Here is a 60,948-nt window from a genome sequence, read left to right as displayed (position 1 = left end):
TTACTATACAGTATTTTAACCCCATGGCCCATGTTGTGGGCCACAAACTTAAAAAAGTAGCCAGGTTTCTGTCAAAAGGCAACAGAATTTAGACCAATTTTCTTAAAAAAGTGACCAGAAAGCAACACACATTAACAAGACTAAATCAAGACTAACAGCTGGTGGCACCATTTCTCTATTCAGGTGCCATTAAATTACTGCAGAAAAAAAAAAGGGGGGGGGGGGGGGGGGGGAGGGGGGTGCATCAAGGTGATGGGGCACAAGAGTATTAACAAGGATGGTACTAGGACATATATGTGACAAAAGGCCACTGGATACAGACAAATGAATTCATTCAGGGCTTGTGTGTTTTTCTTAGTTTTTGTCAATTGGGCAAAGTTTGATCATTGTGGAAATGTTTGTAGTCAATTTGTGTGTCCTTTTTAAAAAGGTTTCTGGTTGTCATGTGTCTTTTACTAGTTATTACATTTTGTTTTTATTTTGCTTGTGTTTCTTTTGTGAGCTCTATTGCTTTCAAACAACAAGAAATATTGTCATATTGATTATGGTCACATTAAGCAATGAACTGTATTATAGGTCAGCCTGACGTGAATGGTGGACCTGGTGTCAGAAGAAAAACAAAAACTGCTGTGCTCTTTAACATTTGTCACTTTCAGAATTAATCCTATTTCAAAAATTCCAATAGAAATAGTGAAACCCACAATGAAACGTCTCCACCCACATGTAAGTGTGTGTCAGCCCTCGGCCTGGATTATTTTGTTAGTCCAGGCCTCTGTTGTTCACCAAAACAATTAAAAACCCATCAGGCAGACACGTGACTGTGTGATATATTCAATTCAAAAGGTGCAGTGGAGAAGGTTTAAACAAATGTTGCCATAAATGCTCTGCAATGTCATAATTCTACTGACAGATTTTGTGAATATGCGCCTGACTGATTTACTTTAGACCTCTGACCAAATTTATAGTAAATCATTGGTTCTACAGCAATATTTCTTAAAACGTATTCAACCAATTGTTTTAGAATTAGGAAAAATGTCACCCAGTGGAGGAGTGTGTCTGACTTAGGGGTTTCTGTACAGATGAACAACATAATCCAAGTTGCAGACTGACAAACACAAAACATGAGGCAATTAATTGGTTTGAGTTTGGAAAATCACAGGTTATCCTCAAGCTGTGTCCAAGTCACTATAATCTTATTAATGAGGGAATCATGGGAACTGTTTTTACTTGTTCTGGTCTGGGGATTGAACTGATGTAACTCTGTACGGCTAGAACTTGGCTGATCATACAGTAAGTCATTTCATACAGTAATCTAATTGTCTTTTTATGTCAGTGTCCTGAAATTGGGTGAATCCATAAAGACTCTGAAAAGTTGCCTAATCATGCATCCTCCCTTATCTCAGAGACTAAACAGAGTGACAAAAATCCCCAAACCTCCTGTGGACTTGTATATGTACTCTGTTTGAGCACATTTAATGTGACTGCAAAGTCACACAGAGGCAATGGTGAGCTCGAGGTGCCATGGCACAGGTAAGTAATGCATGAGCTTAAAGTGTATTTGTGTGTTATGCTCTGAAACTGAAGGTTAACGCCTGAAAACGGTAGCAGAATCGTCTCCGTCACTTCAAATGTTTATATAATTTAACACAAAAAGCAGATGGAATTCTCCAATTCAACAAGGGGGGGACATAAAAAGTACAAATACAGCTAGAAACAGTGATATAGAAATGTGGATCTTTATTAGACATGTTAGGAGTCATTCATGAGTGATGAGTGAAGGACCTCAGACATACAGCTGACAGAAGCTGAACCCTCTTTGTGACTCTTTTTACTTTACTGCCATCATTTGGCTGAAACTTGGCACTGCCATTCATTTGGTTCCTCTTTAGTGTTGGCTAGTTGTGTACTTATTTGTGCCTTTATGCACAACTATTAATGTTACTACACAGTGACTGGATAATGTTTTTTCATGAGTTTAAACGATTTAACTGAGTTCAGATAAACTAATTATATGTCTGAAGCCATGGTGTTTTCTTAACTCTGGGTTATTTGTTTAAATATTTTTTTCTTTTCAATTATATTACCAAAGTCATATGTATCTGTACTCTGAATATAATCAGAAGTTTAATTTTTAATTAATTTAATTCCAATACTTATTTTTGTAGTGGGATGAGCAGGGGGGGAGTCAGTATATGCAGGCCTATATAAGATTAACTGTTGTTAGCTGACAAATTCATTTTTATACATAAATTTAACTAATGTAACAATTCTCAACGTTTTTTAATATACTGTAATGTTTTTTTTTCAGTAAGCCCAACACTGCCAACACTGTAGCACCATAACTTCAACTTTTGTTTAAGCTACATGCCTGCAATCACTTTCGTACCTAAATCAAACATAAATGAGAGTTTTAATAACAAAATCTTACATTACATATTTTTTGAATGTCAAATTAAATTTTTTGTTTAATACACCTAAGTTAGGCCTAGTTTCTAATTTAGTCCAGGTATATAGTCCTGTGAAATAAAATATCATTGAATTAAACGAAGACGGCACTGGTCCCATATATAATAGATTAATTTTTTGTCATTGATTATTCTGGAAAGCAAATTATTACATCCTCATTCTCAAACCCGCATTTTAACTGACTAGCGGTCACCGTTTTATTCGACTGAACCCGGGACCAATCGGACACAGTCGGAAAACAGGGGCGTGCTCATTTGTGGTGATGCGTCTCAACTGGCGGTACAATCGGATGATTCTAGGCGGGCGGAGCTAAGTAGGAGGAAATGGCACAGTTGGCTGACAGCTCTCAAGAAAACCGGCGACGAGCATCCGTACCCGGCAGTTTCAGGGGGACGTCTTCAACGCCTTTCAATTCATTGGAACCACAAAGAGAAATATCAAGCTGAAGCGAAATTATTCGCAGAACCACACAAACATTTAGCTACTTATACATCAAGATACACTTGTATGCTGCAGTTTCTAAAAATATCCGCGTAGGTGCACGGAGATTAAGGTTTCAGAAATACGGTTACAGAATGGAGACGCAAATACATGTACCCGTGGGGTCTCCGGTAATTAGGAAAATCCCTATATTCGTGGACGAACACAACGTGACGGACGGGGCGATGAAGCTCATTGAAGTGCTGAGACCGGCGTGGGACAGCAGACACATCAAAACCAAGGTAAGGTGAGCTTCATGCTAGCAACGCAGAGCGGGGTATGCTAACGTTGGGCTAGGTTAATGACAGCTCTGCAGCATCACCCGGCTCCGTCAGCCAGCTGAGAGGAGGCCCGTGGATTAATGCCCCTTCATCTATCGCTACTTCGTTCTCAGTGACGAATGCAGATGTGTAAGAACGTGATTCCGTTTTGCTGTCTCAGTGGAGTTAAACTGTAACGTTGAGGAAACGTTCAGGTTACTAGAAAGAAGGTTGAACCTTACTTAAACTCTAAGCTAGTGAAGTCAAGTATGCCAAAGCCTGGATGGTAGGAGAATGTTGTATCTGCAAAACCGAAATCTTTAGTAAATTCAGCACCAAAGCGACATATGTTACAGCGCCCAGCTGGTGGTGACGTGATGGTGGTTTGGTTCAGTAACGTGGTTATTGTTAGTTCATCAAGGAAGCGCAAACATGTCATCATCGGGGTTTTACGAGAGGTTCAACTCGGAGTGTTTATTGATATTCAACCTTGGTTTTTATGATGTCACTCGGCAGATTTGTTTTAATTCACCGTGACTGCATATTACGGCAATAGAAACATTAGCTGCTGAGGCAATGTCGAAGCTCTGTAGAAGGACAAGTTACTGATTACACCTCCAGTGCTGGTGTGACTTAGTTCAAAGCTGATGCCCATTATGTTAAACTTATCTTCAAGTTCATGATCCACTAAGATCTGCCATTTTATGCTATTTTAACAAAAATGTACAGTTTAGTTTTTTCTGTAGTTTACATTTTTGTTTTTTCTTCATTATATCTAACAAAGACCCTGTGCAGACGTTAAACAATAAAACACTGACTAAACATTTGTAACACTGACACCTTGACACATGAATCAAATAAGTTCTAATTTTCACTGAAAAATGCTGTGGATGGTGTAGTGAAGTTTGTACTTTACAAAGCTCATTGATATCGAGGGGCAATTCTTTTTTTCTTTTCAACTTAATTCAATAAGTCAACACAGATTTGGGGGGAGGAACTTTAAGTCTGTGTCGGAAATGAACTCAGTAGACTGAACCAATTTGAAAACTTTTTGGAAACAGGTCTACATACAGGGAATAGTTCAGTACTCCTGTCTGAGACCAAAGTTAGGATTTCAAGCATATTGTTAAAAACTCGACTGAGGGTTTCTACGTCAAATTTTGTGTAATTTAGTGTCTAGCAGTTACATTTGTCACTTAGAAACCACAAGAACACCAGCTAGTGTTTTAAAAGTTGTGGTAGACAGAGACCAGGATGTGAAAATGTTAGTACTGGACATGCTCAACAAGTGTTGATCGCAGCAGTGAGAGCGCCCATGATGACCCAGTTAACGGTAAAACCGCCGAGTGGCGTCAACGTTGTGGCTGATCAGTGTAGTTTATCTCATCTTTGTTTTGGCTGAAAACATTAAACATCCCATCGACTTTGTCAGGGATACAAATGACACCTGATGTCCTAAACTAATGGTAAATATTTTACACTTTACTAATGTTATGGCTGCTTTTATGACAGTTAGTACAAATGTTCCCTCATCAGAAGTAGCAAACAAGGTCATGGAATGTATAAAGAAAGTTATAGTAAAATAATGAAATTTACTTTCTTGCAAAAGTTTGCAACCCCATGATTAAATTAATAAAAATGCACTTTAATTAATTTCTGAAGAAGGAACATTTGTATTAACTGTGCATTAAATATTATGTATATTGTTTGTTTTCGTAATAAGGGGTTGCAAACTTTTGCACACAATCGTGTGAACTCTTATGATGAGTGCTGTAGAAATTAAAGTTCAGAACGTTTTCAGACAATAGTGAGTGGATCTCTGAATCCAGCCTTTCCTCTTGTTTGTTTTCTTTGGTAAAGTCTGCATCTCCTCACATACCTTGTGCTTGAATGATCTCTCCAGATATCATTGCAGTGAATATGTGGTGAACTGCATGATGACTGGATGTTTGTTGTTGTTGTTTTTTTCTCCATTTTTCTGCCAAGTCTATAAACAGTGTCCACAACACAACAGTGTCATCCAACTGCGGTGCCAGGTGTGGTGCGATGCTGCACAGCAGGTGGATGGCATCCTCTCGTTAAGTTTTCTCCTTTCCTTTTTTTTTCAACACATTGCATTGATTTGAAGATACCACAGTCTGTTATATCTCTCTGGCTCTTTCCCTCAGTTGCTTGTTTTGTTTTTTTAGCATCAGCAAAGTGATGAGGTGGCTTCTCATAATCCCCTATTTCAGCACGACCACTTTGATCTCAATAACAAATACATGATAGAATTATCACCTTTCTGACAGTTTCAAATGAAAACAGAAAAAATATATAATAGAAAATAGAAATTATGGCCAATTCAATTGCAATAAATTGCAGGAATGTATTTATTGTTGTGCCTGATAGGTTCATGTCAGGTAAGGAATATGCATATGTGTGTGTGTTGTTGCTAATCAGAATCTACAGAGTGACCCCATTTACTGCTACTATTCTCATAGTGCATGGTTTGAACTCTGCTTTGGTAACCATATGTTTTTATCCTCGTGGGTAATCTCTGTGGATTTGATACCCCACCCACAGACACCTGCAGCTGAGAATGTCACAGTGTTTACCTCGCTCACTAAAGCCCAGACTGACAGGACTTTTCTCAATGACTATCACCCAAACAAGCTTTGTTCCACTGGGTGCTTTTGTCCTTGCAGCGAGTGGTACAGCTGCATGACTGGCAGCGTTATTCATGAACCAGGTCACAGCTGATAAAGAGCAGAGGAAAGAGGGAGATTGGAATATATTTAAAAAAACAATATTTTGTTTAATTTGGGAAGGATGTTCTTGAGCAGTGGGACCATTGTTTTGATGGGAGCGGGAAGCACCAAATGTGGTGAAGAGCAGCAGGGCAGCACTGTTGACAGAAACACCTGATTAGTCTCAGCACCTGGACAGGAAGACTTTCACCATAAATACACAGTCCACTTCCAGTCACACACACACACACACACACACACATCCACACAAATCCACACAGTGTTCCTGAAAACAGCAGTATGCCAAAAGCAACAGAGCAAAAGTCTCCTCTTCCAACATTCTTATGATGAAAAGTCAATGATTCATCTCCGCTTGCTCCAGGGTGCTCGACGAGACAGCAGAAAACCATTGTACATTTAAAAAAAAAAAAAAAAAAAATTTGCCACAATCATTGTCCCATCAGGCAGTATATGGCTGAATGTTTACCTCTGTCTGGGTCCAAGCTTATCGTTGTCTGTCGATGTATTGATTGCCGGTCTTAGCGGCTCATTGTGTGGTGCGTAGAAGGGATCAGTCATGTGGTAGTAAATGCGTGTATGCTTGTGTATTTACGGTCATAACAGGGATGCCTGCGCGCCCAACTTTGTGGGCAGCAACGCGCGGAATGCCAGATATGTATGAGTGAGCGTCTGGGTTAGGGGAAATGTGTATGTTGTCATTGTGTTTGCAGCAGTGGGATGGACTGTCCCACTGTTTTCTACAGAAGTATTGCTGATATTCATATTTAAGTCAAACCCAGTCAAACAGGGTTTTTTGCTTACTCTTCATGTTGGAACCTAACCTATTCTCAGAACTCCGGCTTCTTGCAAAGTCCATTCCTGTGTGTCTACGGTCTCCTCTAAAGCTATTACAATTTGATGGCCAATTCTTTGATTTAGCTTGCTGGTCAAAATGATTATCCCCCAGGAAACTATGGAGAATTTCTATAAAACGCAGCATCATTCATTAAATCCTACATAGTAAGGCCCCTATTTGGTCCTTTTGGGATGTATGTGGCCAGTCTTTTGAACAGAAATGTGTTCAGCCAACAGCAAACACAAATAAATTGACCCTGCTGTTCAGGTACTTTCAGAGGGGCCTTTAAATACAGGTTCTTCTTCAAGGGGCACATTTTAGAGAAAATATGGAATTGCCCACTTTTCTGTTACTGAGTTTTTTTTCCTAGTTATGACAAAACGTCTGCTTTACACAAGTAATCGAATATAGTATTTGTTTTCTTCATATGAGAAAACAACACTTCTATGACTAAAAGTATAAAACATAAAAAATATTCTATATAAAATCTAGAATATTTTAATCTCAGTCTCAGAATATTTGAATAATCAATATAAGATGTATATTGTTTGTATGTGCATATATGTTATATTTATAAAAACTGCATTATGGATCTCGTTAAAAGATCCCATGCTCTGAATAACTGCTGGCTCTGATGCGACACTGAGCATGTAATAACATGTAGCTCAGTGCTGGTGTCTCCCCTTTTAAATAAAATGACCATAGAAGCTCAGTAAGTGATGGCTTTGTATCTCTGTGACAAGTTAATTATGTCTTCTCTTCCTATTGCAGCTCTTCACTGATGGAACCACCAACAAGCTAGTGGGCTGTTACATGGAGGACAGTCCAGAAGATGTGGTCCTGGTCAGAGTATACGGAAACAGGACAGAGCTGATTGTGGACCGAGACAATGAGCTCAAAAGCTTTCAGGTAGTGTTAATCAGTGTGTGATCTGTCCACTGTGCCACTGAAATATTTTGCCTGTCTAATTGTTTTGTTTCGTGTGTTTTTGTGTCTCCTCTAGGTGCTACATGCTAATGGCTGTGCTCCTCGCCTCTACTGCACCTTTCTGAACGGCATTTGCTATGAGTTCATGCAGGGGGATGCTCTTGGGACTCAGGATGTCAGGGATCCCTCCCTGATCAGGTTGGGACATTTGAATGACTTGCCTTAGAGATGGTTAAAAAAAAAATAAAACTGTGCGGGTTTCTAAATTGTCCAAGCTTAGGCATAAACTACTTTACAATGGAGAACTATCTTGAACTATCTTATCTATCCTGCAAATGACAGAGGCAAATCATACAGTTGTATGCAAAAGTTTAGGCACCTCTGACAATGTCCATGATTTTTATTTATAAATATTTGGGTGTTTGGATCAGCAATTTCATTTTGATCTGTCAAATAACTGAAGGACACAATGCCCAATATGCAGCAAAACGAAATTAGACAGGTGCATATATTTGGGCACCCCAACAGAAAAATCCCATCAATATTTAGTAGAACCTCCTTTAGCACAAATAACAGCCTCTAGATGCTTCTTATAGCCTGTAATGAGTGTCTGGATTCTGGATGAATGTATTTTGGACCATTCCTCCTTACAAAACATCTCCAGTTCAGTTAGGTTTGGTGGTTGCCGAGTATGGACAGCCCGCTTCAAATCCCCCCACAGATGTTCAATGACATTGAGGTCTGGGGACTGGGATGGCCATTCCAGAACATTGTACTTGTTCCTCTGCATAAACGGCCCGAGTAGATTTTGATCAGTGTTTTGGGTCGTCGCCTTTTTGTGAAACTTTGTGACTGAGTCCTCAACATTATTCTCAAGAATCTGCAGATATTGAGTGGAACCCATGCAACCCTCAACTTTAACCAGATTCCCAGTACCAGCACTGGCCAAAAAACCAATTGAATCTAATAAGGAGTTAAACGAAGTGCTGAGGCAGTTACTGTCAGCATCTGCATGAATGTTAAAGTAACCAGCTATAATGACTTTATCTTTACTAAGTACTAAATCAGACAGAGTCTCTATAGGTATACGGGAGTTGTGGGGGGGTGACGGTTGTAAGGACACTGCAGAGAGGAGTGTAGGACTGGATCTCTGCATCCTCTTGATTGTCATTCTTTTGGTTGTCTAATAAAAGACACAGCATTCCAAGAAAAACACTTGCTACCTACAGTAACATTTGGGCAAGGTTCCATCATGCTGTGGGGCTGTGTGGGAATCTGTACTGGGAATCTGGTTAAAGTTGAGGGTCGCATGGATTCCAAAAGACATTCATCCAGAATCCAGACACTCATTACAGGCTATAGGAAGCGTCTAGAGGCTGTTATTTCTGCTAAAGGAGGCTCTACTAAATATTGATGTGATGTTTCTGTTGGGGTGCCCAAATTTATGCACCTGTCTAATTTCGTTCTGATGCATATTGCGCATTTTCTTCCAATAAACCTCATTTCACTACTGAAATATTACTGTGTCCTTCAGTTATTTGATAGATCAAAATTAAATTGCTGATCCAAATATTTATAAATTAAAATCATGGACATCGTCAGGGGTTCCTAAACCTTTGCATACAACTGTAAGTCACATGCAAATGGTAGTTGGTGTTCTGCAAAAACAAATGGTTCTAAAAGCTTTATCCCAGCTCAGTCTGTCTTGCATAATGTTTTCAGTTGTTTTCATTAGACTTTTTTTCAGGAACTCTGCAGGACATTGGTCCTCATCTGACTTTGCAGATAAAATTTCCTTAACTCTGTAGCAGTGCTGCCTGTCATGAGAGACATTTCTTTAAATATGGGAACAATATAGTTAATATTGTACAAATTAAATGTTATAACAGTCATAGTGATCTTGTATATGTGTGTGTTTCCTCTAAGACTGATAGCCCGGGAAATGGCTCGTATCCATGCCATCCATGCACACAATGGCTGCATCCCCAAACCCAACCTCTGGATCAAGATGAGAAAATACTTCTCCCTCGTGGCCACGGAGTTCACCGACCAAGCCTCCAACATCAGGTGATATTTTGGCTTTTCACCTCTGATTATTGTTCTGTACACTTTGGTGAGAGTGATGCATATAGCTCATGAGGTGCAGCCTAAATTTGGCTGTAACATTAGTTTTGAGAACAGAGTTTCTGCTCAGTAGCACTTGGTGGTTTTAATGTTGTGTGGGACAGGGTTCATTAGTATATAATATTATTATAAAGAACAGAAATAACCTCTTGAGAGCTAAAGACTATTTGGTTCGCACCTTAGCACTGGATCACAGAGCATCTCATAACCTGGCCAGCTCCCCAGTCACAGCTAAAACCTTAGTCCTGATGGCTGTTAGCCTAGCATATGTCTTATGTAACTGTAACAGTAATAGCTGGCTGGATTAGAGAGTCTGAGGCATGCAATAGGCCAGCAGATGTTTGCTTAGCTCAGTGTATCAGGTTCACTTTACTCGCTGCCTTGGTAACACACACAGCTAGAGTGTCCTTGTCTGGGGTGGCAGACATTTGTCACTATGCAGTCTGAAGCAGACTGTGTGGAAGCCCACATGTTAATGGGCTTTTTCAGACATACCTTTTGTAATATAGGGTTTTTATTTAAATACGATTACCTGCCACCACACATGCTGAACAGTGGATAAATAGTGTGATATCTGTGCTGTACATGAGACAGGGATTGAACTTTTGAGACTCTGGGAGAAGCCACAGGTGAACAAGAGGAAGCAAGGCAATTAAAAATCCCCATGGAGACACATATGTGTGTCATATCCTGCTATCAGTCTGACTGTGGATTAGGCTTCATAATCCCATTACAGTTAGCACTGGGGTCTCTGCTCAGCACACCACTCGGCTTGGCTAAGATTGGTATCCTTGGCTAGTCTCTCTAAATTGGCCAAGAAAACCACTTAAAGCCTGACGTCTGCAGTTGACCTGAGTGGGTCTGTTTGGGTCATGTGACCTTGGCTGAATGATCTTAAGACCTCTGTCACACGCGCTAGCAGATATGCAGTTGGAGGAGATGCCCCACTGCCATTTTCAAGCAACAGTGTGGATTCATGAAAAAAAGCTAAGCTTTGTAAACAGACCTCATAACTAAAGAGTCATTGTATTGTTTCCATAGCGACTCATGAGCAGTCAGCAGAAACACAAGTGTCCACTGAGAATATGTTTCTCTGTGTTGACTATGTGTGTTAAAATAGTTGTCAATTGGTTCTTCTGTGCGTGTACGACACAGCTGACCTTTATTGTTCTTCATCCTTGTGCTTGTGTCCAGAATCCAGCAGGAGGTTCCCAGCAAGGAGGTGCTGGAGGAGGAGATGGCGTGGATGAAGGATCATCTCTCCACACTAGGATCCCCTGTGGTGCTCTGCCACAATGACCTGCTCTGTAAGAACATCATCCACAACAGCAAAGAGGGTATGTAACCCGTTCTTAAACTGCATGACGTAACTGTCCCCATTGGTTGAGTATTTTTGATTGATTGATCATCAGAACTGACAACATAATAAGTAATGCTCAAATGCACCGTTTCCCAGAGCAGCAAATGGAAAAGGAAAAAAACAAATGCTTTTGTCAGGAGCCTCCTGGAGGAGCTAAATTAAAAAAAAAAAACCCAAAACGGAGCAGTGTTGTAGTAGGCACAGTGTGGTGAGCACAGAGGGGGTCATACTTTGAAAACGTGGGTCTAGTCAAGCAGGCATGATTGCAAAGATTATTAGATATCAATATCAAGGTACAGTACTATTAAGTACAGTTGGTACCTGATTACCATCTACCTTGTTTAGTACAATTAAATCGTTTAGCAATCACAGTCAGAACTAACTGCACAGAGACCCTTCACTGCATGTGGTCTCATTCAATATGATATAACCAACATAGATGAATTTTGCTAAACGACTAGTTGACAGCATGTCTTCTTTACAAAGGTTGAAGCAGTGTTGTACTTTCGAGATTCTGCTACATGTTGCTGAGCTTTGCTGGCTGTATTGCCCAGATAATCGCCATGGTTATGAGCTAATGCCAGGTTTGCAGTTGTTTCAGTCAGTAATGTCAGACTGTGGTGCAGGAAGGTAGAGCAGTTGTTGGTTCGATCCCGGCTCCTCCGGTCACATGTCAAAGTGTCCTTGAGCAAGACACTGAACCCCAACTTAGTTGCTCCCGGTGAGTGTTGTCCAGCTGCATAGCAGCTCCCCCATCGGTGTGTGAGTGTGTGTGTGTGATTGTGAGTGCGAATGGGTGAATAAGAAGCAGTGTAAAGCTCTTTGAGTGCAAATAGGTAGAAAAAAAGCACTATACAAGTTGAGACCATTTAATATTCACTGGTACTAAACAGGGTCTTCTTCCTTTGGATACTTGTTCTATCCATTTAACCAATGAACATATAAGAGTATTTTCACCAAGGGAAACATACATAGGCCAAGTCAAACTGGTCAACACATGGCCTACTGGAAGCAACCTCCCCCACCCTCGCAGGATGCCTCGCCTAATCTGCACCCTGCGTGTAACTCAAGTTATTTAGAAATGGCCCTTCCACTTTAGCTAACAAGTGTTAAAGCAGCAACCGTCAGCGCACTGCTTAGCTCTTTCTTCACAGTGGCTGTCTGAAGGTGGAGATAGCTGCTGCTCCTTTTATTTACTGGTCATGTGATGTGTTTTTCAGGTCACGTTCGATTCATAGATTACGAATACTCCAGCTACAACTACCAGGCGTTTGACATAGGCAACCACTTCAACGAGTTTGCAGGTTTGTCCAAAAAACGGTTGTATACTGTGACTGGAATAAAATAAAACATCATTTAGTTTGCGTTATTCTTCAACTGCTTCCACATGTGATAAGGCATGAGTGACCTGGACTATGGGCTGTACCCCAGTCGGGAGATGCAGGTAGAGTGGCTCAGGGAGTATCTGCAGGCTTACAAACTCTTCACCAAGAAAAGCGAGGAGGTCAGCCCACGGGAGCTGGAGACGCTCTACGTACAAGTTAATAAGTTTGCTCTGGTGAGATGAAATATGTTGGCAAACACACACTCTTACTATCTTACACACTCACACCAACTGTGTCTCACACTTCTTTTTCTCTAATATGTTATGTTTCTCTCTCAAGGCCTCTCACTTCTTTTGGGGCTTCTGGGCACTCATCCAGGCCAAATACTCCACCATTGACTTTGACTTCCTCGGGTAAGTTGCAGGATGCATTTGTGTGTGTGTGTGTGTTGGAAAGGATTAGCTTTGTTTGTGGTGACCCCCTGTGTAGAATATTGCATAAGCAGCAGATTGGACTTTGTGTGAATGTGTCAGTGGGGGTTAAACTGTGTTATGAAAGGCTGACACTTGACATTCTAAAGCTGATTTTTTTATTTTTTTTTAAACTCCCACCTTGGGGTGCTACAGTAAATATCCCTCATATTTTGCATGTTTCACTGTTCACAAAAAAGCCTGTAACGTAGTAGGTGTAAACTCCCAAATTTTAAAGCACTATTGTAAAGAAGGAGACAAGAATTTGTTGTTTGGGTTTAATGTTACAAAGGTGTACAAAGCAAAAGGTAAAGTCCATCTTAACATTTTTATCATTACATATCTGATCTGCTGAAAGAATGAGGTGGAAAAAACTAAACAGTGACAGTAGTAGATTTAGATTCTTCCGTGTCATCGCCACTTTCTTCTGTTTCCTCCAGGTATGCTGTGCTACGTTTCAACCAGTACTTCAAGACCAAACCTGCAGTCATGGCCCTGCAGATCCCAAACTGAGTAGAGAAGATGGGGGAGGTTAGAAAAAGGTGTATTGCTAGGGAAGTTCTGTAGCTTGTGGACTCTTCTCCATGAGCCAGCTCTTGTTGGACCACTGCTCTGTCAACCTGGCATCCTTGTTTTCTAACAAGAGTATTTAACACTTCGATTTCTCCAGTCTTAGCCCAAGAAACTTCCAACGTGTGTGTCGCGTGTGTGTGTGTCGCGTGTGTGTGTCGCGTGTGTGTGTGTCGCGTGTGTGTGTCGCGTGTGTGTGTGTCGCGTGTGTGTGTGTCGCGTGTGTGTGTGTGTCGCGTGTGTGTTGCGTGTGTGTGTGTGTCGCGTGTGTGTGTCGCGTGTGTGTGTCGCGTGTGTGTGTGTCGCGTGTGTGTGTGTCGCGTGTGTGTGTGTGTCGCGTTTGTCGCGTGCGTGTACGTATGCTTCTGCGTCTAAACCCGATTCTCTACCCATTGAGCCACCAGGCCCCCACCCAGTAAACTGACCTTGATGTGTAGAATTGGTGCTTTTAGAGGAGTTTGCACCTGATCTGATTAGACTAGACTGATAAATGCATCCATAAGCTTTTAAAGCTGTTCATTTATGCCACACTCCAGAAAAGGGACGTCTGCTTTCTCTCTCTCTCACACACATACACACTCTGTCTTTTTGGATTATTTAACTCGCCTTTATTGACCCAGCAGGGGGAGACACTGAGCTGTGACCTTTGTGTACTACTGTGGGTCTCATGTAACTTGCAGGTTTAATAATGGATCAGGTGAGCAGCAGCACTTCACATCAAACAGAGACGTACAGTAACTGATGCTGATAATAGGCGGTGAGGACAGTGCGTGCTCAGTGTTTTAGGGGGGATCGCATTTGTGTCCTTGCCTGTCTTATCCATTTGTTTTCTTTAGACGTGATGATCAGGGCCTTCTCAGGGTGAAGTACTCTCACTGGGACATGAAGGCCCATACTGTATTTGGGAGCCAGCTATATTCTTGAAGAGGTTCGAATCTGCCACATCTGTAGTTTTCAATGTGAGAATAATCAAGAGGCCCTTCATTTTAGGGACCTGATGGTGAACTATGCTGCTGAGTAGATTTGCAGACAAAGGCCAAATTAGTTTAGGATTTTGAATGGAAATGTTACAGTGGGGTTCTTTTTGTTTTTGCTCTGAATTGGCAGAGCAGACAGTAAAGTTAAATACTTCAACTTAAATGTTGCATTAAAGTGAAAAAAAAAAAAAAAAAAACACATTTCGAATTAAAACTTTGCCCTAAAAAAACTTTATAGAAGTGCACTAATAGTAGTTGGTGGCCTAACACTCTGTGTTTGTAGTCACCAAACAACAAAAAACATTTCCTCCACTGTGTATTCATAATATTAGGCACAGTGTTTAACTACACCATTAAACATCCAATTAAAGCCTGAACTCTACTGTCACTTTAATAGTTGAGTCTGTTGCGTGACCTTGCATCTGTAACCACATCCAACAGTGAGTTCATGGTGTATGAACCCACACATGTTTTTCTCCTCTCTGAAACGTGTGTAGTTTTCTAAAGTTATATATTAACTAATCCGGATTGTACAAACAGTAAACCAACAATATATATGGTTGAAAAAAATGCGCAATCCAAATGAAAGCTGAAGGTTTTGCACTGTTAGCTGCACTGAACTAAACTTTTTCACACTTTAAATAATGCAAGTTTAATCCTGCGTGACAGTTTTTCTCTATGCATTACACACTGGGTGAGGTGACGATAACCGAAATAACAAATTCCTGTTAAAATTCTATCAAGTTGCTGGAAATGTTCTACATTTCAAAGACCAATACATCCAACTACTTGCATGTGGGGCGAACGTGAGGATCTGAATTTCCTGTTTCCATGCAAAGATTTCCCCCCTCTTTGTGTTGGACCTATGATAATGTTTTAAACACTTTTAAGTGGGGTTTATTTATTGAGTCTAATCTTGCATTTCTTTTCTTGTTTTCTAATCAAACAATAATGGTTTGAGAATCTGCATTGCATTTCGAGATTCACTATTTTTGTGTTTGAATGTACTAACTTAATTTTAAGAAACACTGTACAGATGATTTTGTTTTTCTTTATATGCCATTATTAACTTTTTGTAAATCTTGCTTTGTGAGCTGAACTGTAGAGCGACGTGTGGAGGGGCACAGTGTTTTTGACTTGCAGATGTACTTTGTAAATGTGCTCATCCACTGCTAAAGGTGATGCTGCGTCCGTGTGTGTGCTGCCAGTGGAGATGGAGGATGTAAATACTGTAAGAAATAACTGTGAAAAGCGTTGTGATCCTTCACATCGCTGTAGGAGTAGCATGAAGAATTATTTAACAGCTGTTGGTAAATATTTCCATTAAAATATAGAAAATGTTTTAAAAATATAATGTGTTGGAGCTTTTGAATTTCTTTGGAAAGCTATTTGACTTAAAGAATGTAAAATGACTTTTCAGCTCATGCTCGAGTTTTCGCCCATGTTTGTCTGTGTCTGTCCTGGTGGTTCGGGACAGGAAAGAGAAAACGTCTCTTCCTGACTTCCTGCCAAAACACAAACACGTTGACACTGGCTGTGGCCATAATATCAGGCATGAAGAATTTCATATCTCTAACAAACCCACACTCGCTGACTCCAAATTATTATGGTTACTTGCCTCTTCGACCTTCACTGCAGATGACAATAGTATTGGAAAGTGACACTTATCTGCTGAGTCAAGTACATCTTGATAACACTAATGACAGTTGGAGCTTTCATCCAAAAGGAGCTGCAGTTACAAAATCTGAGCTATGAGTTCGCTAATGTTCTTTTACGTTTGACTTTTATGCTATACTGCAATGCCACATTTTTTTAATGTATTTATTGTATATGTAAGACCGATAAAACACTTTCCTTTTAGAAATGGTGAGTTCAAACACTGAATTTTGTTTATGTATTTCTACCCCCTCTGCACATAGTGTATCACTTTTTGCTGTGTAGCTGCAGACTGCTCAGAGTGACCATGTTGACCTTTGGCCTCGGTCACATCGTAAAGACCGCTAGTTTTAATGTTGTGGCTAATTGGTGTATTGTCTGCACCCAAAACACTGCTGTTTCTCATTCACCCTCAAACAAACTCACACTCCAGTGATGGCACAGAGCTGCTCTGCCAGATGCTCGCCTGCCCCTGTGTCTATTGTAACACATGAACGGGAGGAGCTTGAAATCGAACTGCTAATCCCACTATTGGTGTTTCTTTTTAGTGAGCTCATTTTATACTTACTCTCTAGTTGGTCTAGGACAGTTTCAGGGCCTACAGTACTTAACAAAGGTGGCGCATTACACCGGGACTGTATTACACTTTTAGTTTGATTCATACCTGTAGTTTTGATAAAAATGTGACTAATTTTATGATGCTCGGTCATAAAAACATTTATATCCTTAATGACTTAACAGAAAATGTTAAACCACTTTGGATTTACCCATGATTATGATGCTATACTTATTTAGAGTCTTCAAACCACAGAGTGTGATCCTCTTAGAATAAAAATGTAATATGTCGTCTAAAAGCAGTCTATGAATGTACAAGGTCCAGATATTTTGCCCGATTTGTCCAGAATGTCAAACTATTCATTGGGGGGAATTAAGGACAACCTGGCAACCGTGACATTATTAATGGCTTTTAATTGATCTACAAAGCATCAGTAAAACGTTATTAGCCATAAACTCTCCCTTGATGTATGCTTCCTTATTAGAAGACACTACTATAAGTACCTGTCTGATATGTACACTTGACTCCAACATCCTTGAAACTATATGTTACAGGTTTGGTTAAGAGTATCACAGAAATGTTGATCCAACTTGTACTTTTATTATGATCAGGTTTGTTCGTCAGTACTTAAATTATTACAAAATCTCTTTTACACCTCTCAAGCATCCGTGAACCAATTTCTAAACTGGTTCCACCTTTTGATGACAGACAGTTGTTGAACTTGTGACAGTTGTAACAGCAAGAGAAATGCAGGTGTTACTGTTAACGCAAATGACAGCTGTGATCATTTAGGTGCGTCAGCACCAGTGAGACTAGAACAGGGATGTGGAACATGTGACTGGAGTGCAGTAATTATAGTTACAGCTGTTTGACAAATCAAAATGTTCTCTTCTCAAGTTTTTTCTGTGCTTGTCTGCTTGGTGAAAAATACATAATGGAAAAATATTCTGTCCCACTGATATATTGTGTTGAGCTGACATAATGTGTTATCCTGGAGAACATGATTTATGAAGCAAAGTAATTACTGTCCCTGCCTGGGTGTGTAGGGAGAGGTTCTGTGACTCATATATACACACACACACACACACACACACACACGCACATGCATCTTTAAAAAAAAAAATCATACCAAACACAATTAACACAACCAATTTATTGTCTTTCAAGAAAAGGAAAAAAAAAACAGCACAAAACTCTGAAAACATAGAAATGTACACCTTTAAATTACACAAGCTCTTATAAACAAAATAAAGTCTCTTTCTATATTTACATCAGCAGGGGTAACTATAGGTGACTCCTCAGAATGTCTCCACTAAAATCAGATAAACTTTTTCCTTTGATATCCATCTCTGTACACAAAAGCCAGCATCGTTCCTCCACACAGCCCTGACCGTGCTTGGATAGGATGAGCCACAACCCTGAGGTCTGAAACTTGTCTTGTGATTTGTCAACCTAAAGGTGGATTGACCCCAGTTTTATTAGGGTAGTAATAAATTGCTCAGCATGCTTATTGAGAGACGAGAGCCAAGACAGCAAAAGCTTCCACGTGTTCTATTTGTGCCACTATTTTACATCATGCAAGCATGTTTTTATCTGCTGCCGCACCACCTTCACTTGGAATTAAAAGAGATAAAGAATTGACAAACTAGTTATTAAAGGCCAACTTCACCTTTGTAAACTAGCTTCCTATGGCTGTAGTTTGCATGGTCCATGCACACTGCCTGGCCAGAAAAAAAAAAAAAAAAGAACCACCTGGACTGAACTTAGTAAATAGGTACTGTAAGAGCCTTCAATTGGATAATTGCTACAGTGATTAAAGTCTCAGCTGGCAACAAATTATTCATCCCTAAGTGATGCTAAGAGGAGCTGACTACCTGGATATACTGAATGAGCCACTTTTCCCAACAATGGAGTTTTTCTTCCCTATTCAAAGATGACAACACCAGAAATCATCAGGCTCAAGTAGTGAATGATTGGCCAACACCAAGTGTGTAGAAGACTTTAGACAGTGGTCTGACTCTCCCATCATCAATATACGATCTTGGTGAAACATGTATGCAACTTTGAACATTGTTAATTTTATGACTTGCAAAAGCTCATTGAAATGATGCCATGGAGAATGAGTGTAATCAGAGCTAAAGGTGGTCAAAATCGTATTATCATTATTATTAAATATGAGTGTGTGACTTTGTTTTTGTCTAGGCAGTATGAAACCTCCCACTGTCTTCCCCATATTAAAGTATCTCTTTTCTTCTAGCTTAAGAGCTAGCCTCCAAATGATGTCATCTTGACGAGTTTTTTGTTCAGATATCATCTGGAGGAGCTTTTAGTTTGTTGCAGATACATGTTATTACACTGAAGACACATGTCATTCATAAACATGTACCTCCTGAACTAAAAGCATAGAAAGAAAGCTAATAATTGGTGAATTTGCCCTTCAATACTTTTTAAAACATAAATTTTAAGTGTTCAGATTTGTACAAATTAATTTAAAGTTAATTAAGATTATTGACATTTCACTTCACACCTTTTAGTTTAACTCGTTCACTCAATTTTAAACTTAACACACAAAACTACTAGCATCATTTGCAGGGAGCTTTCTGTGTTTTAGTATTGGAATTAGGGATTTGCCATTTATTATGAAGAAAACACATCTAATGCTGTTAGTTACGCAGAAGTCGAATGTGTTTGCATAAACACAAGAAATAAACACCGCTAATACTGTAACATTCACATTTTACTGTTACAAGTCTGAATGGCTTTAAAACACCTCCTGCTGCATCAATCATATATGTCTAAATTGACTAACACAACAATAGAGATAATTACAAACATCCGTGAATGCAGCCTTTTCAAGAAACATAGTACAGGCCTATGCTAAGTGCTAACATGGATCATAATAATGCTCAGCGAGCTGAATTGTTGACATGTAGTGCTGTAGCCAAAGATGTCGAAGACTGATGGATATTTCAGGTTTTTCGTTAACATTTAGCTTTACGTTTACTCTCTATTTCTTGCAGTGCAGCTTTAGGAAACTCGATGCACTAGTACCAGGATTGCGGACAAAATTCAAAAAGTAATTTTTAAAAAATTTAATTCAACAATTCACATGATTGTGCATATGTTCTGCAATTCTGTGGGAGGCTGCCTGTATAAAGACGAAACAGCAGATATATTTCTGGGGATACATACATGGGACGTTCTCAACACGACAATAAAACACTCAAAAGAAGCCAACGCAGAGGTATAAAAGCCAAATGGGCAAAGCTGAGGTCAACCCACCGTGCTATGGAGAGGGAACTCACCGACACACAAATACAGCATAATACAGCACAGCCTGACTGAACAGTGTGATGTGAGCGGACGAGGGAGGAGAGGATTTACTGGATATCACCAGGGTGGCAACAGGATGTTCGTTTTATGGGAAACCTGATTCAAAACAGATGTGACATTTAGACCCATTTGAAGGCAGGTTATCTGAATCTGAATTGTGGATGTTAGTTGTAACATTTCAGCAACAGCTTATGTTACAACATACTTTATGTGTGCATATGGATCTTATGTGACAATTAGCAGTCAGGAGCTGTTCTTGTGTGTCTTCATGCAGTAATAACCAGGCTTCAGCAGCAGGGGGCAGTGCAGACATACTGATAACAACAGTTATTCAGTGGCTCTGAGGTCCAACAGGTACAAATAGGAATAGTACAAGACTGCTGAAGTTTCCCCTATTAAATTGAATCCCTGTGGGACATTATGTTTATTAGAAGTCAACACTGGGAGGAAAACGTGAAGCGTAAGGAATTAATCAAGAAATTTCTACACTATAACTTCAATAAAACATCTTTGCTCCAACACAGAGCAGTTGATGATGTGATGTCTATGAAGGGAAATGAGTAAGATAAGAGCTCAACTTTATGTGTGTGTGTGTGTTTTAGAGCAGGGTTTCGTGGGAGACTGTGCTAATTTACAAGAGAGTAAGTGTTTCTTACAGAGGAGCGAATTGTGTCAGTGAATACTCAATCTCTCCCTGTTTGTCCCGTTCATCCTCCAGTCTTCTCCTGTTACTGACAGTCAACACAGAGCACCGCTTGCCTCTCCTCACCTCAGTTTTCCTTTTTTTGTCTTCTCCCATCCACTCCCCCCCCCTTTTTTTTTTTCAGTCAGTCAGGAGCACCAGTTCCCCTTCACTCCTCTCTCCCCCGTCGCTTTCGTCTCCTTCACTGTACGGAGGCCGGTCCCTCTCTCTCTCCCTGGGCAGGGAGGTGGGTGTGATGTGGCTCTCCGCTCGACGTGCAGCTGGTGCCACCTGCGGCAGGTAATGCTCCAGTAATGCGGGGTGGAAGGGCACAGTTGCCACAGAGACCGAGCCAGCGCTGCCCTGGTACTGGGCCTCACCGTGGGAGTAGTGGATCTGCTGAGGCTCTGTTTGACTAAAAAGACAAGAATGAAATGATAAACTCAGTCAATTTCAGTTTGCTGATTTTCAGAGATACGATGGACATGGTGAGGTTCTGTCTATATGTTGGTAGTTCTGTGAGTCATCAATGTTTAAACAAGCATTTATGAATAAGTTGGATCCTTGTTGATCCTTGTTTTATAGTTTAAAGTTTAAAGTTGAACAATTCTCATTTATAATTTGCATCACTAGCAGTACAGTAACAGTGGGTACAATCTACAGAATCCTGTCTTTAAAGTGCGACTTCACCAATTGTCAACTCGCTTTCTATGGCTTTAGTTTATGATGTAAATGTACATTAATGCTTTTAAACTTCCGGCTGACTTCCCTATATTAAAATATTTCTCCGCTTCTAGCTGAAAAACTCCTCCAGATGACATCACCCAGAGGAGTTTTTCATTAGGAGTTCAGATGATGTCATCAGGAGGAGCTCTGGAACAGCAGGTTGACCATAATTACACACTCCATAGTGTGAGCAACAAGATAACACAATCTGAACTGAATGTTCCTGTGAGTTATATCATCTGGAGGAGTTTTTAAATATAGGGAAGTCAGAGGGAAATTTAATGGCCTTCATTTACATGTGCTACCTGAACTAGAACCAAAAGAAGCAAGTTTAATTTGACTAAAGACGTACTTTAAGACTCTGGCACACTTCAGGACAAATTCAGACAAAAAATCCACCAAATGTTTTGAAGTTTCCCTGCTAAGCAGCTTGTCCTTAGCCACTGTGGCCCAAGGCTCATACCACAGGTATTGTAGTAATTAAATCCATTTTCAATTTCAGAAATAAAATCAAACATTTAAAAATGTCTAACATAACACAGGCTTATTACACTATCCATCAAAGTTAGGTAAGAGTGAAGAAATCCTGCAATTAAGTATTTCCGTCAAAAAGTGAAAGATAATTAGATTTGGCCAAGGTCATTGTGACATTCTGATATTAACGTTTTATTTTGAATAGAGATTCTCTAAAGAGAAAACCTGTGGTATGTCCGTAAGGCAAATACAAACAGCACAGACACAAAACAAAGCCATTAACAGTTCCAACCTCCAAATCCTCCAGCTTAACTAGCTGGAGGAGTTAGAGTGAACAAATGGAGAGGGATGCTATTCATCGCTGAGGACAGACTGAAAAACAGCCTAGCTGCAGTATCAATACTCCACTTTTGTTCGTGTCTTCGAGAATAAAAATCCGAGCTGTGGTAGCTGCAGATATTGTCTACAGTGTGTGGAGGTGCAGAACAACCTCTTGTCAATAGACTGAATTGTTGCTGCTGTCTGCCTCAAAGCTGTGTGAGACACACTGGCCCTGTGCACGTGTATCAGCATCTACCTGTGCGAGTACGTCGCTCTCTGCTCCTGTCTGCGGCTCTTCATCATGGCCTTGTACTCGCCCACCCTCAGCCTCCGTCCCTCCACGATGCAGGTCCGTTTGGGCCGCGGTTTGTATTTATAGTCGGGGTAGCGCTCCAGGTGTTGCCGGCTCAGCCTCGCCTGCTCTTCATAGTAAGGCTGCTTCTCCTGGTTGGACATGGCCTTCCACCTCGAACCTAGAGACAGGGGCACACAAAGTGGATAGGGGATAAGTAAAAGAGCAGAGGTGAATTATTTCACAGAGGTTCTCAAAGGCTTTGCTACTTTAACTGTTGGGATTTGTATGGTAGCTTTAGATTTTGCTTATTTCCTATTATTACAATTTGGTCTAATGAATACGTACTGTTCAAAAGAGTTTTCCTTTAGTTACTTTATCCAGTTGTGTCCATGGTGGCCAGTTAGAATTTTGTCAACATTTTATTTTATTTATTTTATTTTTCCTTTCGGTTTATCCAGCACTGCACAGCTGGAGATGGGAATGGGCTGTTGGGGGCACAGAATTTAGTCAAAATAAACCTTCCCATGAACTTTAACCCAAAGTAAAACTTAATAAAATTTAAAGAGGCCCTGTTATGCATTTGCACTGTTGGGTTTTATATTTTTATTCTGGGGCTTTACTCAGTTAATAATAGTTGGCCTTTATGCGATAACTCTTAAACCGTTGCACGCTGAGTCCACTCAACTTGCAGAAGCCTGCCGGTGTGCTGAGCAATGCAGGAAACCATAGATGTAATATGACAGTGGGTGAGTGCGACTGTGTACTTTACGGACCCAGAATGGACATCTGGCTACAATTTTTGTATGTAGCACTGTCAGGAACGTTTCAAAAAAAGTGTGTGGGACCTTCTGGAAGCCTCAGGAAAGTCTTGTGACAGAGCCAATAAAAACACAATATTGTGTTTTTGTGTGATTTCCTCTGCATTCATTCAGCTCCTATATTGGATCTTAGGCATTGGTGAAAATACACACTTAACGTCTCTTAAGTTACAACTAAAGATTTAAAAGGCAAAATGTGACTAATTTTAGTTACTTTGGAACTATAATTTTTACTTTCTACTAGTTAGTTAGTTTCTACTCATTTTGCCAGTAAGCAGTTGCTTATCAATTTTACAAGTTTTTTAATTGATATTATATATTGACATAATTCTTAATTTTTGCAAAAACTTCATTTTGGCATATTCCACTTTTATGAAAAAAAAATGAGCATGACTCACATCAAAAAAGCATCTAGTAAAATGGAGAAGAAAAAGAAAATATTACATTTAGGCCAAATTACAAAATACAGACTTAGTATTAGCCCATTAATTGGACTGTGAGTGATGCATCACAAGAACACAGATCCACAGAACAGATCAGTGTCGGTTAAACAGTAAGCATTTGTTAAGATTTGCTGCCAAGGTTGATCCCTGACTGTACTGAAGAGAGCATTTATAGTTTCAGCTTTTCATTCTTCTTTTACAAGTTACCAGAATTCCTCCTTTAAAATATTGATTTTTTTGTTTGTTCGTTTTGTTTGTGTGATCACGAGCATCATATTTGTCATCGGCTTAGCTGCACATCACTGTGGCGCATTACAACAAATATTTTCACTTTCAAAACAAAGCGAATTTAATTGGTGTGGGAAAAGGTGTGGTTAACACATATTTAAACAGTGCTTTGAGGTGATCATACCACTTTGGAGTGTATTTGAAAAAGACAATGCTTCGTACAGTGAGTAAGAAAGTAATTAGTAATAAGATTGTGTTTAAGTCGATTCTATTATGACACACATAATTGGCACGTCTTTCCACATCCCTGTGTCTCTGTGTGTATCTGTGTGAAGGATGGTGGCACAGACATACACAAGCTCTTCACAATAGAAAGGAATGTAAATGTTTGGTCCAAGGAAAGGGATTTGATCCTGTGTGTGTGCGTGTGTGTGTGTGTGTGTGTGTGTGTGTGTGTGTGTGTGTGTGTGTGTGTGTGTGTGAGACTGTGTGGTAGCAGAAGCAGGTGGTTGTCAGTGCCCTCATGAACACCAGGCAGCATCTCAGAATAGAGACACAGAGTGAAACCCACCCCTACCCAGTGCTGGGCTCACCCAGGATCTTGCTGATGGAGGAGTTGTGCATGTCGGGGAAGGCCTGCAGGATCCTCCTGCGCTCGTCCTTGGCCCAGACCATGAAAGCATTCATGGGTCTCTTGATGTGGCCCGAGGAGGGAGGGGGCCGAGCCTCAGGATAGCTGCCTGGGACTGAGATGGGCAGGGCACCTACAGGAAAGAGGGCTACAGTCAGAAGACCACACCAAATGGAGCTGGAATATGTTACTCATTACTACTGTACAGTCCTTAAACATATCCTTCTCCTTTCCAAGGAGTGGTACACTTGCTGTAATTAAACTTTTCTGTTACGCCCGTAAAAGTGGTGAATATCTACCAGCTCACCTGCTTATTAACCTTTACTCAATGAAAGAAATCTTTCCCTTCACTCACGAACACCCTACTGCACACGAACTTATGATTCACATTCCCCACACACATTCTCCAACCACAAGGTTTGTACAACAGCTCTTAAACTTCAAGAATATAATGATGTATTCTGATAAGAGTTGTATCTGCAGGAGGTGGTGGAATTTAATTTGGAATATCTAAATGTCAGTATGATATTCTGAGGGAACAATAAAGCAATCCAACATTTTTGATACTTAATGTAGAATACTGCCTTGGAAATGGTGAATGTATTACTTGGAACTGTCCAGTATTTATTTGGCCCTACATCGCCCTTCCTGGGACACCCACCCTCAGAGTCACTGCTGAGGTGGTCCTCAGTGGATGCCAGGCCATGTCTGTCTTCACCCCGCTCCGAGTGAGAAACTCTCTCACTGCGAGGAGAGTCTTTATAGTCCTAAATACAAGAAAACACAAAGGCAAGTGAAGTCAGACATGCAGTAAAGGAACACAAATATTCACACTTGAGCACAAAGAGATGATCTGAATTCAGACTGCAGTAAAAAGATGACCCTGTGTGCAAGGGGTGTGTCCGACGCCTGCATGTGTTACAGAGGGTGCTATTAAAGGTAAGGGAAAGGCATGCGTCCCATATCAGCTGCTGTTGAAATGCAGAACTGTAAATGCAAAGAAAGGAAATTACAACACGATGGAGGAGGAAGAATGGTGTTTATTGTTGTAGGGAGGAGAGGTGAAGGAGAAAAGGCATAGATGGGAATGCAGCAACTCTGAATTTGCAAAACTATCATACCATCATTGTATTATCTGTCATCCAGGCAGCGTGCTGTAAAACATTATTTATCCCCATGTGGCAGAGTGTAATACCAAAATAGGTCCGTCAATAGTATTGGTGTTAAAGCAGCAGCAGAGGCGAGCTGGAGCACAATAATGGAGGAGAACCACAGAGTACAGTGTTACTGTGGACAAAAAGAGAGGGCAGGTGGCTCAGTCAATGCCACTCTGAGGTCTTTGTGGTATTGTGAGGCTGCAACAGCTGTTCCTCCAGGACAAGGCTGAGACCTAAGCTTCAGCCACCTCAAAGAATCAAAACCAAGAGCAACTCTCATTTTCCGATGCTTTAATGCACAAGATTTACTAGTGCAAAGCGTCAGTTTGCTTTCTAAAGCCATTTGTGTAATTAATATGACATTTTGTAATCTCTGTATAGTAAAAGTGTATTACATAACCACACTTGTAAATAAAAGTTATAAACAGCAGTTGTCTTTACCAGGGGATACAAAACATGTGGCCCCCTTTTCATTTCCTAATAATGGAAACAGAGTGATTTTTTTTCCATACACTGTTTACTTAAAAGCATTTTCCAGTACTGAGCTGTGCTTCTGTGTATGGCTACAATACAGCCGGGTCTTCAATCAGTAAAATCCCTGTAACCCTAAACCTGGCTCTGAAGTTAAGTGGTGAGATTAAGTGTCCAATTTACATTTCCTTAAGCTGTTAAACATGGAAGTGCAGTAAGATTTTCACAGACACAGAATTCACAATATTATTGGTTATGTATCTGTGGAAGCAGTGGCTTTCTGTCTTCCAGAAAAAGATTGTGAAAACTATACAGATCCAAGACAATATGATCAGGGCTCCTTTGTAATGGTGAGCAGATGTGGATCTGTAGCTCTTTTACTGAGCTTTGTAATGTGTTCACTCTGGAGCTGGTGGAGACCAAAAACAAAGCACAAATAGTGAAAATTGGATTGACATTCACCGTGTGGCAGCTCCACATAAATGATAATGTTGCACCGCGACTCCTGGATGTCTTAATAAGGACCTGTCTCAGCCTGTAGTAATACATTTGCTAATACTGTGTTTGGAGCTTGTTTCTGCTGTTTCCAAGTGGACAAAAGAAGGAGAGAACAACCAGTAATTGCGACGCCTAAAAAGAATGGAGCTGTTCTAAAATAATGCTCTGAGCAGCGATAGCCTGGATTATAACTCGAGTTAAGGTTATTTGGGAAAAACATCTTTTCAGTGACACCGATGCGAATTTTAATTGAAAAGAGTTTGCTTGATGTTTGTTTGAACGTCCGTATCACCAGATGCCAGCATGGGAAATGAGAAGACGTAAACCCCAGCTCTGTTAGTAAAGGTGGACGTCGAAACAGGCAATGCAAAGAGGCCAGCAGCGAGAAAAGGAAAGAGATTATTGCTAAAACAATAAAAAAGGTACAAAGATGCCACAGGCAGTGTTTTAGAGGGAAAAGACAGCAAGTAGAGATTTCACACAGTAGAGATTTCTTTATGTGACTGTAGTAGGGATGTCCCGATATCGCCTTACATTTGAGTTCTCGCCAATATAGAGTACAGATGAAAATAGATTTTTTTTTCCCTCACTGGACAGTAAAATCCTCATCAATCCATTAGGCAACTCTTGAGAGAACAAAAGATCTCACAGGTTCTTCTGCAAGATAAATATGGCGGCAACCAGTGTTTTATAAAAGGAACAGCTTTCACTAAAAAAGAAGAAAAAGAAAAGAAAAACCAAACAAACAAAAGCACAGACTTTGGGGTGAGATGCTGGATGGAGAAGCGTGGGAAAAATGGACCGTAGAGTCTCCACACAAATATGAAGGTAAAATAACTTTGTAAAACAAAGGTTGAGTTCTAGTTATATAACCTTCGGCTAGTGGCAAATATTACACCCGATCATCAGGACATCCCCATACTGCAGCCTTTACGCTCATTCTCTATAAGTTCGTGTCAGAAAAGGACTCTGGACAGGAACCTTGTGACTCTGTGAGGTAATTCTGTCTGAATTAAAAACCAGCTCACCATCTTGGAACTGCTGTCTCTCTGTCTGTCCCTGTCTCTGTCCCTCTCTCGCCCTCCACTGCTGTGGCTCCTCAGGAGCTGCTGGGCGTCGTTGATGGCCTGAGTGACAACACCGCCATCACCCAGGAAACCTGAAGACAACAACGCAGGATGAGAAGCATCGATGGGAGGAACCAGAGGATAATGAAAAATAAAAGCTCTTTATTTGTGGAAGCCAATGCCGTAACAAAAACATATCCGGTGTCCTGTAAAATAATTGTATCCACTTTCTGATATTTAAATCCCAAATATTTAAACTGCTTCATTGTGTTTCTTAAGCCTAGTTAACGTCATAACCCACAGTTCCTTAAAGTTTGTTGCCAAATCATTGTCACTGTGCTGCGTTTGGACAGAGATCTTCTGTCAATCAAACACTGTGCAGCCTGCATTCCTCTCTGCATAACATTTTCATAACGATATGAAACCTGTGGTTAGGGGTGGAGGTTCTGACTTAAAGATTATGGCTTTATCATTCTATTGCAAACATGTGAGGTTCCAAAAAGTCCCAAAGGCAGTGCATGGCACCAATCCATGGCTCCTTAGAAGTACTTCAAGACAACTATAGCTTAAGACAGAGTTAGTATGGAGTCTAGCAGTAGCTACTGAGTGTCAAAATTATTAAAACCAAATCAGGACCCTATTTATCTGACCCCAGTTTGTGGAACTAAAGAGATATAGTGTGCCCACTCTTTTTGTCTAGCTGTGTTACTGGGGAATCTAAGAGGTGACAAGGTTGGTTGCTGTAGCACGGATTCATGTATTTAAAGCTTGGTGAAGTTGAGGGAGAGTTCATGTGGCAAAAAAGGGGGGCGGTTTAAACAATGTTACAACGAGGATCCATAAACACAGAGGATGGCAAATACCACAACAAGTCTTGGAGAAGCTGTGATGACTTAGCAGTAACTGTGAATTTCTCAGCATTGTGACTCACTGAGGGCGGATCGTGGTGGACTGTGGGACACTTCTGTCTGAAGATCTCTGGGTCTGTAGGGCCCCTGCAATGCCAGCGATCCCAGCTCCAGGCTCTGGGGACTGGGGGTCTTCCCCAGCTCCAGTCCCTTTGGCTTGGACGTCAGGTTCAAGGGCTGACTGGCTTCCTAAACACACAGGAAGGGCAGATGAGCAGGGGTGGGGCCACTAACACACATTTAGGCATGACTGCAAAGGGCGAGGGCGTGCATTCATGCCGGTTAGGCACGGCGAATTTGGCATGTCGCAGCGCATCTGTCACACCTTTGTAGTGTTTCTGTTCTTTTGTCTCCACAATCACCTCATCCTCTTTCCTTTTGTTTACTTTAGCTGTGATGCCGTATCCTGCTTAAAAACCTGCCGTGCAAATACAGTCCATGCTGCACACACGCACCAACTCTCTCACACACGACACACACACACACACCTATACCACACACATTAAACGTTTAAACAGAGGGTGTGGTGTATTCCAAAAGCTTTTCAGCCTCCAAAATAACAGAAAGTGCAGCATTTGTTTGGACTGGAGGGCTTCACTTTCTTTAACATCCCTTAAACCACACACACACACAAATGCAGTTAACAAACACCATAATTCAGTGTTCTCTCAGTAACATATACAGGTGTGTCCATTAATGGAGTTTACAAAGTTGGGAAATAGCCTTGTTACAATGACATGCACAGTTAAATGGATAACATCCAATACATAGTTTATGCTCTACTAACATGGTACCTGTCGGAAGGAAGCACTGCTCCTCTTGACAGGGGTGGCGTGAGGGTTTGGAAGCAGCTGCATGGTATAGTCCATAGCTATAACAAAGAAAAAAACTCTGCATGAAAACACATCGTCATCAGTTTTGGTGATTTTCTAAATGACCTAAGTGGAAAGTCTGGCAAACACATCATCCCAGTCATCACTAGTTTGCATGCTTTTTTTTTTTTTTAGCTGATCTAGTCTTTGGGTGGTAAAATGCTTTCTCAGAGTGAGTGTCAGAGTTTTAATTAACACAAATAGTAAATGATAAAACATGTCTTAGTATATTTTCTACAATCGTGTTTTATACATTTCATTCCTAATATATGAGCACTTTTGTGTAGTTTAGTATCGAGGTTCTGTTCATTTTGTTGGATTGTCTGATAAGTACATTTTACTGGGCGGGTAGGGTCAAACATATCAGGGTTAACTTCACCACCCCTGTTATGAAAGACATAGTACGGTTATATTACCCAACCTTAATCCACGTCACAACAGAATTGGCCTATTCAATTACCAAATCTATTGTTGTCCTCTTGTTGATGGTATTGATGTGTGTACCTTATTTTATATTTGATACCTTAGATTCACCTTTGTGGAGTCACCCCACAAAGGTGCACAGCAAAGTTTAAGATACATTGTAAAAAAAATTAAATGCTATTTCTCTGTAATCTTTTATAGCTTTACACTCAGCATTATAAAAGCTCATTCTGAAATAGAAAATGCTTTACCAGAGCATTAATGTCAACTCATACTTTATGTTTGTGTTTAGACAGACATATATTGGAACTATGGACCTGCATGTGCTTCTATTCATAATACATACAGGATACATACATGAATAGAAGAAGTAAAAAAACAAAAAGTAATACCACTTCACATTGAAGGCATCAAGGACATTGGCAATGTGGACAGTCCACGTGGACAATTTAGGGCTGAATGTGAATGTTTGTAGTGAGTTTGTCCTGATCCTCACAGACCAGAGTGGTGATGAAATTTTCATATGCACAGATAGACTAAGTATGAATTGGCTTTTAAAATAATTGTCAGCATGTTGAGACAAAGACCACATTCATTTAAAACTTGCACGGAGCACTTGAAAATACAATGTCCAGTTGATCATAAAATTAGATGCTAAACAAAAAACGCACTAACAAAACTGAAATGAAACCGAATAGCCCTTCTCTATGTCCATTATTGTCAAAGAAAAGACAACTTTAACTTCCACATAACTCTACAGTCCCATTATGTTTTACATCCTGTTCTAAAGCACGCACTCTCTCACACACACACACACACACATTTCTTTAAATAAAAAAAAGCCAATGAATGGATTTCCTTAAATTCTACCTAGAGTGTTTTAAAGAGCAGCCTTGTCTCTTTTATGCTGGAATTGATGGAGAAGACAAGGTCAGGCACTAGCACAGCTTTTAAGACTTGTGAATACAAGACTGCACAAAGCTGTGCCCTCGTATATCCTGCTAACTGTACAAGCAAAATGTGCGAAAAGTGCCATCAGCCATATTGTTGTATTAAAGTCCACATTTGTTTCTCTTCCCATGCTTTGTGCAAAAGGCCCTGAGTTGAAGTATGTAAATATGCTAAAGTTTCTCTTTACAAAGCACTTGAGCTGGATGACGTTCCAGCATTGATTGGACCTCTTGAAGCTCCACTGATGGCATCAGCTTCCCTACATAAAGTTTTTGGCCTTCAATACAAACACTCAAGCAGAGTGTTCATTCTTCCTTCACAGCAAGGGAATGTAGCTAAGAGACAAGAGACAAAGCCCAATGTTTCCAGCACTGAAGATCTTGTGGAGAGAATCTTAGAACGATTGTTCACAGATCACAATGACAACTAAAGATGGATTGAACAGAGCCCAGCTCTGATAAAAAATTACTGTTGGTCCACTCAGGTGGACAGGAGAGAAATGAATGAATCTAAACTGGACCTTCTGATGTGTATTTCATCATACCATAAGTTTTTGAAAGATCACCCTAATTTTGAAAGAATCTCTACAGTAGTTGAGCTGAAAAGCAAATTTATTACCACTTTTAATAGCAGAATTTGGACCTTGGGGAAAAAGTGAGTGCTGCTTTTGTTCTAATGCTGTGACTCTGAGTCTCTAACCTCAGTACGAGCACCACTAAAGCACAGGATCAAAAAACACATTTTTTGGTTTAATGTTTTCAAATGAGAAGTCTCTCTTGTGGGCTGATGACTAACCTGGCTTGCAAGGGATTGGTTGCAGAGGCAGGGTCATCTGTGGGTCAGAGGTGACTGGAAGAGGCTGGGTGTTTGGGTGGAAAGCAGGGATCATCACATACGGCATGTTCACCTGCTGGGACAAGCCAGGACAAACACACCTTAAACGAAGGTTCCAGCTTCATTTATCTGAGCACAGATTTCCGACAATGTCAGAATATCGTGAGGTGAAAATACATGTGAAGGACTTAAGAGGAGCAGACCTGGATCTGCTGCTGAAGCAAGTTGATCTTGTGCTGCTGCTGGATCAGTTGCTGCTGCTGCTTTGCAATCTGAGACACAAGACATGTTCACATGCACACACATAATTCTGTATGTAGACGGGAGCAGTCACACTGGGGGCAATGAAGGCTCCAGGTTTTAACATAAAAATGAATGTGTGGAATAAATACAGAAATGATGCATCTTTTACTATATTGCGCACTATAGTATAGTATAGTCATTTGAAATGAAAATGTGTTAATTTTTCCAATTATACTTATTGCTTTGAAATACTGTAGGGGTGGGAAAATGATCCCATCTGGCCACATGATGTGTGTGAGTTCTTATAATGTTCACAGACTGGTCTGTCTTAGGAGCTGGTAGTAGTTTCCAAGGGATCTAAAATATTGTCTTTTTGTATTATTGGCCTTTTTGGTCCACACTTTTGGACCCAACGTAAACCAGACCCGTGGAACAGTCTCACCCCTGACGCGCATAGATTATTCACAAAAATAAAGACCTAGTAAACCAATCTAGGCTGTAAATTATACAATGTCCAGCTGCCATTGCATTTGGCTGTCAAGTCCACTATATTTGTGAGAATGACTAACCCCAGTTTAGATCAGACTACACTTAGCTCATCTAGTTCGGACGACAGGTCAAAGCAAACATAGATGCCAACCCCTGGAACTGCCCCTGGCACCAAGAAAACTAAGAGTAAACATACCCCTTAATGCCCATCTAACTAGTGTGACTCACTAAATGTGAACAAATCAACGGCTTAATTTAATTTGCACTGTTACTGCAACTCTAAGGCAGTGTTGTTGAGTTCTGACATCAATCATGGGGTCGGTTGTGTTTCACAGACTTTGACAGAGTTCATGTAATTTCTATGGTGGATCAGTCCGTTTTTCATGGGACCATTTCTGAAGAAACCTACGGAGCTATGAGTCAACATTTTAGTGCCCGTGGAAAGTGCAGGACCTTCTCCATCTTTACTTTGAGCCAGCTGCTGAGACAGACCAATCATTATTAGAAGTCAGAGCAGCTCATACGTACACATCTTATGCACTCCAGTACCAGTCCACCACCCACTAGCAGAATTATCCCTTTTCTGACAGTTTCAACATAAAAACTGAGAAATTATAACATTGTAAAAGTAGAATCTGGCTGTATTGGATTGCATTAGACTCCACAGGTGTACGTAGTAAATCGGCCAGTGATCCTATACAGCATCTCACTTTTTGCTGACAATCCCACAATGCTCTTCCTCTTCAGCCCTGCACTTTTCTAACATCCATTCAAATATCACAAGCAGCAGTGAATGACAAAGAACAACACAGTGACTGTTGTCTCCTCCTGTGGAAATTTGACATCTGGAACAAAGTTTGCTTTTAAATTTGATCTGTCTCATTTGCCTAGTCATTTTGCTTCTTCGTATACAGTCAAATTACACACACAGAAGGGACTTTTAGTTCGTGGGATTCCTCGGCTTACAGGTTTATTTGGTCAGAGAGGCCCATTATTGTTTTCATCAAGATAACAGCCAGAGACGGCACAAAAATTTGTTTTCAAGTCACATAGTGTTTGTATGTTTGGATGTGAATGGTGGTGGATGCGTAAATTCTTATTAATACCTGCTCCTGCTGTTGCCTGGCCAGCTCCATCTGCTGCTGCTGCTTCTCCAGCAGCAAGGCAGCCATGTTCCTCTGCTCAGAGTGGGCTCCCAGTAGCTGCTCCCTCAGCCCACTCAGCTGGTTGATCATCATCAGCAACTGCAACTCCTTCTCTGCCAGAGACTCTGGGGTACCTGGAGAAGGTCATAGTGTCAGGTGTTTTTGACAATAGCTTGTGCGTGTATTTTCATGCCAGAGTGGCTGCTGTTACATGATCCAGTGTTACATGTTTTAAAGGTTTTAAAAGCTTATCATGCTCTTAATTATGGTTCAGTAGGCCCCCTACTCTACCTCCCAGTACACTTGTACACCTCAACCTTTACCCTAACTCTAACATTCTAGTTTGTTTGTTTTTTTTGCATAAAAGTAACAAAGTTGTTGCGCTATATTTAGGATTGTAAGCATGTCTACCCCGTAGCCATGTAACATCCAAGCCCGATGATTTATTATACTTATATACTGTAGTTCAGATAAGACATAGTGACATTCTTCCTTAATTGTGTCCGATGAAAGAAAAAGGACAGTGGGAATTTGGATTTATTTATTAAGAAGAAACTATGTTTGGGATATTAATCATGTATATTCCATCAATTGCCATGGCAGAAAGCAAGACAAACAGCTACAGTGAATGGAAATAAGAGAAATTAATAAATGCTGAGACACAGATAAAAGCAAAAAACACACATAATACATCAGTGTGGATGCAACAGTGAGACAATAGCATCCAGGGTTGGGTCAGGATTGTGACTTCGTGAGACATGCCTATATTTTGTCCCATATTTGCGGTGATCGGTGCACCAAATGACGAGCACATGCGAGCACATTTTGTGTGCTGTAGTGTTATAGAACAGTTTTGAAGTGACAAAGCAGATGATGATCAGTACAAATGTAAAAATTAGGCCTTTATTTGCAGCATTAAATGTATTGGAAAATAGTGGTATCTGCTGTAAAAAGCATAAAGGTGTTTGTAGTGTCTGAAAGCTGACCTTTCAGTTGTCCTGCCCCCACTGTGCTTTTATCCAGAAGTTTCTCCTTCCAGTCAGCATTCAGCAGATTCTCAATGGTTGGCATTACTGTTAACAGAACACAACAGGTACTCAACAAGAGCATACTGGGCTGCACTAGATGGCATGAAAAATATATTCTGTCAAATAAAATCTGTCTGACACCAAACTACTTTCTCAGCCTCTCGTCTGCCTTCCTAATGGCATTGATTGAAGAAGACATTTGAGGTGCCGAAGGGCAGAGGTTGTTTATGCGTCTGCGAGAAGTTTTGAGTGTTTGAGTGGATCAATATTTGGACAGAGAACAATCCAAGGTCAGCAGGTAAAGAGAATTTGAGAAAAATTTAAGGCGAGGAGTGCAGGCCAGTAAAAGACTTGAAGGCAGGGAAGAGCTCTGGGAGCAGCAGCACTTCTAACTCAACGTGTGAGGGATTGAACAAAATTAAACTAACAAACAAAAAAAAAAAAACAGCTAGATGCCCCCGAACCCATTCAGCAAGCAAAACAACGCCCTCGCCTCAAAACACAAGCCGTCACTTCTATGCATCGATTTTCAGCAGACTGCATTGTTGAAAGTTGAATAGCAATAGAATGTAGTGCACTTAAACACATAAGATATGGAGTTGATAAAGTGTGGTCCGTTAGACAGTTGTGTACGGGTGTGTATACATGTGGGCCAGAGAAAGGGGGGCCTCCACAGAAGGGAACCAAACTGTGGTACAGAAAGGCCGGAGGTGCACTGACACAAACGCTTCCAACTCGATGAGGTGGATTTCGTGCGGATCCAACTACAAGTCACCAAGTTCAGTCTCACGTGGTAACACGACTTCGGTCTTTAACGACTGGATCCAGTGTTTGTACGAAAATCAATCATCAACATAAGCGGAATTTTGGGGGAAAACGTGTCGATTTCAGCATCACAACAATTGATTTGTTAAATAGATTCTATGCTGTTTTTATTGAGCTCGTGTTTTTTAGCCCTGTGTGAACCTGCTGTGGAAGTGGAGACATGTTGTACAAACTAATTGCTTTTCAGCCTCGGTTAGCTTGTTAAATCTGGCTAAATAGCACTTGACAAAAAGTCCCTCTAGAATTTTGCAGGTATGTGGTCATAAAGCAAAGTATTCGGGAAACTCTAATCAGTCAGTCAATCAGAGCTATTACAGTTTATCCTCTACTGGTCCTAAATAACTGTAGCAATTTTCACAGCAATCAGTCCAGTAGGTATTGAACCATAAATGTTGATTCCAAGGTGGCACTAATCAAACTTAAGTGTTGCCCGCTGCTAACATGGCTACAACAAGACCCAACAGAAAGTATAATAAACCTTTACCTGTTGTGTGTGTTAGGATTAACGTGTTAAGGGAATAAAAACATAAAAAAAGCTTAGACAATGCCAACCACTCTCTCCCCAACAAAAAGAGCCGTTGGCACAGAAGTGAATGTCTTTATGGACAGTTACTTATCAGCTCCATCAACAGCACTGCTGAACAGAAAGAGAATTTACACAGACCTTCCTTGAATTTGGATTGTCCCTCTGGTCGATCTTGCGTCCTGGCCTCCATGGGGCTTTGCCTGTGAGGGAGCTCCTTACCTGGAGAACCCTCCTGTTGCAACACAGAGAAAAGAGCACAAATCATATTCATCCTCGTCTACTTAACCGTAGCAATCTGATACATTTCCTATAATCCATGTTGACAAGCTTTCGTGCTCTGTCGCGCCTTGAATGATATCCTTACCGAAGGGGAGCGCGAGAGCGGTGGGGTCAGTTGGCGAGCGTCTACGGGCTGGTTTCCTGGCCAATCACGTGAGGGAGATTTCCTAGAGGGCTCAGGATTGGCAATAACTCTTCCGCCTCCGCTGGACTCCTCCTGTTCTACTTTGACACCAACACCTGCCATGCTGACATCTCCACTGGAGAGAAGGTGCAGTGCTGGAGGGTAGGGCTCAACCATTCTGTTGAAAGACAAGAACAAAACACAATAAAAGGTAATATATGGGTGTGGTGAGGTTTGGCCACTTGCCACGCCAAATTTGAATTTGGTAGTTGATATCGCTACAACAAAGAACAGAGAACACCAAGAACACACTCGAAAAACTTTGTTTACTAATTTCTCTCTCTGACTAATATGTGTCTTTCTTACTTCTACGGATTTTGTGAGACGTGGAACTGAAAGTAGGTAGTTAACAGCTGATTGACAAAGTTGCCCTAAAGCAAAGGAGCTGTGGATAAAATGGTAACAAGCCCAAGAGTCGACAACTACTCTAGAACAAGTCAGACTTTGCTCTTTGACTTTTTTTGGCTGACAATATTATTATTACTAATATGATTTATACACCTTGACCTCTTTTTTTCCCCATTTTGCGTGTACAAATGAACTTTAGTTTTAAATGGTACCTCTTGGAAAATAATACACATACCAGTCTATTCTGCCCTCCCTGTACATTGAGGGAGGGAGTTTGAGTTTTGAGTATGAACAAAAACTGTGAGAAACGCTGGAAGTCATTCATCCTATAAATGGATGATCACGGAGGTGCCCAAGGCATCTACAGCACATTTTGCATAATGTACATTGATGAAGTTCAAAACCTCTGTTTTTCACGATACAAACTGTTCTTTACTGAACAAGAAAAAAGTCGCCCAAGTTGCTGCCAAGTTACTTTTAAACACCTCATTAGGTCACTGCAAATCAATTAAAGTTTTTTCATTTCTTTTTTATTACTATTGTTCTACAGTCAGTTCAATTCCACACTTCCTGCCAAAGTTTCACATTAAAGCATGGACAGGTAAGGCTTTTAGAGTGAAACATCTGTGCAGGAAATGCAGATTTACTGATGTCAGCTGTCAGCAGTAGAATGTACAACTATACAGAGGGGAGCGTTACTGATGGAAGTAGCTTGGTACTTATGCACAATATGGTAAATTCATTATCCTAAAAAATAAACATAGAGGGAGTTTAGGTCTGCAATATTCACTATTTAAAATAAAATTGGCTAAAATAATAAAGCACTAAAAAGGATGTATTCACTTTTGTTACATTTCACAAGTTGAGGTTCAGTTTAAGGTTCAGGTGTTGATATTACCACCATCAAAAGTCACAATGGGGCTTATTGTATGAGTGTGTATGTATCTCCAAGTGTGTGTGTGCATACTGTATGTGAACGTAGATAATAGGAGGTTATAGGGGAGGGAGACAGACCGAGGGAGAAAATGAAAGAAAGGAGAAGAGGACAGGTTGAGGGAGAGAGGTTTGAACCACAATGAACTTGAACAAATCAACTCAGGTTGTGTGTGTGTGTGTGTGTGTGTGTGTGTGTGTGTGTGTGTGTGTGTGTGTGTGTGTGTGTGTGTGTGTGTGTGTGTGTCTGTTATTTCCCATCTCTGCAGCAGGAGGAAAGAAAAACACAGCAGACAGCAGAACAAAACAAACAGAACACACAAGGGCAAAAAGTGCACATATATATAAAAAGGCAGAAAAAAGCCATTGTTGGAGCCGGGGAACAAAGGAAGCCAGGACAATGGGGGAGAGGCTGACAAAAGCCACCGGCCGCAGGAAACAGGCCGGATAACAATGCCAGCGGAATGTGCCGACCAACTCGGGAACACGGCAAAAAAAAAAAGAAAAAAAAGAAAAATGCGGAGCGCCACCATTCTGCGGAAAGCATAATAATGTTTAGAGCCCCCTCCCCTCGCTCTTCCACTTCACCCTGCTCTGTCAGCCTGCACGCTGTGTTTCCGAACAAAGCCACCTGTCTGCCAGGGCCCAAGGCTCCAAACCTCAGTAATGTACATGCATGCGGATGTCTGTGAATCGAAGACAGCACAATAAAACGCATCTACAAGCCTAAATTGCAACGTTAGCCAAGGCCGGTAAAGGCCTGTTCATCTGCTACACATGGAGATGCAATGAGTTCAACCACCTACTCTTCTTCACACAGGAAGTGATGAGTCAGAACTTAAGTAGTGCAACCTAATTGGATTGAACACAAGTTAACCCCTGGATTGTATTTTTGGATGGCAGCCAAAATACAACCAATTCTTTGAAAACCTACTAATCAAAGGCGCAGATTATATTTAGGCTTTGTTTTCTAGCAAAGCATACTGCAAGAATGAAACATGTTCAGTGCATTTCCCTGCTTTGTTAACGCCAGTGCTCGCTAGCTTGTATTCTTTTTCCAGCCTGAAGGTGGTGCCATGCTACGAATAGGAAAATAACCATCGCCTTTGACCAGTGGAATAACATAACACCATAGACAGGATACAGATCACATCACATGCATTATCTTTGTGTTTTTGCTATCGGAGCACAATATACAAAAACTCATCCCAGCTTTGCTCCACGGAACTTGTCAAAAACTGCACAGGGGACTTTTAGTTCTACCTTTAAGTTAAACTGCCACAACTACTAGTTTAGCTACTACAGACACCGTTTGCATGTCTTTATTTTGACATGTTGAAAAGAGTAAAACCAATACTTTGTTTTTCATCCCCATAATTGTTTACTACGCGTTCAGCTGGTAAAAAGTTCACTTTTGTAATTTTCATTATACTATTACATTTTTTTTTTTTTTTTTTTTTTTTACAAACTCCTTCACCATTTGTGTTATTTCTGATGATTAAAGAACATTAAAGAACTCACTAAATATAAAGTTTTATTATGTTGGATTTAGGGTTGAGTTTGCATTGAGTTGGGTTGAGTCCCCTTGTTTACTATTTGCATATGCAAAGTTAACCTTAACCATAAAATAATAACTTTCAGCTTGTACAAATGTTCTTTTATTATTTGTATTATTCTCATTGAGCAAAAAACTAAAGTCAAACAAAAATTAAAGATCTGCAAAAACTTGCTAAAACATTTGTACAACTGAAACTAAGTTAAATAAATACTGCTCATGTTTCACTTGTTTTGCAATCTATGAGCAGTATCACCCAATCATATCTTAATGAAAATGAATTAACTGTCATTTATAAATATACACAGTATAAATTGCACATGCCACTCTTCACCATAGCATCTACTCCAACGTGTCATTGCAGTATGACTCCAATAAAACTCTGCTGAGCAATAATATGAAATAAAAGTCCCACCCAGCTGCTTTCGGTTTAAGAAATGGTAAAAAACAGGAACAGGAAAACATTTTGTTATGCTTTTTAAAATAACTTCCTTTGTAATTGACATTGACCAAAACTAAGAAATTGAGAAAAAAACTGGTTTGCACTTTTAAAAAAAAGGACAGTAATGTTCACTGAACATCTTCACTGAGGCTGGTGTGGAAGTTTGCTACAAATTGGCAACATGAAAACTAAAAAAAATCTGCCAGGGGTTCTGCCAAAAGAAAATGATGTTACAGTATTTCAACCCAAGGCCATGTGTCTGTTTAGGCTCTAACCCCACGTGAATTGTGTGTTAATGTGTGTGTATTTACAGTATAGCTGTGTGTGGTTATTCAAACTCTGAATCATAAAACAAAAGCTCGGAAGCACATAAAATACAGCTGCAAGTCAGGGAGGGGGTGGACATTTCCACTCTATCTCATTAATGCCACCTGCTTGACTACTGTTGACTTTGAAAATGATATCACACTTATTCGTGCGTGTGTGTGGGTGTGTGTGTGTGTATATACACTGTCTTTTGACCAAAATCCAAAACGGAAACAATAATTTACAACGTTACTCTTGAGTTCTAGTGTTTGATAATCTCAAACTTGTTTTCACACTGATACACACTGAAACTTGTCACCAGTTTGACCACTGGAATAAAACATGAGCTATCAGCAGCTTTAAACCCACAAGGACCGGTATCAGTCTAATCGTGGCTGATTGCTGTTTTCAGGTGTGCTGTGTGGTTTTGTGGTGCGTGTAAGGAGGCAATGAAGAAGTGGGAAACTGTTTAGCCAACATGCCGCCAGCCGCCATCAGTATCGGCGAGGGGTTGATTGTGTGATGGCGGGTGGTCGGACTGGGAGCGGCAGCACACTGAGTTTTGTCCCACGCTGGAAGTTATTCCTGGGTCTCCCCTCCACGTTCCACAGAGGCTGGACTGTCGAGCTGCCACAGGTGGCTTTCACACGCTTCTGCACAGAATGTGATTGTGTGTCACCCAATGCAGAGGTATGCACAAAATCCCAGCAACCCACAGAGCTGTCAACAGCAAGGAATGCACCAAGGTGTGTGTGTGTGTGTGTTTGTGTGTGTGTGTGTGTGTGTGTGTGTGTGTGTGTGTGTGTGTGTGTGTGTGTGTGTGTGTGTGTGTGTGTGTGTGTGTGTTTTACAAGCACAAAGGTTTTTTTTAACAATGCCTTCAGCGTCTTAGCAGGAACAATGCACACCAATCAAGGCTTTTGCTTCTCTCTATATCACTCTCATGTACAGTACTTAAACACTTGTAGCTTTTTTGCAGATGACTGCACCCATGTGGAACCTGACCTTGGGAACTAACGTGTGTAATGTTTGCATGATAGCATAACGAGGTTATCCGATTGAAACCTGTTCTCCGACCACCTGTAGCTTTGACACTCACTCAGCATATGCTGCACAAAAAAAAGAAATAAAATAAAAACTAAACCAAGTAGCAACAAAGTAACCAAAAACTACTCTGACACATCTGCAACCATGTCTCAAATTGAATAAAACCATGTGCTGCACATAGCTGAACCAATTACTGGCCAATGATGGTGAGTTCAGCTGAAACTGTGAATAAACCAACTGAACAGGTGTATTTTGCTTCCAATGCAAATCTATTTGTTTGAGGAAGTAAGGATTGTTTGTTTTTAGAGAAGGGCATCAGTCAACTGTGCCACACTCACCTGGTTGTATTGTGAAGTCAGTTTCTAAACTGAACTTAAAGCCGCGCTAACTATTGTCGTTTATGTTAGTAACAGTTAAAATGACTATGCATCAATGTGGACATGAAATTGACAGCTGTGTCACTGCCATCATTCTTCACAGAGTTAATTTCCGTTTGCGGGATTTAAAATGCTGTCCACCAGGGGGAAGACTCTGGTCTGGTCATCTAACTAAAAATAGAATTTTTTACCTTTGCAGACTTCTGCTTTTCCACAACATAAATAGACGCCGTGGTGGCACTTTGGCAATAACGAAAGTACGGCAGGTATGTAGACAAAGGTCAGATGTGCCGGGCGTTAGTGATTAGCTAGGTTCAGATGAAAAGAAAATATTTCTAAAAACATGATTTATTACATTTTATTAGTTCCAAAAATGTATTTAGATTTTAATACTCTTAAAAGTTTCAGGGTAATTGCTAGTGGAATAAAAATAAATGCACCACACAACAACAACAAATCAATGACTAAAAAATACTGAAGGGGAATTTTTTTGGTATCTAAATGAGTATGAATTTTTAGGAGGAGTTGTTGCTTTTTATCTCAGATGACTTTTTGATCCCGTGTGTGTGCAGAAAAGGCCGGCTGATGGAGCAGTTATTATAATTATTTTAAGGTTGTTGTAACTGACAGGAAATCTTGTGGAAAACACCCCACAAATGACTTTCAAATTTGGAAAATAGAAGTGAAACTATGGAGCAAGTAAGATTTGTGTGAACTAACCATTCAAAAGCAGCTCATTGTTACTGTGCTGTTGAAGAACTACACTTGTGCTGCCCCCCACCCCCCCACCCCCTTCTCCCCCTTGCTGTGAACTGAGTGCTCCTGTTGCAGCAGAGGAGGAGGCGATGGAGGATGACAGTGGACAGAGGGAACATGCCTCTGCCCTCAGATAAAAATCAGCTTCTCTCCTTTGAGGGCCAACAACAGTGAAACATTACACTTCCCATGACACAAGAGTCACTTAACACAAAACCTTCAGTTACCCAACAAGTTGTAACACGTAAGATCCCGCACCCCTACCCCCGCCCCCCGGGGGAGATTGGCACTGCAAATCCTTTCTGTTGTTCTCCCTTTCTTTTATTTTCTTTCTTTGTTTCCTTATTCTTTTACTCAGTGATGTTTGTTTTTTCCTCCCTCCTGACAGGAGCGGCTTTTCGTTTTTTGTTTTTTTCATCTTTGTCATCTTTCCAACTAGTGCCTGAGGCAGAACAGCAGACAGCGCACAATAGACTGCAAGAAAGAAGGCCGGGAGCCAGTGTCAGCAGTTGAGAGCAGCAGGATAAAGTGTTAGACACCTAAACAGCTTTACTTGGTGATAAACAAATAAAGATGTTCCCACAGTCAACTCACAGACTGACAGCTGTAATGGCAGAAGGTTCCCTGCAGGAACGTATCAAACCACCAACATGTCTCAGTCAGCTGGCTCTAACACACCAGTCAATCAACTAACCCCCCCCCCAAAAAAAGATAATGTAAAACATCTCACACCTAGATCTTTGCATATTTCCACAGCTGGTTTCCATCACACTTTGTCCCTTAACAAGAAACACTTGCAGTAAATTTTCTCACACGTTGTTCGGTCGTCGACAGCGTGTCATGACAGTGCTCTGAGTGAGTTTCCAACCTGCTGTGCAGTCGTGTTAAGACAAGTGCGAACCGATGTATAAACAAATGTTTGGGGAAATGTTTCACAGTTAGCAGTATTTGCTTAGGGATGATAAAACAATTCAGCGTTCCACGCCAGCTACTGCCTGTCTGCCCACAGGGCCTGGCACGGGTTGATCACGCCAGAATCTCATCTCTAAATCCCTCTTTTTAAGAAAATCTGCTCATGAATCATCGGAGTAAGCTGAATGTTTGATTGAAATCTAGTGAGGGGTGTCAATTTGCTTGGATTCAGCTCGCTGAAGACATACGAAGGTTAAACAGAATGTAGAGCGGAAATTAAATATTGTGCAGAACTTGAGGAACAATTTTTGTAAAAACAAAATCATTTCAAAAGATAAAAATCAAAAAACAAAGTCTTTCCATTTACCATTTACGCTTCAGTTTGCTGTACTGACCTGGTAGAGCTGAGGGGACGTGAGAAGATCCAACATCTCTCTCTGACTGGAGCAGTGCTGCTGACACAAGTCATAGTGAGTGACTGTCCCTCGCTAGTAAAATGTCTGTCTTTTCAACTCTTCTGCTACCTCTGACCCAGCCAACGCCCCCCCCCCCCCCCCCCCCCCCCCCCCCCCCTCCCCTTTTCCTACCCTCATCTCTCCTCTCAAGAGGGGAAGTACAAAGAGCCTCTTCAAATCCCACCATACTGGGGCTTCATTTGCATAATTAGCATGCTGTTACAGGTAGCTTAACCCTCACTGCAGCAGCAAGGTGTGCAATGCCCATCGAGCATTAACCTACCAACAGGTGTGATTGCGGTGAGATAAGAGCTTTCATTAGCCTCAGAAACTTTCGAACAAAGTCGGCTTTATCCCTAGTTATGATTTCCTGGACATGTAAGCTACACTGCTGAAAGCGAGGTCAGTATAAAGCGAGAGAGGGTTGGTGTAAAGATTAGGGAATAAATGAACATTCACACAAAGTGACACAGAATCCAACTCCTTTTGCTGTCAATACAATTTCTTATTGAAGGTTATTAAATCAATAATGCCAAAAACTGCATTAGTAACTTTTCTGATTTTTACTAAATCGGATTTTGGTTCTCAAAGGCAAATTGTTGGAGGCCAGTTTTCCTAGCAGTTGTTATAAAGTTTAACATTTATTATAATAAACTTCAAGAGTCCAATTAGTTTGACTTTTTTGTTGGTTGCAGTTGCATCAGCTACTTCTGCCACAATATGACTATGACTGAGGGCCAGAAATACCACATTTCCTCATGAAAGTCAATAAATATCCTTTCTGACACACTTTCTGTATCACATGCTTTAAGCAGATTGAATGACTTTGGTGCAAATGCAGTGACTGCAGAGGGAAAACACGCATCCACGTGTTACAATCGCAAGCTCAACTGCCTGCATCTGTGTCAACCGGTCATTTAACAAATGGAAATTATTGATCTAGTGTGATCAGGAACACACGATGTGAATTTCTAAGTAAACTAAGGTGTTGAACTCACTAAATGCTTAATATGCAAACATCAGTCACCTGTGTGATGTGTTTCTAGTCTACAGTAAACAAGATCGGGAAAAAAAATCTTTTCTTTTGCCGTGTTTTGCTGCCTATTACAAAAAAAAAAGAAAAAAAAAAAAGAAAATGAAATCACCGAAATAACTGAAACTCTCCAGCAAAAACAAGTGACCTCCAAAACAAAAAACCCACACACTTCAATCTCCCGCATTTCAAACATACACACATTTTTATTCGGTTCCCATAGCCTTTCATACCGCATTTGTTTGCTTTTCAATCAGTTTACCTCGCTTTTATTTACCACTACCTGAATGACTTAAAGAAAACACAGCTTTTCAGTGAAATTTCAAGGCCGTCCAAGAGAACACTTCCACTGAATGCTCTGCACATCACACTGAAAGATGATAAAGTCTCAAAGATCTGTACATGTGTGTTTTGTGTCTTGATATTCTCTTTATTGCTGAGTTTGGTTAGACACACGCAAATGCACAAACAGCAACAGATGCACAGAGATCTTGAACAAAGCTTCCTTGCGTTGCTGACGGAGCCTCATTAGAGAATGAGCTCTCAGGACCGGAGACAAAAAAGCCTCACTCTCTTCTCCGTTCCTTCCCCTCTCTTCCTCTGTTCTCTTGGCCTTTTGATGTCAAGGGTACTGAACCATAGTGCACCGTCCAAAGAAAAAGCTCATCAGGAATACACGCTCACTTTCTTTTATTTTTTTATTTCTTAATCTTAAGTCGAGTGTGTGTTCGTGTGTGTGCCGAAAAGCGAACACAGAGACCTACAAGCCCTGATAGCGTGCTGTTGTTCTGTGGTTGCTGGTCAGTTCATCGCACAAAGAGCAGTGTTGGGAACTCCAGCACTGTGACTGAGTGATAGAGACATCACAAAGACCACATTTTACTCCGCTTTTCCTCTTGGACTTTAGGGGGCAGCCCCATAGAGGCCGTTGTAACATATCTCTGATACACAAATTTCCCTCGTTCACGATGATGCAACAAATATTACATTAATATCAGAGGAAGTTAACCCAAAAAAACCACAATTACTTGATACAAAATAATTCTTACACAAATTAGCGGATAGTGATGTGGAACATATTTGCCGTATGGCACGGTTTCTAATGAATAGACGATTTGTGTTGGATTTTTGCTGCAGTCTTAAATTTGAGTGTGATATTAGGGAGTAAAAATAGGATGTTCATCCATCAGCAAACCCAGTGATCAGTGGTTAAACAAGAAAACACAAAAGTGTGTGGGACACGGAAGAGGAAAACAATCTGTGAACCTAGTATAATAACAAAAAAAAGTCCATTTGAGGAGCTAATGCCTTTCATCAGCACAATGTGAATTCAACAAAAGCTCATTACAGTCACTCACTATTAGCACTAATTAGCCGAATATGCTGTTAAAATGATGCATTAAGAAATACATTCATTTTTTTTTTATATTGCATAATCACACACCTCTGTTTTAAAAATAAGGGTAGAGGAGTAAATTATTTTTAAAAAATAATTTAAAGTCGTATTTCTGGTTGTAGCTGCATTAAAAGAGCACCACTTCCCATTAGCACCGGACATTTGTAGACTAAATACAAGAAGGTCGTGGCCTCTACTCCACACATGGCTGGAAAGGTGTTTGCATGCTTAGTGTAGTGATTATTCAATCATCTTCCCCCCAAAATTCTTGACAAAACTGGGGAAATCCCTTCAGCACACTACAAGCACTGCTCTACACAACCTACACAGCAAAACAACAAGAACACTGCTAAACAAGAGTGGATATTGAAACATCAGTCCAAATATATACTAAACACTTTTTAACAACTACCTTAAAATGTTATAATATTTAATCTAAAGGTCCTTGCACAACTTGTTTCTGCTGACCCTGAGAAGCCAAATAAAATCTGTAACTTCAAGTTTACAAAAATCACCACATTGATAAGTTTGCAAAAGAGACCACGTTCAGACTTGGAGAACATTGCTGGTTGCCACTCAAACACAAGAAATCAGCTATGACATATGACTATTTCCTGCTTGGTTTTGTAAGCTGACAAATTAAATGATTTAATTCTTTTTAAATTTTTAATTACACATGATGTAAATTCTAAAATCAACTGCTGTAGCAAATAGGACGTTATTTTAGAATTGGGAGTAAAAAATAATTGATTATGCTTAAAAAAAAAACTAACGAAGTGCAAAGGTGGCATTACGCTATGCATTTGGTCAAGTACACTCACAGGTGTATTTGATTGGTGGTGTTAATCCTATATTTCCATACATATTAGCAGTGCACCAATCAGCCCCCATTTGTCAGGTAAGCACACACAGAATAAACTCATGCAATTTTTAGCTGGGTTTTTTTTTCCTCTTGCCAAACGGATCTGCTATAGATTTTACAAGGTCTCACGTGGAGCCGACTGTACGCAGACACGCTCTTTTTCTACATAAAAGGGGAGATCAGGGCTGACTCCTTTATTTAGATAAAGTTCTTTGTAGGCTGCAGCTCTTTTCATTTAAAAGTGAGTCAAGCTTTCTTTTAAGGTCTCTGCATGTTTTTCTTTTTTCTAACTTCAATTTTTAACATTCATCGGAAAGCAATCAAGGAAGTTTATGAAGGAAAAGCAGGACATTTTAACAATGGAACGATCATAAACATCACTTACAGTCAAAGAAATCCTATTAAATCTGTGTCCCGATCAGGGCAAAGGTGTGTGGGTGTTGGTAGTGGCCATCAGAGTCACAAAGTCAGTCATCCCACCAAAACTTGCATCGAACATGTGCCTGCACTTTCCTCGCTGTTCTATTGACTGTCACAGTTGACGGTTGTGGTTTCTGTTTTATTCATATCTTTGTGCTGTGGTTGGGTTTCTGTAGAACTGATTAATGCAGAAAACAACAAAGCTTTATGTAGTGTCAGCTAAGGTTTCACTTTTAACATTAACATGGCATTCAGCACACACAACTGCAGCCCACACTTCTGAGCATGTACCTCCTAGTTGCAAGGTGTACATACTCAGCTCCAAATGCTCCAAAACAAGAGCTATTTTTAGCCTTTTTTTATGGCTCATGAAGACATAATTCTAAAGTAGTTCTTGTCATTGAGGTGCTAGTTATTATTTTTATTTATTTTTTTTTACATACTTGTCTCATACAAATAACATACTGTATGTATTTACAAAGGCAGTAAAATCACTGCACTAAAAACAAAAACAAAGAAATTCCACTTTAAGTCATATACCAGTTAAGAGGTAAATGACTGAAAGGGGTGGGGGGGGGGGTGATGGGGGGAGTTCCTACTCCTCATGGAGAATGTATAGGAGTGGGTGTTTCCATTTGCAGTAGTGACGTAAATTAATCCGTTTGCGTAATGAATGCACGACCAAACATCCCATTTGCCAAACGACTTAATCACTTAGCTTTTGGCTTATGTAAACACATCTTTAATTCAAGATGTGCAGCTGTATTCACCGTATACTTAATTTTGCTATACATGCTGAGCATATTTGGCACAGACATTCCTTTGATAATTAGGTTCAGTCTGATTCCGTTGTCAGGTTGTAGCTGCAAGTTATGCTGCCACTCAAACCAGTCTGTCTTCTCAACCTACAAGTTTTAGATTTTTATTTTTGTATCTTGGAAAGCAAACATAAAGAGAACTGCTAAGAATAAAATAATAATATCAAGAAGAAGACGAAGACATAAACAAATTCAATATTGGAATATGTCACTGTGTCTCAAATTTTTTATTTGTGGAGACAAATGCCACTAAAAATATCTGTCAGGATCGGATCAGGCATGTCTTCAATTATTCTTACTTTACAGAACTTTAGCATGTTGTACACATCTCAACGTACTGCACTGTTGCACTTACTGATTATAAAGACAACAGCCAGAGATTGTTTGCGAGAGAAGATGCTTCTCTTCATTTCACATGTTTGGACCCACCTCCAAACAGACTAGTGGAAAACAAATCTCAACAAATCTTCATAAATGCATGTTTCACAAAGAGCGTCTTGCTCCAAACAAACCTAAGGATAATTACTTACACCCAATTCAAAAGGATTCGACTCAAACAGAAAGAAAGAACGTGGCACCATAATGCGTAATCACATTAATCATGTCCTCAGACCAACGGTAAAGTCAAATAAACAAACTAACTTGAGTTCGGAAGCTCACAGATGTTGTTCCCTCTCGTGTAAAACACACCTGATATTGTGTACACTCTGCTCCATTTGGATCCACTTGAGTATTGGAAGTACTACTGGCACACAGTGTCAACTTAGTGATGGTACAATTCCAGGAAAATACAGTGGAGGGAGTTGTCTTCACTCTAGAGGATTCCATCAATCTCATATCAATAATTTAAGCTTATAAAGTTAGCATTCGGATCTAGAGAAGATGAATAAAGGTGTTATGTAGACTACGTAGGACATAGCTGTTGTTTAAATGTATCAATGATTTTAGTAAAATGTCATTCTCTGTTTTACTTTTGACACTGAATCAGTCAACTTTGAATACTCTGAATTACTTTTATTACCACTTTACTTCTGGATGCATTCACCACTTATGCCATCCGCTAGAAAAATGCCCTGTAATAAGAAGAAAAGGAGAAGCACAATAAATCAGTGGGATTTGATCATTTTGCAGTGATCACAGACACTTTCACTGAATTACATGTTAGTCTATACAGTGAACAAGTGTGCTGTGTTTCCATCCTGCACAAATACACTTCATCAGCCTCCATCTCCCTCTCTCTCTCTCTCTCTGTCAAAGGCTTTCTAAATAAGATGTATAAATAGGCTGATGACACAACTGCACCCTTCACAAAGACACCGAGAAGAGAGAAAAGAGAAGAGAACAGGACTCTGGCTTTAGTCACGGCCCCTTTATTCTTCTGCTTTTCAGAAGCACAGGTTAAAAAGCAGCCATTTTTCTTTTCATGCCCTCCTCCCTCCCTCTCATCCCTGTCCCCCCTGCTCCCGCTCTCTCTCTTTCTCTCTCTCCCTTGCGTTCTCTGAAACAGGTCGTCTATTGTGGCGGCTAGCGAAAGGCTACTGTGGCATTTATCAGAGAGGAGGAGGAGGAGGAGGAGGAGAAGGAGGAGGGGGGGGTAAAGACAAAACACACTCCCAATAAAGAGATAGAACAAGAGAAAGGAAAGAAAGGATGTGTATGAAGACCACATCCCCCCCCCCCCACCACCACCGAACACAGACACACACACACACACACACACCCCAACATCCCCACACCCTTTCCACCCCATGCTCCTTCAGGCTGTCTCAGACAAAAGGGGCCCGACTCTCACAATGTGCTCTCTCCTTTAGCCCGGCACACTTTATATCCTCACTCTATTCACTGCTGCTTCTTGAGAGCACCCACATGTGCACAACCTATCTGTGTGTGTGTGTTATGCAGTAGGTAATGGTAGTGGTAGTGGGGGTCTATGTTTGCTGAGGGTCTTATAGACCAAGGGGCCAGGGCTCTGAAGTGTTACCATGGAAACGCCTTTGAGCAGTAAGGAGCACAACAGGTGATTTTGCCGAGGGCCTGTTCATCTCCGCACTGAGAAACGACAGGAGGTCTTCGCTCTGTGTGTGTGTGTGTGTGTGTGTGTGTGTGTGTGTGTGTGTGTGTGTGTGTGTGTGTGTGTCTGTGTGTCTGTGTGTGTGTCTGTGTGCGTGCGTGTATGTGTCTTTCACAAGTATATCTGCTTATGCTACAAACAACTTAGCGCCATAGGTCTTAACCAGCTCCAATAAGCTAAAGATCATGTCTGACGTTGCTGGCTGACCACCATAATGACACGCTGTCAGGCCCCGCCACAGACCTTACTTCACAGCACACACAAGAGTGTGTGAAAAGAGGACAATGCAGACAGGTAGAGGCTACATTTATAAAATACAAATTAAAACATGGTCCATTAACCCATACATGCTTATTGGAAAAGCCATTCACATGTCAAGTCAAGAAGCAGAAAGCGCTAAAAACAGGACCATAAGCAGGAAAGAGCGAGAGTAATGGAGCATCATTATTGTTGTGTGAGTTAGTAAAAATATTCCAAAAATCAGCCAAAATCAATGTAACATGTCAAAACAATGTTATGATGTTAAAGGGGGAGAATAATTACCTTAAACTGCAGCTCCCCTCAGCTTTAGAGGGTTTCATAGTCACCTACTGCTCACTGTGCATTAACGGAGCACAACTTTACTGTTTTTATTCACTTTCACTCTCCTGCTCCACTTTCACTGCCCCTCTAGTGTCAGCTGCTTTCAAGGAAAAGGCTCAGAGAGGCTGCTGTTGGCAACCTGATTAGCAGCAAACACGAGAACGACACAGGTGAAGACTTGATTGTGGTCAGATAAGTCTGCAAATGAAAAGACAAATAAAAGCAACAATGCTTTGGATGAACGTTGGTGAGGTGCAGGAGAACTTGGTTATATTTAGGGAAAAGATTATGGTGTGAGTTCAAAGTTGGGGGAGTGTTGTTACAATAATAATTATGATTAGAGAACAATGGTATATTTAAAAAAAAAACAATTATAATAAAGATTTGATTAGAAAACAATTGTGATGAAGTTTTGAAAAGTTCACTGTCAGTAGGAAAAACAAACAGCAGTTCCATGTTAAAGTCAGATGTGTCATTATCACCTGACTTCCTTCTTTGCTCCTATTGTAGTAACAACAGACTCTAGAGGTCGTTATTACTTTAAAGGTATAATTCAAAATACTATTTTTCAAGAAAAATGGTCCAAAACGTCTTTTTATGTGAAGAGGTGCTGTTGAAGCCTCCTGTGACCCAGATTCATTAAACAGAACTGGCAGCAGCGCTGAAATATTTGCCTCTGAAAGAGTGAGGCTCATCCTTCTAACTAATTTGAGAATTTAAACAAGAACAACAGCTTGTTTAGTACATTTTGCAGCATTCTTGTTTATTGTAATTTCATAAACACATATAAGAGGATTTGAAGCACCTGGTAGAGCATAGCAGAGAGTGCAGCAGAGCAGGGAGAGGGAGGGCTAGGTAGAGTAGAGAGGAGGGATTTCAAGTCTTATCTTGTTTTTCCATTTTCTGAAAAGACATTTTTCCAGAATTGAACAGAAGAAAAAAAAAGGTTTTCTCACACTATTTTAAAAGGAACAATTTTCTCCCTGCTACAAAAGTTTGATTTCGAGATACAAGCACGAGGAAAAGCTCAAGTAAAAATCGATATCTCCCGATATGCTAACTGAGCTGCACTGCCAAAAGGTTAAAGCACTCAAGAAGACCACACTGTTATTTTCTCGTGCTTCTTTGCCCAGAGTTAAAGGATAAGACTGGTGATTATCTACCAAACCAAAACCAACAATAAACTGATGAAACTAGCAAGTATTGTGTAATGTATCTTACTCATCTGTGCCATAGCGCTCCATTGTTTAAGAACTGCTAAAAAACCACATCAGTGAGCCACAAGGTTGCACTAGGCGATATATTTCCATCATTACACATAGACTGTGGATAAAAGCAGATCTGATGCTGTAGTGAGCATTTCTAGGAGCACAATAGTGTATGAAGGACTGAAGAAAAATAAACTACAATGAGTTTCCCAACAAATGCACCATTTAAGGTCATTTTGAACTAGAACTATATTTTGCACCTTATTACCTTGTTATTCCAGTGCCTCCTATGTGAAAGACTACAGAACACGAGTAGCTCCAAGCAAAAACTATATATATATATATATATATATATATATATATATATATATATATATATATATATATATATATATATATATATATATATATTTTTTATATTTATTTTTTATTTATTTATTTTATTTTATTTTTTAAACCAAGGACAAAGTTCTTTCCATACAATCTGCATCCCACTTTTGTTTTTGGAGGTGACACGCTGATAAAGTGGCTAAATGCCACGTCCCAAAATTTATCTGGGTGTTTTCTCCTTCAATTGTGTTACACTTCAGCAAAATGATAAAAGCAAGACACATGGAAAAGAATTCAAACATGGAAAGAAATCCTTATCTGCCTGCAGAGGAACGACAGTGAGCTGCCTGCGAACATGCAGCAGCAAATAAAGTAAGTGTAGTAGTAAGCGTAGGCTTTGTAACTGACATTGTGAAGCAGGGCCTTGTTATTTGAACTGAAGTTTTGAGAATGGCGAGGGATACGTGGGACAGGGACAGGGGGCATCACAGGGTGTGGGAGAAGTTCTCAGGCTCAGATGAAGAAGCAGAAAGTCTGTCAGGGACACGTTTTTCTTGAGCTGTCACTGTAAAATACATATTTGAAACTTTGTTTTTGTAATTTCCTGGACACTGAAAAATGTATCAAAACGGCTCAACGCACCATGACTGGTAAGTTATAATTATCTCATAATTCAAATAAGTGTTACGGACACCATAAACAAAAAAACAGCTTATACAAAGCGGACGCATAATGGCTCACTGTCATTTTAGATTTCACTGATTTCAAAAGGAAATGCAAATCATGCCACTGGACTACTGTCGCGCAAACAAACGGTCATTTGCAAATGACCACAAACAGACTCAGACGGACACAAACACCCGTAACAAACAGGTACACAGCAGGAGTTGTGTTTTTCTGTAAAAAAAAAAAAAATCTACTTAAGGTTTCCTATACAACAGGGCAGCGTTGTTGAGCCTAGGGGAAAGTCATGTAAATGAACCAGGAAACTGGTTGCATTTTATTTGTGCGCGTAGGGCTCGTGTATCAATAGAGTGTTTGTGAATTCTCTCCGATCGGCGCAGAAATAAACAAATCGGCTGGGATGAAGGATGGCAACAAACTGATTATACCTTTATGTTCAGTCACAGCAAACAAAAAACATCTGTTGTGCGCACTTCTCTGATGGCAATGCAAATGGGCTGGTTTGTAAAAGGAGCTGAAACATACTGTGCTAAAAGGCAAACAGAGCCTTTTTGTCTTTGAGTAAAATCTCAAACTGTCTAGAAGTCGGTCATTTACGCATAAGTCCTGTCTTTTTAACTGACAAACATCCATTTCGTTCTATGAAATTCTACATTTATTAGAACTCATATTTTTTGCATGCTCCCTCTCTAAAGGCTCTAAATCGAGAGGGAGATTCTACGGTGTTTTATTGTTGCACATGAACCTGCTCATTCATGTCCCGTGCGCTGAACAATGCAGGGCCGTTATGTGACGAGCACTATGGGAACAGAGGGACAAAAGAAAGCTGGAGTTACGGCCCTTTTCACACAAGATCAGAACTTAAAACACACCACATACTTCCTAACAAAAGCTTCCCTCCCAAGTCAGCGCGTTTAGTGAAACACACCTTAGTCCTGTACGAGCATGCAGCCTGACATCGCGTGCTGATTGAACACACACACACACGGAGGAAAAGTTCAGAAAACTCATGTGCAACTTTGCCACCCCCCCCACCCCCCACCCCGCTTTTATTATTATTATCGTTTTTACAAATGAAAAAGTTCATGAGAAATGTGAGGCAGCATTTCAAGATTACTTCCGCTCTTTCTTCTTCAAAACTGATTTACAGCTGTTGATAAATAGCCTGCCACGGCTGAAAGCGCGGGCTTTACTCCTGCACTATTAGCGCCTTATTATGAGCTTATGGCAGCATTTACAGACAAGTGAGTGCACATTCAAAGCACAGCTGGCACAATGTAAATGCACTTTGCATGTATTTATTAAACCCCCGGTTAATCCACAGCTTTGGGAAACGGAAACTTAAACATGTGAACATTTCATTACAGCTTTCACACACACACACAAACAGAGAATTGATGAGATGCTTTAACACAAACAGATGAAAACCCTTACAAGAGCCAACTCACTCATACCACTGAGGCGTATTGTTGCTGCAAGTAAAGCAGGACTCCTACCTTGAAGGTGTGTGTAGATGCACACAAGGCTGTGTGTGCCTGTGTGAGTGAATGCAGCGTCTCTTGTCTCTAGGTGTCTCAGAGAGTGGTCCCTCACCAGTGTAAGACATGCACTTTATCATCCGCCCAGTTACTGTGTGTCCTTTGTGTGTGTGTGTGTTTGTTTGTGGTTTTCACATGAAGTTTCTGCACTCATCTTTTTTGTTCCTTCCTCCACTAGGTCAACAGGTAAAAAGTGTCTTTAGAAAGACTCGTGAAGAAAGCGTTCCACATTTTTCTTCTTCCACAGTTATAATTGTGGCTTTTTCTTTGCCTTTTAAGACACGAAACCAAACTGAAGATGAGATGTGTCCGAAAAGTTCCCCACCTCAGGTACTTCTGATTAAAAGCACTAAATGTACTGCATGATACTGATGTACAGCATCATCAAGGACTTCATTTTCACAGGTAATAAAAAAGAACTTCATTTGAACAGGCTGTTACATAATGCAAAAGAGGACACTGTGCGGCAATCAAACTGCCTGTGATAGTACAGTCTTATCAGGGATGTAGTGAAGAATTAACCTGAATATCACTATATCCCCATTTTAAGGCACATAGAAGCAAAGCACCTTTGTCACCTATCAAGCCTTGAAAGAAACACAAATTAGGAGAGAATGACACTAAAATACTCTAAGTACCACATCTGCAAGACATAGACCTTCATGGCTATAACACACAGCTTAAACTGCCACTCAATGCCTTATTTTTTATTGTTTTGTCAGTACACACACACATACTGATGACTCTATATATATATATATATATATATATATATATATATATATATATATATATATATATATATATATATATATATATATATATATATATATATATATATATATATATATATATATATATATATATATATATATATATATGACTGATGACTCTCTCTCTCTCTCTCTCTCTCTATCTATATATATATCTATATATATCTATATCTATATCTATATCTATATATATACACATATTTATATATATTACTCGATATCCAGCATAGTATTTAATTCTTTTGACCAAGAGCCCGAAAAACAGAGACATTTCATTTTGTATCATAAAAGACAAAGGGAGCTAGAGAGTACTCATAACTGGTTTTGCCATATTTTCCATGAAATGTGACTTAAAACTGTTTATCAAAATGGTTGATTCATTTTTGTTGATGATTTACTAACTTACTTACTTTACCTATCATGAACTAATCCTGGTGCAATAATACAATCTTTCGTTATTATTAAAACACCCAATCAAAAAAGACTGAAACCAACAAATAATTTCATCTACTCAGAGTAATGTCATTGAAACCAGAGCCTGATTTTAGCTAATTATTCTACACCTAACAATGTCCGTAACTTTTGACTTGGCAGACTGGAAGAAGAGACGTTCAGTCTCAGTTAGAGAACGAGCCACATGATGGAGCTCTGTGGTGTAAGTAAATACAGTTCATTTGCATTTCATGGGGATTTGTTCACAATGACACAAATATATAAAATCCTAAGAAGGTCAAAGTCAAGTCGAGAAAGCAACACTGTGCTCAGTGTTTCAGATCAATCATTATCCTTCATCCTTCCATTATCAGATCAAATTACAGTAAATGAGAAAGCTGCAAAATTTACTAATCAAGATCAAATCATTAAAATTCTCTGATTGGTTAAAAGGGCAAGTCAATTCTTTTTTAAATGAATATCTATAATACAACTCTGCTGTCAGTGCTGTTCAACGAGTCTGGGTCACAGAAGGCAACATCACCTCATGATGTTAAGATCAGTTTTAAAACAATTTTTTTTAAAAATGTTCCACAAAAACATGATGGAGATGCATGAAGACCACTCAGATCAATGAGCAGGTAGAACTTGAAAGTGGGTTTAACTTGTACTGTAGCATTTGACAGTAAACAAACCCATCGGCCTCATAGAAAATACCGAATTTTCTTACTGCCATTTGTGCCAGGTCTTTCTCAAAACAGGGATTTTAATCTCGGTCAGATTGTTTATGTGGTTAAATACAGGAAAGTCAATGCATTAGTGCAAATTGACAAAATGAAAAAAGTATAGCACATCACAGTAATGCAACTGTGTGCCAAGTCAGCCATAAAATTATTAGGATTGGCATTTAGAATTATTTTGTTACTAATAACCTTGTTAATTGGCGAAAGAACAAGCCAGTGTTTGGAAATTTTGCATAACAAGTAAGTGATTATCAGATATCTTGCTTAATAATCATTTCAGCTCTGAAAATAATCAAACTTATATTCAAAATTAGTTCCTACTGCTCACACAGTATGTGTAAAACTAAAACTAATGCATTATCACGATATGAGTCAGGGGATAAACTACATTTGGAAGCAGCAGACAGTGGGTTTTTTTAGGCACTTTTAAAGATGACATGAGAAAAATACATGCCTGAGAGCTGGTGATGAAGTCTAGACGGAAGTTTGAGATGCACATGTGATAAAAGTGGCACCTGTCCATCAGTCGTCCACCTCCGTGTTTAAACGATTGCAGTTTTTGTGATTATTCCAAAGGAAACCATGCAGCAAGTCGGCTTTATTTAAAGAGATCACAAGGGTTCCCTGAACTCAGCATTGTCCTCTGTGATTGTCTGGGCCTCACACTGCGCTAAAGGAGAGTCTGAGGAGTGTGCATACACGCACACACACACACACACACACACACACATACATGCACACCATTATTTTCCATTGTGTTGCTTCTCTGCGGACTCCTGGTTCAATAAGTTTCAGAGAACAATGTCCAGAGTATATAAGAGGTCAGGAGGACAGAGAGAGAAAACCTTTGTCTGCTCTGTTGCTCTTATGGAGACATCTGATGCATAGGAAACAGCGGACACACACACACACAAACCACTTAAACTCCAATACAACAATCTGTAATACAACTATGAAGAAATGTTCCAAAATAAAGCACCATGAAGTGCCCAATACCAAGTATAAAAAAATACGATGGCGCCCATTTTCTTCTATATTGGAACATGTGTAGTACAGACATTTCAACAGAGGTGTGTAATAAAATAAAAGTTTTTATGCCTTAAGAAAAATTGTGGTTATGGTCTTAGGTCAGGCCTCTCATTCGACTCACAAACCCCACTCTGTCATTTACAACGTTTAGGTCCTACTGCTATTGTGAAGCGATTCCCAAAATCCCCCAAAACTTTTCTAACCATAAAAACTATTCTTTGTGTGCTGCACAAAGAAAAAAAGAAACAACATTAAGCAGCTTTGCGAAAATCTTTTTTTTTTTGTTAAACAAAAACTCAGTGAACACTATTTGCAATATTGCAAAGAAGCATTGATATTTAGCAGTACAAGTGATTATTCATGTAACTTTTATTTTGTTCAAATGGAACTATCTTGGCTTAGAAACACACATACACACACACAACTTAAAAGGCAGGTCAGAAACATCCAGATGGGTGGGATAGTTTTTGAAAATACCTTCAGAAGTGCAGTACACAACCTGCTGGGTTTTTCAAATATCACCAGGTACTTATTTTATGAAAATCCCCATCTGTCATAAATTAACCTGAGCAAATCTTTAGAAACATTTTTTACTTTTTTCTATTGTCCTGTAGAGCCGGTGCAGAAAACTCTGAATCCCACTTCATCTATTACGGTTTTGCCGTTTAATCTAACTTTATTCTGATTTCAACTTCAGCTAAAGATGTGTTTCAGGTGTGCCATTATACAGACACCTGCCAGGCTATCAGAAAGTAGCATTTCCTGCAGCTACAATATAAGACACGACAGCACTCATGTCGGCCGAGTAAGACAGAGCATGGGTCACACTTTGTCCTACATGAACCCGTTCACCTGGAAAGACAAAGCTCAGAGAGAGAAAGAGACGGAGAGAGAAGAAAAGGGGGGATGGGAGGTAAAGGTGAAAGGTGAAATGCCAAACCACTCCTTGAGATGTCTGTGTGTGTGTGTGTGTGTGTGTGTGTGTGTGTGTGTGTGTGTGTGTGTGTGTGTGTGTGTGTGTGTGTGTGTGTGTGTGTGTGTGTGTGTGTGCGTCCCAGAAAGACAGAGAGCAGCAATGATATATAGTGCACATTATACAGTGGTGTTGAAAGACACTTCTTAGATCTGTGCTGCTCCATCCTGTTGTCAACTGTGGAGATCAGAGAGCATGATGGGATCATGTGCAGGACATAGGGTTCCAGCATTACGGCTCTTGTAACTAGACTGAAAGAAAAGAAAGGGAAAAAGGGGGAAAAAAACAGACAAGGAGTGGTGGCAGCAGCAGGGGGTGTGAAGATGGGAATGAAGAGCGCAGACGAAAGAAAGGAGATTGACGGAAAGAAAGGTCAGGGACTCCCCACCGAAGGACGGCTTTGTACACAGCCAGCCACTGTAAAAACAACCACGCACACACACACACACACACACACACAAACATCGCACAGACCAACTACTTCACTGTTCAGTTTGACCCCTGCTGTGGCAGAATTCCCACAAGCTTTGACATACTTTGTAGCCCGAATTGTCATCTCTGAACCAATCCTAGACCCAGAGTTCACAGTGAGGGTCTCCTCATCTGATTCACAACAGCACAACCGCAGCACCGACAGACGCTGATTTCACTTTTTTGCATTCTGCTTTCCCCTGAACACTGTCAAAAGTACCTCAGACACTACTGACCTTTACTGTATGCAGTAAATGACAAGTCAAGCAAGTGGCAATTTTCTACCCACTGTTAAACATCATTTGTGGAATAATGCCAGCTGATAAAATGTTACTTCAACACTTCTGAAATCATTCTGAAAACTCGATAAAGTTCTCCTTATTCTTCTGCACCCTCAAACTTTAGCGAATCACCAGGGGGGAAAAAAGGGTGTTGAAGCCTTGACGTCTGTACCTATTCTAGGATGAACCTGCTGATATCCGCTCATTTGCATTTGTCAACAGAACTGACATCATCATCATCATCCTCCTCATCGCCATCATCATCATCAACATCATTTTCCTTCCAAATGGATAGTTGTGTAAGCTGCCAGCCGCAATACAGTACAGAGCAGAGCACAGCAGCACTGGCTCCGTCTGTCTCTCACTTCTGGCACATTTAAAAAAAGATTTCACAAGACAGTGAACGAAATGTTGATGTTCGTAAGGAGAGAACTTGCTCAAAGTCGTAGTAAAGTGTATAAATTGTTTGGTCTCTGGTGAAGGAAAGCAAAAGCAGATTTAGATACAAGGGGTTACAACTCTTTAAAAGCTGACACATGATAAACCGGACGATCCTGACATTTAGGAGAGTTTTGGAAGTTGTCAAAGACAATGTTGCGTGACACGTCGTTTCCATGCGTATGCACGGGTCCCTAAAATCCACATGCTAAAGTTCGTTTTTACAGGTAAGCGTGTGGACACTGAAAGGCGATCAAGCCTCCACTCACCAGTCACCGGTGCGCCCTGAGCTCTCCACGAGAGAAAAAAAAAACTTCCGTCCTCCTCCTCTTCCTCGCCAGCTTTTAATTGCTCACCGCATGCAAAGCGCGGTGGTTTGGGACAGAAGCCGCTCGGCACGGGCTTCTGCTGTCGGTCCTCTTAACCAGAGGCGGTAGCTTTTTAATGTTGGTAAGATGACACAGAGGGTACAAATACACGGAGTACTGCCGCGGTGCGTAAAGCTTTTGGAGACAGAGAGCGCAGCCCTGCTCACTGTCACTCCCGGTGACTTTCTGTCTACTGGTCTGGGTTTCCAACACTCACCGTCCGCAGCGCCCTGCCGCTCACCTCCCACTTAAAGAGAGAGGGACCGATTTCCAGGTGGTGGCAGCGGGACACAAAGAGAGTTGACTTTGAGAATTCCCTCTGCTTGAAACCCGTGGATAATGTTATACAACTTTCTATGAATGTAGGCATCGCCAACACTCGCTAAATTGATATTGAATCGTTTTTTAAATAACTTAATAACCCTTCAGTCCATAACATGAACATGTCTGGAAATTGTGATAAAGGCAGTAAACACATTTTCCCTAGGGACTGTACAAAAATTGTTTTTGCTGAATAAAGTGTAGATTAGCTTTGCAGCCAAAGACTTTTTTTCTGTCCCGATGTTTATATTATTATCTCAGACTTTGTGGTATATTTTTTGAAAAGCACAATGTCTAAAGCTAAAGTTTATATTGCTAGTTCAACATCACACATTGCAAATTGTTCTAACTAGTCATCCTCAGTCTCTGCAGGTATACAAGGTGTCAACAATTTTGCCTACATTGGGATCTGTCTTGAGAAGCCCGCTTTGCCTCACCC

The 60,948-nt window shown here is 40.3% G+C and overlaps 2 protein-coding genes across 11 annotated transcripts; one reads left to right on the top strand and one right to left on the bottom strand.

Annotated features, from left to right (window-relative positions):
- Positions 1–2,770: 2,770 nt before the first annotated feature.
- etnk2 (ethanolamine kinase 2) lies at positions 2,771–15,898 on the top strand. The gene is made up of 9 exons (XM_067504131.1): positions 2,771–3,188; positions 7,563–7,700; positions 7,795–7,916; positions 9,645–9,785; positions 11,037–11,179; positions 12,423–12,506; positions 12,600–12,760; positions 12,867–12,940; positions 13,438–15,898. Exons 1-9 carry the CDS (start codon positions 3,042–3,044, stop codon positions 13,508–13,510), a joined length of 1,083 nt encoding a protein of 360 aa, XP_067360232.1. The 5' UTR covers positions 2,771–3,041; the 3' UTR covers positions 13,511–15,898.
- Positions 15,899–17,889: 1,991 nt separating this feature from the next.
- LOC137127304 (transcription factor SOX-13-like) lies at positions 17,890–60,393 on the bottom strand. 10 transcript variants are annotated; one of them, XM_067504125.1, is made up of 15 exons: positions 60,090–60,393; positions 50,882–51,118; positions 36,509–36,725; positions 36,283–36,376; positions 34,752–34,838; positions 33,727–33,899; positions 32,092–32,160; positions 31,850–31,964; positions 29,603–29,679; positions 28,832–28,997; positions 27,862–27,992; positions 25,315–25,474; positions 24,670–24,840; positions 22,549–22,765; positions 17,890–21,186 (listed from the first exon to the last, which is right to left on the bottom strand). In XM_067504125.1, exons 2-15 carry the CDS (start codon positions 50,917–50,919, stop codon positions 20,913–20,915), a joined length of 1,989 nt encoding a protein of 662 aa, XP_067360226.1. In that variant the 5' UTR covers positions 50,920–51,118; positions 60,090–60,393; the 3' UTR covers positions 17,890–20,912. The 10 variants fall into 10 exon arrangements, with proteins under 10 accessions (XP_067360226.1, XP_067360229.1, XP_067360221.1 ...); XM_067504128.1 differs by lacking the exon at positions 50,882–51,118; XM_067504120.1 differs by lacking the exons at positions 50,882–51,118; positions 60,090–60,393 and adding an exon at positions 54,639–54,752.
- Positions 60,394–60,948: the final 555 nt, after the last annotated feature.

This window comes from Channa argus, chromosome 5, assembly GCF_033026475.1.
Source record: "Channa argus isolate prfri chromosome 5, Channa argus male v1.0, whole genome shotgun sequence".
Lineage (NCBI taxonomy): Eukaryota > Metazoa > Chordata > Actinopteri > Anabantiformes > Channidae > Channa > Channa argus.
The sequence above is the reverse complement of the archived record's forward strand: the minus strand, read 5'-3'. Positions and strand labels throughout refer to the sequence as shown.

Coding starts and splice junctions, on each gene's coding strand:
- etnk2 (XM_067504131.1), top strand. CDS start 3,042: ATGGAGACGCAAATACATGTACCCGTGGGGTCTCCGGTAATTAGGAAA. Junction 7,701..7,794: donor ATGAGCTCAAAAGCTTTCAG/GTAGTGTTAATC, acceptor TGTCTCCTCTAG/GTGCTACATGCTAATGGCTG. Junction 11,180..12,422: donor CATCCACAACAGCAAAGAGG/GTATGTAACCCG, acceptor TGTGTTTTTCAG/GTCACGTTCGATTCATAGAT.
- LOC137127304 (XM_067504120.1), bottom strand. CDS start 54,748: ATGTCTTACACTGGTGAGGGACCACTCTCTGAGACACCTAGAGACAAG. Junction 36,377..36,508: donor CGCTCTCGCGCTCCCCTTCG/GTAAGGATATCA, acceptor GTGTTGCAACAG/GAGGGTTCTCCAGGTAAGGA. Junction 24,841..25,314: donor TAAATACTGGACAGTTCCAA/GTAATACATTCA, acceptor TCTTTCCTGTAG/GTGCCCTGCCCATCTCAGTC.